Raw genomic sequence first — 66,684 nt, 5'->3', positions numbered from 1 at the left:
AAAGTGACCTGGTTCGAATTTGAAAAAAAAAAATCATATGTGTGGTTCAGACTCAGGAAAAATGGACTTTGATGGACTTTTGCCTGCACTGACATCCACAGACACAATGTGTGAAGTATTTTAATGCATTGTAATGTTATCAAGTACCACTAGATGGAACCACAGCTAGTGTGTCTGAGACCTTGAATCATGTGGCAGGTAGAGAATGCTTCAAAGCACTTCATGAGGCTTCATTGGCACACCACTAGCTGTTAAAGGATATTTTAACATATCCATAAAGAGGACAGCATGTTGAATTCATGGGTTTATCCCAGACAAAAGCTGATAAATAATTATACTTATTATTAATGCTGACATCAGCAGGAGCATCGGACTGGGGGGGGGGGGGGGGGGGGGGGGTACCGTTTACCCAGGGCCCACTGCAGGGAGGGGCCCTGAGACAGCTTTGAATAAAAATATTTTATTGTTGTTGTTTTTTCCCCCTAACTTACTTAATGTCTTAATAAACTTCCCTTTACCTGGATAAAGAGGTTAAGAAACAGAATTCCGCCTTAAAAATAATAACTGAATAATCTCTGAGGCATCTATCACCCCTTAAAAATGTGCAAAGTGGTTCAGTCCACACCAGCGGCCAGGGGCTGCACAGCCGCATGTACAGCTATGAGACATCGCAGATGCCGGCAGCCAGAGCTGGAGGCAGGAGAGTCAGTCATGTCTTTTCCCCAAGAAAGGGAAATCTGGCTTCCAGAAAAGAAAAGAAAAGAAAAGAAGGAGAAGGAGAAAAAGTTAATTGAACAGAAGCAAGTATTGACTAGGTTTTTCAAGAAGGAAGGTGAGCAGCAGCCAGCAGCAGAACAGTTTTAGCTGATATTAGCTAGCTCTCAGAAGCTGCATTCATGTTAGGTGTTCAGTGTTAAACGCCTTTAGTTTCACCATCAAGATCAAATATAAATTAATTAGTGTTATCAGTGAAAACACTAATTAATTTACATATATATATTAATCAGAATTATTATCGCGGGCGGCCGCTGCCAATTCATTCGCGGACCTCGCAGTAAAAACAGGTTCACTCTGTGTGGATATTTCAGCTCCTTCCCAGTCATGGACCAGGACAAACTTGGTATCGATGGATTCGTGGTAATCTCAGGAATGTGAAGCTGCCGCTGCTTTTTGTATAGCATGATGACACTGATTGTTATTCACTTGGTTAGATATTTTAAGCCTATTTTAAATTTCTTTATATTTGATCTTGAAAACGGACAATCTTATAATTTGGCTGATAATGCAGGGATTATAAAATTTAGAGTACATTACATTCACAGAGAGAACCTGGTTTATTTCATGTCATATGTATTTAATATATCAATACATATCAGCAAAGCTTAACATCATGAACCACATGGCCCTTTAGACGCAGTAGCAGCAGCAGGGCCCTCATTGTCTCCAGAAAGCACTGAGGAGATGAGACAAGGTGAGCTCACTATACAATTAAGTTATTCAATTTACAAGCAATCATTAGCAGCAGATTTATCTGAAAGGACATGTTAGGTTATATTTTGGTGACCTAATTCATGATCCATTTTGCTTGTGTGGTGTCTGTCCCCCTTGCAGCAGAGAAAGAGATAGAATATGTGAAAGAGGATGATGTAAGTGAAGAAAGGGAAGGGGATGGTTGCTCTGAAGGTAGTGAGGATGATGAGGAGAGGCCAGAAGAAGAAGACAGTGAGAGGCTGAGCAACACAGATGAGTGTCTACCAGAGGATCCAGGACTATGGCCAGAGAAGCTCACTGGTCAACAGAGAGATACAATTGTCAGAAGACTGACGAGGATCTCACAGCTGAATTTGAGAATGAGATGCTACACCTGAGAACAATATATGGTGCCACATTTCCACACATTCGGTCTCCTCTTGAGCTGCTTAATGCCATCTACAGGATGCAATTACAGAGCATTTTTGGAGAAGTTTGTATTGGACTGAGGATTTTTTGCACACTACCTGTGACTGTTGCTGGGGGTGAACGGGCTTTTAGCAAACTGAAACTGGTGAAAAATTATTTGAGATCAACAATGTCCCAGGATAGACTGAACAGCCTAGCTCTTCTTTCTATTGAAAGCCAATTAGCCAAAGGATTGGACTTTAAAGATCTCATAAGTGATTTTGCTAACATGAAGACTCGTCAGTGGGCATTTACTGGAAAATAAATTCCAGGATTTTTGTTTTAACACATTGTTGGCAAATAAAAATAATTATATGTGAAGTCTGGGCATTTCACTTTTATTATGCTGACATTTGTATTTGCTCAATATAGAGGTTAAACTAAGATCATATTTATTATCTTGTCTTATAGCATGACAAAAATGTGTAAGAGAGATATTAAACTATTGAGCATGGGGGCCCACCTAGAAGACTTTACCTAGGGCCCAGAATTTGGTGCTATGCCCCTGGACATCAGGGGCAACATCAGTGGTCTGAAACGCTCCTGGCTGCAAATGAAGATTAAATACAAAAATGTTAAAATGTAAATACAATTGAACTCAATTTTCAAATTTCAAACTCCAAATTTAATAATAACAATTTAGCCATCAAGAAATAAAGCTGCAGCTGCTGCTACCACTGTGGGCCAGTAGTGTCACTCATTCACCACCTCGTGGTTGCCAGCCACTGGCATGAAAAAGGAGCCATAACATGCCTCCTCCAATCGTATTCTTTCACCACGATTTCAAAAGACCTAGCTGCAAGCCTGCCACAGAGCAGGTTTGTTCTCCAGCATGTGTTACCATGGTGAATGGGAGGGGGTTTCAAGCTAGCCACATTCGTAAAACCGATTTTAGGGCAGTTAAACCGGAATTTTCAAAAGAAAGCCTGGTTTTTGGGCTGCTCCAGAAAGCCCTCTGAAAGTCAAGTCAATATCAACATCGACCAACATCGTTGTCACGACCAAGTAATTTTTAAAATTGATGGACTGAGGGCATAACACAGAGGCATGTGCTGGTAAATATCAAACAATGTATTTTTATGTGTCACTCACTCCGGCACCTCCTCGAAGGCATCGCTTTTCTTATTGGCTCTAAGACCCGTTTTGTTCACGACCAACATCACTAGTGTGTAGTTGTCAGAAAGCCTGACACCACTGCACTTCACTCAACCACACTGTAGTGATCCACCACTTTATGTGCCTGGTAACGGCATTGCAATAATGGCAAAAGCAATTAATTGGATAACCCCATTACTTTATAAATGATGTCATTAATAGCATTGTCATACTGAAACTCTGTTAGTCCCAACACTAATTACAGGGCCACCAAGGGCCAAACAACTAGTTTCACATTCATTCACACCTGAGAACTATTCAGTCTAGAGCCCTGCACTGAAGCCCTAGGACCTCGGGTTGGCCCGGCCCGAGGGCCGGGCTTCGGGCCAACGACTGTGTGATTACCTCGGACACGGGCCGGGCCGGGCGCCTTCATTTTTAATCAAATTCATAAGAAAAAATTGAAACACTTAAACGCAGCAGTAGAGCCCTGCGCGGGACTGTTTTCTTCATCCTGCTCCTGCCCGCTCCCGCTGAATTTCTGACCATTACTGCCCGCAACCGCAACGTGTGTTACACTCCCGCCCACGCCCGTAGCGTGCATGTCTACTCCCGCCCGCAACCGCAAAACTCGGAGAAATTATTACCTCACAATAAAAGAGATGCATCGAGTTTGCGTCCTCTCTGGTCCTGGAGAAAACATGTCAACCCGCGGCTCTTCCATCCATCTGATGCGGCTCTCTGTGCTTGTAAAATAATGAATGGATATTTAAATAAAATGCTTTATATTTTACTGAATAAATTTTATATCTGTAAGTCAATTCTATGTAAAGATTGTCTGTGTAAACCTGAACAGGTCCAACCCGGTCTTACTGTGAGACCAGGTTGACGGGTCACGCTTGTGCGTAATCATAGGCGCATTCTGAGCTGAAGAGGATGTGAGATTCTGGGCTTCTCCTCAGATGGCTCCTGGATGTCTCGCCACATTGGAGACAGGAACAAGCACTATTCAGCCAAAGTTTCATAATCAGGGAACATTTTCTAAGTGACAAGTCTCTCTGAGAGACAGGGTTTGGAAAACACTCGCTTCAGTGGGAGGAACCTTCCCGCATGCGCTCTGGTTCTGCGACGCGCTCCAAGCCAATCTCCACAACTTCAGCTCGCTGTGCACATATGCGCTGAGCAGCTCAGATGTTCAGATGGGAATCTTTTCTTGAGTGATTTAGCTACATCTGCGATGTGTGTAACGAATAAAATGTCAGTTCGTCTGCATGCGTCGGGGTAATTCCGTCTATTCTTTCTCCGTCAAAATAAACCGTCAAATACGGGAACTATCAGGTCAACACAACACAAGCCCTGCTTTTGACTGTTTTGTTTTCTTGTGAAAATTGTTGGAAAGAGATACAATGTAACTTGATTACCACCAGAGCCAGTGCGCCGTTATCTCCATGACAGTAAACGAGGGAAAAACAAATTGATCGGATCCTGCACGTCTCTTAACACATTGGTCAGGATTGACGCACTTTGTTTTCATTTAGTTGGTTAAAAAAAAAGTTGGGCTCGGGTCGGGCCGGGCCAGAGAATCCTGAAAACCTTTTCGGACCGGGTCAGGCTGGGGCTCCACCCCCTCGGGCCGGGCCGGACACGGACTCAGATTTTAGGCCCGTGCAGGGCTCTACAGAGAAAGACGATGGACCCCTGGGGCAATCCTCTGCGCCTCTCAAGAGGGGGCTGGGGCTTTTCTGGTTACAGTCTCCCTGGGGTCCCTGCGCTCTGGGACAGCTCCTGGATCTCTGGGACTTGGAGCTCCCTCTATCTCCTACACACCTTTGGGGGCAGATCTGTGGCCCCTCACTTTCCCTATTGGACACTCCTATAGAGAAACCTTACAAATACAAGCGTGTGTACACACACAGGTGCTCACATGGTGCTCTCATAAGTATGGACTTGGGCACGTTCAACACATGTCTTAAGGCTGTGGTTGGCATTAAATGCACTGTGATTTATTATTGTGATTGTCCAGTAAAACAATGTTGATTTTATATTTCCTCATCAGGTTGACACTGTGATAGTTTGCTCTAGTGGTATTGTTGTGTGTCCCCTTCTTTTTGGTTTGCTTTTCTCTTTCTGCAGGTCTAGAAGCAGACTCTTGTTCATCATTGATTGTTTACCCCTTCCTTTTGTTTGTTTGTTTCTCTTTCACCTCTGTCTCTGTGTCTGGTCAGAATTATAAAGCGTTCAAAAAACAACAATAAAGTTTTAAGTATCAGGTGTGACATTAAAGCAGAAGCCCTGATGCTCCACCTGAGAGTAAATCTGTAAGGCTTGCCACCAGCATTGAGACATCAGTTCTGTTTGCTTCACAGCCAGACAGCACACGGCGGGGGTGGGGGTGGGGGGGGGGGGGGGGGTCCTGTCCAGGAAATGCACCGCTCTAATACTATGACTGGAATCTCCCTTCAGCCAAGCCTCAGTCTCCTATCTGACCGCCCCGCTGTCCTACCGCTCACCCCACCTGGACCTACTGGTACTTGACTCTCATCACTTGTCCACCATGACCCTGGTATTCATCCTTACCAGACTATTACTCCCCAGAGCCTTGAATTCTCCAACTGACAAACCTGTTCGGACATCCACTCACCCCTTGCTTGCTTACTTTAGACGTTGCACCTTTAGTTCTTCTAAAAAAAAAAAACCAAAATTTTGTTTTTCCTTCTGTGACTGATTCTGTATGTCTTGGGTCAGGAAGATTTCCCCAAAAATGACAAATGAAGCTTCGGTATTTCCTTTAAAAGCTTTATTTTAATTCAAAATAGCAATTATTTATTTTGATGGGCATGACACTGGGTTAATGTTCACATCTTCCTGCCAATAGAAGCCACCATTACAGGTTGCCGAATACATAAAACAGTCTGCTCATCACAGCGAGGCTGGCACGATGGAAAACTCAGCAACTCAAGCAGCTGCTTCTGAGTCAAGAAGATGTTCTAACATTAAATAATATTGTAAAATAAATGTATTAGTAGAAATTAGTCCTGATCCTGTGCGATTTGTCACTGGACATGATGCTAGCTGATCACTTCAAAAATCAGCTGTGAAACTCCCTCCTGACAGTGGAAACATTGTTCTATTGCTGCTACTACAACCTCCAAACACTAGATGTCACTATGGTGTTTGTGTTCCATTCTTAACCTTTAACCCTGTAAAGGGTCATTTTAGCACATAGTGGCTCAAGAAAATAATTAGAAAATAGGAAAAACATTGCAGTGTATCGCTTGAAGCCTTTGTGTTGAATATTGGGAAGTTAAATGTTCCTTCCTGTAGATGTATAATCTGATTCATGTGGGATTAGGTGCTTGCAGAGAGGGAAAAACAAACAAAGTAAACTTGTATATCTGTTTAATGGAAAGACCTAAAAGATAGATCATACATTTTGTTTAGGTGACTGAAATAACAGGAATGTTACAGCATTAGTTAAGGTAAAGAAGTGCTGAATATTGGAATATATTCATTTTAATGACATATTAAATTAAAGGGATAAAACACTTAATTTAGCATTTTTATATCATAAAACATGAAAAGATAAAACTGGTTAATCATATAAGACTTCATACATCATACATTTGTTTTGCTGCACAGAGAGAATTCTTCAGGATTTTCATGGACATAATCACTAAGTAATCAGTCCTAAAGGACAAATCATGCTCAGCTTAAATAATGATAAATTACATTACATCAAGTGATACACATCATTTTAATAAGTTAATAGAGGTAACTGTTACCCATATATTTGACTAAATTTTTTTCTACATACACAAAAATAATAATATAATTTCCTTCATTGACTGGATTTCAGGGCTACAGATCAGCCATCTCTAACTAATGTAAACTGTTCTTGGATTTTGTATTTTGGGTATATATGTTACATTTTTCCTTCATTAGATGGTCTTCGTATCCAACTGGAACAAAGTCTTTGTTCATACGAGTGACATGTAGGATTCTCAACAGAAATCAGCAGCAATGCTATTGCTGGCTTGACAGCAGCCATGATAACAGCACCATGCAGGCTGCAGTAATGAGACTGATCTGGTGGTTGACGCCGCCCGACACTTCTGTAAATGTAAAGAAGCAGAAACACGACTTTAGCAAGCCGCTCATGAATGCTCTTTATGTACAAATATATATTCAAAAATAACATTTATTGTTACTTACGTGTGCCATTCACATAAATTGAATAAACATCGATGTTGAATGCAGTGACATTTGCTGCTGCGTTGATCAAAACTCTTCCAATTTCAGTAAAATTGGGAACAAATATTGTTGCATATCGAATGTTTGCATGATTGATGATTGACCCGTTGCTGCAACAAATAATATTTGGTCAGACCAAAATTACTGTTAACAACCTTATTCTTTCATCAGTAAACTAAAGATAAGTTACCTGAACAAGAACACATCAAAAGAGCGGAATGTGGGATACGGCCGTCGGTAGTACGGCTCAAGCTGCAGGCAGAGAAACAAATAATACATTATAAAATCTGCTCTTCAACACATTGTTGCAGTTGTTAAATTTGTTTTGCATCTACAACTTATTCATCAGATATGAAAATCAAAATGACTTATGCCTGGGTTTCAAACACTAATCTCTCACAGCCGGAAAACTTAAATGGTTCTAAAGAATGACTGGAAAAACTAAAGTTTACACAAATTATGTGTCTTATAAAATCAGTTTATTTTTCTTGATAAACATAAAAAAAGAAACTTGTAAAAAATAAAAAAAATAAAAAAATTATATATATATATATATATACATATACATATACATATAAAGATACTCTACTCAACTATATAGTGGTAATGTCATCCCTAAACCATAGTACAAATATTTGGCTATTGTAAAAACAAAAAAATTGACTTACAGTTGTTTTAATTAGTGAAGCTCGTTTTGTAAAAGCTGGAGATGATGGATTTCCCAGCTCAGAAGTAAATGTTTCTCCAGCAGACCTAAAGGTCACCAGTAGTGTTGTTATTGACTCAGCAGTTGTGATAGTAGTAGGGGCAGTTGTTGTTGTTGTTGGGTTAGTTGTAACAGCAGTCATTGTAGCAGGTGAAGTTGCAGTTGCATTGGTGGCCGTAAAGGCTGTAGGAACTGTAGCATTAGTAATCGGGGCTTCAGTTGGTATGTTCATGGTATCTGCAAAGGACAAACATGGAAAGATATTTGTCAATAAATATTATTTCTAATTTATTTAATATGTTTTAAAAATTAGATATGTGCTTGATGCGTGTTAAATGCCACTGTGTTAAATATAACTTCACTGCATCTTAAATCGAAGAAACCTGTGATATAAAGAAGTGAGGAAAATGGAAATTCCTCAATTTAAAATAACCCATCAATAAAGTCTAAACATGTCCTTGTATTCTAATTTTAAATATATGAGAAAAATAAACACATGTCAAAAGAAGGGAATTATTATTTATAAATAAAGGTCCATGCATCATTGTTTTAGTGTAGTGCTTGACCACGCATTATTTACCTTTTATCTGGATAGACGAAGGTTGAAAGGTGACATTGAAGGTGAAGTTGGTATTAGTCGCAGCTTCCACTAAGGTTTGTTTGACCTCATCCGCCGTTGGGATTTGAGCAGCTGGTAGAGTGTTATTAAACTCTACCCCAACCTTTGCTTCAGTAGCATTCATTCGTGTTATGACCTCTCTGCAGGAAACCAGTACACGAGAATGTTAATGAACATTAATAGCATCTCTCAAAAAAGTGTCGACTTTATCCTTTTACTTTCATGAATACGCACATTGAACATAACCTGCAATAAAAAACACTTGGCTTGGAAAATGAAAAATGTGGTTTTGATAAAAAGAAAAACTACTTACATAAATTCTATCACAAAGCAGCGAACAACAATGGATCCAAATTTAGCCCTGTAAATTATGAGGCACTGTGGGAAATAAAAATGTACAAATATGAGATTTCCATACTATATTATCATGTAATAGTTCCTAAATATAAACACATTTTTGGTAAAATTTTGAAAAAAAAAAACATTTGAACTTACCGTTTCTACCACTCTTGTTTCAAGAGACTTGAACTCTTTGCTGGTCTTATCCTTATATGCTGGAATAAATGGTTCTATCACTGTTGCTGCAACTATATAAGTTGGAGCAGGAGCTTGAGTTGTAGTGGTAGCAGTTGTGGCCACAATAGTAATTCCTGCCGTAGTATTGGTTGTTGCGTTAGTAGCAGGTGACGATGTAGTTTTAGAATTAGTTGCTGTGTTTATAAATGAAGATACAATTGTTGTAGGACCAGTTGTGTGTGTAGTTAGAACAGTTGTTGTAGTGTTGGCTGAAGTATTTGTAGCAAGTAATGATGTAGATTTAGCATTAGTTGCTGTGTTTGTAAATGAGGATAAAACAGTTGTAGGAGCAGTTGTGACCACAATAGTCATTCCTGTACTAACTTTAGTTGTTGTGATTGTTGTTGGTGTTGATAGGATTGCTGTTATTGAGGATTCTGTTGTCTTGGCTGCTGTTGTTGACGTTGAAGCAGATGTACTTGTTGTTGAGGCAGTTGTGGTGGAAGTTAGAGAAGGTGTGGCTGTTGTTAGAGCAGTTGTGGTTGATGATGAGGCTCCCGTTCTTGTAGTTGAAGCCGATGTTTTTGTTGTTGTTAGGGCTGCTGTAGTTGTAGTTAGAGCAGTCGTGGTTGTAGTGGGAGCAGCTGTGGTTGAAGATGCTGTGGTTGTAGTTGAAGCAGCAGTGGTTGTTGTTGGGGCTGCTGTTGTTGTAGTTGAAGCAGTTGTGGTTGTTGTTGTTGGAGCAGCTGTGGTTGTTGGAGATGTGGTTGTTGTTGAAGCTGCTGGGGTTGTAGTTGATGAAGCTGTGGTTGTTGTTGTGGCAGTTGTGGTTGTTGTTGTTGTTGGAGCAGCTGTGGTTGTTAAGCCTGCTGTGGTTGTAGTTGGACTAGCAGTGGTTGATGTTGGGGCTGCGGTTGTTGTTGTTGTAGGATCAGTTGTGGTTGTAGTTGAAGCAATTGTGGTTGTTGTTGGAGCAGCTGTTGTTGTTGGGGCTGATGTAGTAGTAGTTGGAGCAGCTATGGTTGCTGTTGGAGAAGTTATTTTTGTTGTTGGGGCTGCTGTGGTTGTAATTGGAGCAGCTGTGGTTGAAGTTGGAGCAGCTTTGGTTACAGTTGAGGCAGTTGTGGTTGTTGCTGGGGCCATTGTGGTTGTAGTTGAAGCAGCTGTGGTTGCAGTTAGAGCAGCTGTGGTTGCAGTTGGAGCAGCTGTGGTTGATTTAGGGACTGATGTAGTAGTAGTTGGAGCAGCTGTGGTTGTAGTTTGAGTAGCTGTGGTTATGGTTGAATAATTTGTGGTTGTTGTTGGGGCTGCTGTGGTTGTAGTTGGATCAGTTGTTTTTGTTGTTGGGGCAGGTGTGGTTGAAGTTGGAGCAGCTGTGGGTGTAGTTGGAGCAGCTGTGATTGCAGTTGGAGCAACTGTGGTTGTTTTTGGTACAGTTGTGGTTAATGTTGGGGCTACTGGTGTTGTAGTTGGAGCAGTAGTGGTTGTAGTTGGAGCAGCTGTGGTTGTTGTTAGAGCAGCTGTGGTTGTTGTTGGGGCAGCTGTGGTTGTTTTTGGGGAAGCTGTGGTTGTTGTTGGGGCAGCTGTGGTTGTTGTTGGAGCAGCTGTGGTTTTTGTTGGAGGAGCTGTGGTTGTTGTTGGGGCTTCTATGGTTGTTGTGGGGGCTTCTGTGGTTGTTGTTGGAGCAGCTGTGGTTGTTGTTGGGGCTTCTGTGGTTGTTGTTGGAGCAGCTGTGGTTGTTGTTTGGGCTTCTGTGGTTGTTGTTGGAGCAACTGGGGTTGTTTTTGGTACAGTTGTGGTTAATGTTGGGGCTACTGGTGTTGTAGTTGGAGCAGTAGTGGTTGTAGTTGGAGCAGCTGTGGTTGTTGTTGGGGCAGCTGCGGTTGTTGTTGTTGGGGCAGCTGTGGTTGTTGGGGAAGCTGTGGTTATTGTTGGGGCAGCTGTAGTTGTTGTTGGAGCAGCTGCGTATGTTGTTGGAGCAGCTGTGGTTTTTGTTGGAGGAGCTGTGGTTGTTGTTGGGGCTTCTGTGGATGTTGTTGGAGCAGCTGTAGTTGTTGTTGGGGCTTCTGTGGTTGTTGTTGGAGCAGCTGTGGTTGCAGTTGGAGCAACAGTGGTTGTAGTTGAAGCAGCTGTGGTTGTTGTTGGGGCTTCTGTGGTTGTTGTTGGACCAGCTGTTGTTGTTGTTGGGGCTTCTGTGGTTGTTGTTGGAGCAGCTGTGTATGTTGTTGGATGAGCTGTGGTTGTTGTTGGGGCTTCTGTGGTTGTTGTTGGAGCAGCTGTAGTTGTTGTTGGGGCTTCTGTGGTTGTTGTTGGGGCTCCTGTGGTTGTTGTTGGAGCAGCTGTGGTTGCAGTTGGAGCAACAGTGGTTGTAGTCGAAGCAGCAGTGGTTGTTGTTGGTGCAGCTGTGGTTGTAGTTGTTGTAGCTGTGGTTGTTGTTGGTGCAGCTGTGGTTGTAGTTGTAGCTGTGGTTGTTGTTGGAGCAGCTGTGGTTGTTGTTGGGGCTTCTGTAGTTTTTGTTGGGGCTTCTGTGGTTGTTGTTGGGGCTTCTGTGGTTGTTGTTGGAGCAGCTATGGTTGCAGTTGGAGCAACAGTGGTTGTAGTTGAAGCAGCTGTGGTTGTTGTTGGTGCAGGTGTGGTTGTTGTTGGAGCTGTGGTTGTCGTTGGAGCAGCTGTGGTTGTTGTTGGTGCAGGTGTGGTTGTTGTTGGAGCTGTGGTTGTCGTTGGAGCAGCTGTGGTTGTTGTTGGGGCTTCTGTGGTTGTTGTTGGAGCAGCTGTGGTTGTTGTGGGTGCAGCTGTGGTTGTTGTTGGGGCTTCTGTGGTTGTTGTTGGGGCTTCTGTGGTTGTTGTTGGGGCTTCTGTGGTTGTTGTTGGAGCAGCTGTGGTTGCAGTTGGAGCAACAGTGGTTGTAGTTGAAGCAGCTGTGGTTGTTGTTGGGGCTTCTGTGGTTGTTGTTGGAGCAGCTGTGGTTGTTGCTGGGGCTTCTGTGGTTGTTGTTGGAGCAGCTGTGTATGTTGTTGGATGAGCTGTGGTTGTTGTTGGGGCTTCTGTGGTTGTTGTTGTTGGAGCAGCTGTAGTTGTTGTTGGGGCTTCGGTGGTTGTTGTTGGGGTTTCTGTGGTTGTTGTTGGAGCAGCTGTGGTTGCAGTTGGAGCAACAGTGGTTGTAGTCGAAGCAGCAGTGGTTGTTGTTGGTGCAGCTGTGGTTGTTGTTGGTGCAGCTGTGGTTGTAGTTGTTGTAGCTGTGGTTGTTGTTGGAGCAGCTGTGGTTGTTGTTGGGGCTTCTGTGGTTGTTGTTGGGGCAGCTGTAGTTGTTGTTGGGGCTTCTGTGGTTGTTGTTGGAGCAGCTGTAGTTGTTGTTGGGGCTTCTGTGGTTGTTGTTGGGGCTTCTGTGGTTGTTGTTGGAGCAGCTGTAGTTGTTGTTGGGGCTTCTGTGGTTGTTGTTGGGGCTTCTGTGGTTGTTGTTGGAGCAGCTATGGTTGCAGTTGGAGCAACAGTGGTTGTAGTTGAAGCAGCTGTGGTTGTTGTTGGTGCAGCTGTGGTTGTAGTTGTTGTAGCTGTGGTTGTTGTTGGAGCAGCTGTGGTTGTTGTTGGGGCTTCTGTGGTTGTTGTTGGAGCAGCTGTGGTTGCAGTTGGAGCAACAGTGGTTGTAGTTGAAGCAGCTGTGGTTGTTGTTGGGGCTTCTGTGGTTGTTGTTGGAGCAGCTGTGGTTGTTGCTGGGGCTTCTGTGGTTGTTGTTGGAGCAGCTGTGTATGTTGTTGGATGAGCTGTGGTTGTTGTTGGGGCTTCTGTGGTTGTTGTTGGAGCAGCTGTAGTTGTTGTTGGGGCTTCTGTGGTTGTTGTTGGGGCTGCTGTGGTTGTTGTTGGAGCAGCTATGGTTGCAGTTGGAGCAAATGTGGTTGTAGTTGAAGCAGCTGTGGTTGTTGTTGGTGCAGCTGTGGTTGTAGTTGTTGTAGCTGTGGTTGTTGTTGGAGCAGCTGTGGTTGTTGTTGGGGCTTCTGTGGTTGTTGTTGGAGCAGCTGTGGTTGCAGTTGGAGCAACAGTGGTTGTAGTTGAAGCAGCTGTGGTTGTTGTTGGGGCTTCTGTGGTTGTTGTTGGAGCAGCTGTGGTTGTTGCTGGGGCTTCTGTGGTTGTTGTTGGAGCAGCTGTGTATGTTGTTGGATGAGCTGTGGTTGTTGTTGGGGCTTCTGTGGTTGTTGTTGGAGCAGCTGTAGTTGTTGTTGGGGCTTCGGTGGTTGTTGTTGGGGTTTCTGTGGTTGTTGTTGGAGCAGCTGTGGTTGCAGTTGAAGCAACAGTGGTTGTAGTCGAAGCAGCAGTGGTTGTTGTTGGTGCAGCTGTGGTTGTTGTTGGTGCAGCTGTGGTTGTAGTTGTTGTAGCTGTGGTTGTTGTTGGAGCAGCTGTGGTTGTTGTTGGGGCTTCTGTGGTTGTTGTTGGGGCAGCTGTAGTTGTTGTTGGGGCTTCTGTGGTTGTTGTTGGAGCAGCTGTAGTTGTTGTTGGGGCGTCTGTGGTTGTTGTCTGGGCTTCTGTGGTTGTTGTTGGAGCAGCTATGGTTGCAGTTGGAGCAACAGTGGTTGTAGTTGAAGCAGCTGTGGTTGTTGTTGGTGCAGCTGTGGTTGTAGTTGTTGTAGCTGTGGTTGTTGTTGGAGCAGATTTGGTTGTTGTTGGGGCTTCTGTGGTTGTTGTTGGGGCAGCTGTAGTTGTTGTTTGGGCTTCTGTGGTTGTTGTTGGAGCAGCTGTAGTTGTTGTTGGGGCTTCTGTGGTTGTTGTTGGAGCAGCTGTAGTTGTTGGGGCTTCTGTGGTTGTTGTTGGGGCTTCTGTGGTTGTTGTTGGAGCAGCTATAGTTGTTGTTGGAGCAGCTGTGGTTGCAGTTGGAGCAACAGTGGTTGTAGTCGAAGCAGCAGTGGTTGTTGTTGGTGCAGCTGTGGTTGTAGTTGTTGTAGCTGTGGTTGTTGTTGGAGCAGCTGTGGTTGTTGTTGGGGCTTCTGTGGTTGTTGTTGGGGCAGCTGTAGTTGTTGGGGCTTCTGTGGTTGTTGTTGGAGCAGCTGTAGTTATTGTTGGGGCTTCTGTGGTTGTTGTTGGGGCTTCTGTGGTTGTTGTTGGAGCAGCTGTAGTTGTTGTTGGGGCTTCTGTGGTTGTTGTCTGGGCTTCTGTGGTTGTTGTTGGAGCAGCTATGGTTGCAGGTGGAGCAACAGTGGTTGTAGTTGAAGCAGCTGTGGTTGTTGTTGGTGCAGCTGTGGTTGTAGTTGTTGTAGCTGTGGTTGTTGTTGGAGCAGCTGTGGTTGTTGTTGGGGCTTCTGTGGTTGTTGTTGGGGCAGCTGTAGTTGTTGTTGGGGCTTCTGTGGTTGCTGTTGGAGCAGCTGTAGTTGTTGTTGGGGCTTCTGTGGTTGTTGTTGGGGCTTCTGTGGTTGTTGTTGGAGCAGCTATAGTTGTTGTTGGAGCAGCTGTGGTTGTTGTTGGAGCAGCTGTGGTTGTTGTTGGGGCCTCTGTGGTTGTTGTTGGAGCAGCTGTGGTTGTTGTTGGGACTTCTGTGGATGTTGCTGGAGCAGCTGTGGTTGTTTTTGGAGCAGTAGTGATGATTATTGGTGCTGCAGTCATAAAGTTAGGCATTAAGTTAGATTTGTACCAATGAAAGAAATCTCATTAAAAAAAATTCTTACCTAAAATAATTATTTTTAAGTTACTTCCTAATCATGAACTGTGTAATATTTTGAACACAAAATCCATCTTAGTATCATACCTTTGACATTTCTACTTTCAAATGAATGTTTATAAAGTTGTAATGTAACATTAGTGCTTTCTGTTATTTATTTATTGCAACGAATTAAAACATTTCCCATAATTGATCTTTAAGTATCATGATGTAACCCAGAAGCTAGAACCTTAATGAGGTATTAACTAATTGGCTTACTAATATGATCCATCCTCAATTTAGATAAAATATAAAATATAAATTAAGGAAATTAACAATACTAATTAATAGATATCTAATTAACTAATAGATAATTTCATAATGAATTATTGGAAGGGTGAATAACTAAAATAACGAGTTTAATATTAAACATCGGTTAAAACAAGAATCTTGAACATCACTAACAGAAACAGAAGAGGAAAGCTGTATACTATTGGTCCAGGTGGGAATCTGAAATTTCATTGGCTGAGAGAAATAAGTCCCGCCTCCGCGAAATAAAACCGTGCGACGCAGCTGAGCGAGAGGAGAGACAAACGGCTGTGCAGCACGCAGATACAGAAAGCAAAGACTGAGCGGTTAGAGAGAGAGAGAGAGAGAAAAAAAAACAACGGTCGAGGCCGTGAAGAACCCTGATTTGGGTGCCGCATAGATAGAGGGAGAGGCGGACTTGACTCCTTCTAATAAGAGCTAGGAACTTGGAACCAACGCGATTTGTGTGGAGACGACAGAGTGAACCAATCCTCTGTAGGAGGGAACCGTTGGAGCGCGTTGGCTGGGGTTTTTTTTTTCCTTGGGTTTGATCCCGACTCCTATGATCACTCACTTGGAACGAGAACTGGATTTCTTCCTGACGAGGGAGATGGCGAGCCTTAACCACTGAACGAACCAGGACATCTCAAGTAACTGAAGAGCAGACTGCTCTCTTCTGTGAACAATCTCAACGGTGTGGTAGGAAAAAATCGCACCACCGGACTCTGACTTTCACCCCAAGCGTGGGGATTTGACTTGACGCCGGCTGACTTGTGACTCATATGATCAAATCTCATACCGACCATTTTACTATTGTCGATTGTTTTCATCTGTTTTTGTGTGTTATCTTTATGTGTTATATTTCCCATTATTATTAAAATTTAGTATATAAACCGTTTCATGCTATACCCGTGACTCCAGTCATTCTTAAACAACCTCCAATTCTCCCCGAACCTAATTATTGGCCCATTTGTTTATTTTTTCTTTTAATTATCTTATTGTATCCTGTAATCCGGTTACATAAAACTTGGCGAGCCAGCCAGGAGAATTGTAGAGTTGTTACCTTAGCTAACCATTGACTGACATCATAAGAGTGCCTGGAGGTCACAGTGGTTTGCCATTTTGGCATTATTGGTACTTTTGAGTGTTTTAAAATGGAAGTTGTGAAAACAGAAAAGGTCAAAGTTTCAAATGCTGTTTTAATCAGTGGGTTAACTGATACAGACCTTGATAACGAAGTCTTTGGGTTTATGGAAGGATTCGGACCAGTTAACAGGCGCATTAAGTTACCAAACTGTGATCAGATTATTGTGGAGTTTCAACATGAAGCCACTGTTAAGGAATTAAAGAAACAATGTTTACCCTATGACAAACCTTGTACTAGGAACCCAAATGTTTTCTTCCATATTCAAGACCTAGCCAGCGCGTACAGTCTAGAAACTAGCACATCTGCCACTGATGCCTATCTGTCAGAGCTCAGGGACATAGCTGCGCGTAGCAATCAATCATTTAAAGACCTTCTAATGGAGGAACTGGCAAAAATTGGGGAATCTTTAGGAAGGGCTACCCATGCATCTGAACCAGTCACTGAACCAGAGCCAATGCTCCATAGTGACCAAGTTACATATTCCCTGCCTTTAACACCAGAAGTTAACTATATGAACAACTCAAAGGACAATTGTCCACCTACAGAGACTGGAAAACAAAACCCTTGCATTCCACCAAATCTTTTAAACACACCTGAGGTTCAGCGAGTTATTGTGGAACACATTGTTAAAAGCAGTGAGGTTATCCCTCCGCCTACTTCACAATACAGACTAAAACCGTTCTCAGGGCGAGTTCCACACCCTTCTTTTGAAACTGACTATGATACTTGGCGTAGTAGTGTAGTGTTATGCATAAATGATCCTTCACTCACCAAGTCCCAAATTGTACGAAGAATCGTGGAGAGTCTGTCAGCCCCAGCAGCGAGCATCGTTAAAGCTCTTAGTCCAAAATCCGACCCGGAAACGTACCTTGAACATCTCGATTCAGCTTACGCAGCTGTCGAAGACGGCGACGAGCTCTTTGCTCGCTTTTTAAACACAAACCAGGACAGTGGTGAAAAACCTTCCGATTACTTTCAGAGGTTATACACCTTGTTAAACCTAGTTATTCAGAGGAATGGAATTTCCTCCAGTGACGCCGACCAGCAGCTGCTCAAGCAGTTTTGCAGAGGCTGTTGGGACAGCTCGCTGATTTCAAACCTGCAACTCGAACAAAAGAAAGACAACCCGCCTCATTTTACAGCACTTCTCCTCAAACTGCGCACTGAAGAAGACAAACAGGCTACTAAAGCAGCACGCATGAAACAACACTTAGGGGCACAACGAACTAGAGTGTATTCAAATGTGCAAACAACATGCTCTCAGAGTAAAAACACTTGTGAACTGGAAATAGATGATAACTGTGATGACTTACGCAAACAAATCGCTGAGCTCAGGAGCCAAATTGCACAGCTTAAGGTTAACAACACAGATAAAAAGGCAAAGAAAACTCAAAAAGAGTCAAAACCCCGTGTGGGGACTAAAATTCCAGATGAGCCCAAACAGATTCAGCAGATAACAGCAGTGGTGCCCAGACCAAAGCCTGGATACTGTTTTAAGTGCGGAGAAGATGGGCACATAGCTTCTAGCTGTAGCAACGAGCCAAATCCAGCACTAGTTGCAACTAAAAGACTTGCTCTTAGACAGAAGCAGCGCGAGTGGGAGATGTCAAAGCCAATTGCTCAGTCTCCTCCTTTAAACCGGTAGAAGCTCCTATCGTGGGACAGATAGGTGCTAAAGTAGAACCAAGTCCCTCTAAGGAAAGGACAGAGAGACTTTTTTGCAAGCCAGTTCATGCTCATTCAGTGCCAAAACTTCCCAAAAGATTAGTGGGTGGGCGATGCACAGCTACAGTCTCAGTTAACAGTGTTGAATGTAATTGTTTACTGGATTCAGGGTCCCAGGTAACCACCATTGCCAATTCTTTTTACCAAGAACACTTACCTGACCTCTCAATTAAACCCATCAGTAATCTGTTAGAAGTCGAGGGCGCAAACGGTCAAGCAGTTCCTTATTTAGGATACATAGAGATAAGTGTCACATTTCCAAAAGAGCTCGATCAGTCTGGACTTGAGTTACCTACCCTTGCGTTAGTGGTTCCGGATATAAGCTCAAACTCTGATACACCACTACTCATTGGCACAAACACACTCGATCCTTTGTATGAGCAATTGTCTGCCAATAACTTACCTGATTCCAAGGCACTCTCTTATGGGTACCAACACGTGCTAAAAGCCTTAGCAGTCAGAAAAAAACAAAGCAAAGATGGACGAGTTGGTGTGGTGAAGCTTCGAGGGAGAACCCAAGAAGTTCTCCCTGCAAATAAAAAACTGTTACTAGAAGGGTTTATGCAACCCAGCCAAAACAAGCATGAGCCTTATGCACTCATTGAACAACCCACCAATGGTTCTCTACCAGGGGGTATAATTGTAGACTGTTGCCTCATTTCCTTACCTTCACATGGTCCATACAAAGTACCTGTTGTACTAAGAAACGAAACTAACCATGACATCACATTACCCACTAACTGTGTGATCGCTGAGTTAGTTAAAGCCGATCGTGTTATGCCATATCCAGAACCTGACAAAAGTGATCAGAAAGTACTTGCGGCGTGTAGTTCGCAGCAACAGACTTCACCTTCAAACCCTCCTCTCAGTTTTGACTTCGGTACTTCGCCCTTGTCCGAAGAATGGAAAGGGAGGATCACCAACAAACTTAACACTTACTCCGATGTGTTTTCGCACCACGATCTTGATTTTGGTCATACACAACAGATAAGACATCACATCAACTTAAAAGACGAGACCCCATTCAAACAGAAATCTCGGCCGATCCATCCACATGATTATGAAGCCGTGAGAAAACATTTGGAAGCCCTCTTGGAAACCGGTATAATAAGAGAGTCGGAGTCTCCATTTGCCTCACCAATAGTGGTAGTTCGGAAAAAGAATGGTGAGGTACGTCTATGTATAGACTATAGAAAGCTTAATCTGCAAACCATTCGCGACGCATATGCCCTGCCTAACTTGGAGGAGTCCTTTTCTGCTCTCGCTGGATCACAGTGGTTTTCTGTGATGGACCTCAAGTCAGGTTACTATCAAATAGAGATGTGTGAAAAGGATAAACCTAAAACTGCTTTTGTTTGCCCGTTTGGGTTTTATGAATTTAACCGTATGCCACAAGGAATAACAAATGCTCCAAGCACTTTCCAACGGGTTATGGAAAAGTGTATGAAGGACATTAATCTGAAGGAAGTGTTAGTTTTCCTAGACGACTTGATCGTCTTTTCCAACTCCTTGGAAGAACACAAAACCAGACTTTCTCACGTTCTTGAACGGCTTAGAGAATACGGACTCAAGCTATCACCAGATAAGTGTCGTTTTTTCCAGACATCTGTGCGTTATCTTGGACATATAGTATCTCGAGATGGCATAAAAACCGATCCAGATAAGGTGGAAGCACTCAAAACATGGCCGAAGCCTCAGACTTTGAAGGAACTCCAATCTTTCTTAGGATTTACCGGTTATTACCGACGCTTCGTTAAAGATTACTCAAATATTGTCAAGCCACTAACATCTCTCACGGCTGGTTATCCACCCAAACGGAAAAACTTTAAAACACCACCATGTAGATCAAAGTACTTGAACCCCAAAGAACCCTTTGGGAATCGTTGGAGCCAAGACTGTGAGAAGTCCTTTCAAACTATTATTGAAAAACTTACCACTTCGCCAGTTCTTGGCTACGCTGACGCAAAACTCCCATATCTAGTACACACAGATGCTAGTACGACCGGACTCGGTGCAGCGCTATACCAAGTGCAAAACGGTGTCACACAGGTAATCGCTTATGCAAGTCGCGGTTTAAGCTCTAGTGAAACTAGGTACCCTGCGCACAAGTTGGAGTTTCTAGCCTTAAAGTGGGCCATAACAGATAAGTTTCATGACTATTTGTATGGGAACACATTCACTGTCATTACTGATAATAATCCGTTAACTTACCTCTTAACAACGGCAAAACTCGATGCAACGAGCTATCGTTGGCTAGCTGCGTTGTCCACCTATAATTTTGACATCAGATACCGTGCAGGTACACAGAACGTTGACGCGGATGGCCTGTCTAGGAGGCTGCATGATAAACCTGAAGACAACTCAAAATTCACTGAGGAATGCCAACGACTAGATGAGTTCCGATCTCATCTTTTATCCTCTGTCAAAGAAGTCGAGCTTCAACTTCAAGCCGAAGCAGTGAAGGCAACATGCCAAAAGCACATGGTCTTGGATGAGACTGATTCTCCTTGTGGTTTAGTTCAGTCACTTGCCATGTCTGCAGCGGCCATTCCAGACCTATTCCAGTTGGAAGACAATAGTGACAGTTTCTTTGCTGTGCCCAAGTATAACCATGCTGACCTTGTCTCCTTGCAGAGGAAAGATCCAACCATTGGCCGAGTCATTCAGCTGCTTATGACTGACAATAAACCGCCAACTGATACTATTGCAGAACCCCCGGTGGTTCTTAACCTTTTGAGAGAGTGGAAACGGTTTGAGTTTCAAAATGATTTACTGTACCGGAGACGCCAATTAGGACCAGAGACATCATTGCAGTTAGTCTTGCCTGATTCATTACGTTCAACAGTCATGCAAAGCCTACATGATGATATGGGGCATCTTGGGGTTGAACGTACGACAGATCTCATTCGGTCCCGTTTTTACTGGCCAAGAATGGCTAGTGATATCGAAATCAAAGTTAAAACTTGCGAAAGATGTATCCGTCGGAAGGCCCTCCCTGACAAAGCTGCTCCAATGGTGAGTATTACCACCACCAGACCTATGGAGTTAGTTTGCATGGATTTTCTCTCCATAGAACCAGACAGTAAGAACACTAAAGATGTCTTAGTGATTACAGACCATTTTACAAAGTATGCAGTGTCCATCCCAACCAAAGATCAGAAAGCCACCACCGTCGCGAAGAACCTGTGGGAACATTTTTTAGTCCACTACGGGTTTCCTGAGCGTCTTCATAGTGATCAGGGACGGGATTTCGAATCACGTACAATCAAGGAACTTTGTTCTTTACTTGGTATCCGTAAAGTCAGAACGAGCCCTTATCACCCTCGTGGCAACCCCGTTGAACGGTACAATCGTACATTACTCAGCATGTTGGGAACTTTACAAGCCACTGAGAAACATCACTGGCGCGATTTTGTAAAACCACTTACTCACTCGTACAATTGTACAAAAAATGACGTGACGGGATACTCTCCCTACGAGCTAATGTTCGGTAGGCAGCCTCGGTTGCCTATAGATATTGCCTTTGGGTTACCGCATTTGAACAAGCCCTCTATAACTCATTCTCAGTATGTTAAAGAACTGAAGAGTCATCTGGAACAGAGTTATGACATTGTCATAAAAAACTCTCAAAAAACAGCGAGGAAGAACAAAGAACGGTTCGACAGAAACATTCGTGAGTCCACACTAGGTGTGGGAGATCGTGTTTTAGTCCGAAATCTTCGCTTAAGAGAAAAGCATAAATTAGCAGACAAATGGGAGCAAACAGTGTATATAGTTCTCAAACAGATGGAAAACTTGCCAGTATACACTGTAAAACCAGAGAACGGAGAAGGACCCAACAGAACACTCCACAGAGATCTTTTACTGCCTTGTGGTTTTCTCTCTTCATTAGAAAATGAAACAGAACGCGTTACGAAACCTAGCAGACCTCATACAAGACAGAGTTCAGCCTTAGAACCTGACCCAGATGAGCCACTTGACGAAGAGGTAGATGAGTTTTATTACTCTGATCTTCCACAAGTGCTAAACCGACCATCCTATCAAATAGCGGTCACCTTGCCAAATAGGGAACTCATAGCAGATTCAGGACCGGTAAATAATATTCAACAACAAAACACACTATCCTTACACACAGGGGATCGCAAGGAACCAACCTTAGCTGGTAATGAAAATGCTGAATTGTCCTTACTTGACAAAGGCATCAACACCGAAACATTCTTACCTGACAGAATGAGTGAAACTGCGACATTCTTACCTGAAAGAGTGAAAGAAGCAGCAACATACTTACCTGAAAAAACGAAAAAAAACGAAGTATACTTACCTGACGTAGAAACGGGGGATGAAACTAACACAAACCTACCTCAATTGGATGGTGTCCTAAAGTCGCAGCAACGTGATGTAAGTTTTGAACCCATCATACACGATCAGACACATACATCTGAAAAGACCAAAGTCTTAGAGAATAGCTCATCAGCTCTGTCGGAAACAGAGAGCTCACTTCGTCCTGTCTCAGTTGAGAATCAAACCGAAACGGATGAGCATGATACTGTGCAACCAGAGATGTATGTCAGGAGATCTGAACGAAGTAGTCAGCCTCCTCAAAGACTAACTTACTCTCAATTGGGCAATCCACTAGTGACCGTAGTTAGGTCCCTTTTCCAAGGACTTAATAAAGCTTTTATTGACTCTCTTACTCAAGAAGTTGTGTACCCCGTAGAAACAATGCACAGGGACGTGCATGATATTTAATGGGGGAGGATGTAACCCAGAAGCTAGAACCTTAATGAGGTATTAACTAATTGGCTTACTAATATGATCCATCCTCAATTTAGATAAAATATAAAATATAAATTAAGGAAATTAACAATACTAATTAATAGATATCTAATTAACTAATAGATAATTTCATAATGAATTATTGGAAGGGTGAATAACTAAAATAACGAGTTTAATATTAAACATCGGTTAAAACAAGAATCTTGAACATCACTAACAGAAACAGAAGAGGAAAGCTGTATACTATTGGTCCAGGTGGGAATCTGAAATTTCATTGGCTGAGAGAAATAAGTCCCGCCTCCGCGAAATAAAACCGTGCGACGCAGCTGAGCGAGAGGAGAGACAAACGGCTGTGCAGCACGCAGATACAGAAAGCAAAGACTGAGCGGTTAGAGAGAGAGAGAGAGAGAAAAAAAAACAACGGTCGAGGCCGTGAAGAACCCTGATTTGGGTGCCGCATAGATAGAGGGAGAGGCGGACTTGACTCCTTCTAATAAGAGCTAGGAACTTGGAACCAACGCGATTTGTGTGGAGACGACAGAGTGAACCAATCCTCTGTAGGAGGGAACCGTTGGAGCGCGTTGGCTGGGGTTTTTTTTTTCCTTGGGTTTGATCCCGACTCCTATGATCACTCACTTGGAACGAGAACTGGATTTCTTCCTGACGAGGGAGATGGCGAGCCTTAACCACTGAACGAACCAGGACATCTCAAGTAACTGAAGAGCAGACTGCTCTCTTCTGTGAACAATCTCAACGGTGTGGTAGGAAAAAATCGCACCACCGGACTCTGACTTTCACCCCAAGCGTGGGGATTTGACTTGACGCCGGCTGACTTGTGACTCATATGATCAAATCTCATACCGACCATTTTACTATTGTCGATTGTTTTCATCTGTTTTTGTGTGTTATCTTTATGTGTTATATTTCCCATTATTATTAAAATTTAGTATATAAACCGTTTCATGCTATACCCGTGACTCCAGTCATTCTTAAACAACCTCCAATTCTCCCCGAACCTAATTATTGGCCCATTTGTTTATTTTTTCTTTTAATTATCTTATTGTATCCTGTAATCCGGTTACAATGCCTTTGACATTTCTAATTTTAATTGTTTATTTACAAAATTTTAATGTAACATTTATGCTTTTAGTTTTTTTTGTAACTAATCAAAACATTTACAATAACCAATGTTTAATTGATTTGCTTACTTGGGTCTTCCACAGTGATATTGGAAGTGTCAATTGTGAAGTTGTTGATTGTTGGAGCTTCCATGACCAACAGATTCATAATTTCAGTGTCACTTGGAACCCCTGTTGAATTAAAAGTTACGTCTGCAGTGTTCATGATTGACCCAGGCCTGCAAATAAGAATTTAAGAAAAACAATTTTAACATTTCAAACAAAAAACTGCTTAGCAACAACTACTTTACACTGACTTGTTAAAACAATTACCTGAAATAAATGACTATGAAACTGTAGAAAAATTGAAATTGTCTTGCAAATCTTGGCGTGAGCTGTGAAAGAACAAGAAAATGACAACAGATTAAATATAAATTTCAAAAAATGTTTTTTGCTTTACTACATTTTAGCAAAAATTTTGTTTTATGCACAGCCATTTAAAAAGTGTTTCTATGATTTGAAACAGGAATTTGAAAAGTAAAAATAAATTTTGCACTTGGAAGTTTATGTGGTAAACAGCCATCAAAAGTTAACTATTTGCCATGAAAAAAATCCTTTTTGTTCTGATCTGAAAGTTTTTTTTTACCTGAAACTACTCAGGGTTGTGGAGGAATATTTGTTTTTTATAGAAGTAGATAAGATTTTAGATTTTAAATTTAAGTCAAGTTTTTTCTGTAGTTTGGCCTTGGAAAATGTTGGCAAACTGCATGATTCAGTCAAAAAATTAGACTTTCCTTATTAACTGTACCACTGTGAATTCCATTTACAGTTTTTTTTTTGTTGTTGTTGCAATCATCTGAAAATATTGACATGCTTAAAGCAAAATTTCTACATAATAACCTTCCTGAATAACATACAGGGGCATTTCTTCAAATGCAAAAAAATGTTTTCTGTTGAACAAAATACATTTTGTAGAATTTCAGGTAAAGGATAAAATAAAATTACTTACTACTATTTCTATGAGGTTAACTCGTGCTTTAAAGTTGTCACTGGTTGAAAGAAGCAAATTGTCAGAAAAGGCTGTGTCTGTAGTTCTAAAAGTAACTCGCCTTGTTACTTTGACATTTTGATTGTTTTGAGTTAAGGTGGTCATAAATGTGGTTGATGTTGGGGCTGAAGTGGTCGTTGTTAGTGCAGCCGTGGATGTTGTTGCAGCAGCTGTGGTTGTTGTTGGAGCAGCTGTGGATGTTGTTGCAGCAGCTGTGGTTGTTGTTGGGGCTTCTGTGGAAGTTGCTGGAGCAGCTGTGGTTGTTGTTGGGGCTTCTGTGGTTGTTGTTGGAGCAGCTGTGGATGTTGTTGGGGCTTCTGTGGTTGTTGTTGGGGCTTCTGTGGATGTTGTTGCAGCTGTGGATGTTGTTGGAGCAGCTGTGGATGTTGTTGGGGCATCTGTGGTTGTTGTTGGAGCAGCTGTGGATGTTGTTGGGGCTTCTGTGGTTGTTGTTGTTGCAGCTGTGGATGTTGTTGGGGCAGCTGTGGTTGTTGTTGGGGCTTCTGTGGTTGTTGTTGGAGCAGCTGTGGATGTTGTTGGGGCTTCTGTGGTTGTTGGAGCAGCTGTGGTTGTTGCTGGAGCAGCTGTGGATGTTGTTGGGGCTTCTGCGGTTGTTGCTGGAGCAGCTGTGGATGTTGTTGGGGCTTCTGCGGTTGTTGTTGGAGCAGCTGTGGATGTTGTTGGGGCTTCTGTGAATGTTGTGGTTGCAGCTGTGGTTGTTGTTGGGGCTTCTGTGCTTGTTGTGGTTGCAGCTGTGGTTGTTGTTGGGGCTTCTGTGCTTGTTGTGGTTGCAGCTGTGGTTGTTGTTGGGGCTTCTGTGCTTGTTGTGGTTGCAGCTGTGGTTGTTGTTGGGGCTTCTGTGGTTGTTGTTGGTTCCGCAGTGGTTGTTGTTGCAGCAGCTGTGGTTGTTGTTGGGGCTTCTGTGGATGTTGTTGGAGCAGCTGTGGTTGTTGTTGCAGCAGCTGTGGTTGTTGTCGGGGCTTCTGTGGTTGTTGCTGGAGCAGCTGTGGATGTTGTTGGGGCTTCTGTGGATGTTGTTGGAGCAGCTGTGGTTGTTGTTGGGGCTTCTGTGTTTGTTGTTGGAGCAGCTGTGGATGTTGTTGCAGCAGCTGTGGTTGTTGTTGGGGCTTCTGTGGTTGTTGTTGGAGCAGCTGTGGATGTTGTTGCAGCAGCTGTGGATGTTGTTGCAGCAGCTGTGGATGTTGTTGCAGCAGCTGTGGATGTTGTTGCAGCAGCTGTGGTTGTTGTTGGTTCAGCTGTGGTTGTTGTTGGTTCAGCTGTGGTTGTTGTTGGGGCTTCTGTGGTTGTTGTGGTTGCAGCTGTGGTTGTTGTTGGGGCTTCTGTGCTTGTTGTGGTTGCAGCTGTGGTTGTTGTTGGGGCTTCTGTGGATGTTGTTGGAGCAGCTGTGGTTGTTGTTGGTTCAGCTGTGGTTGTTGTTGGGGCTTCTGTGGTTGTTGTGGTTGCAGCTGTGGTTGTTGTTGGGGCTTCTGTGCTAGTTGTGGTTGCAGCTGTGGTTGTTGTTGGTTCAACTGTGGATGTTGTTGGGGCTTCTGTGGTTGTTGTTGGGGCTTCTGTGGTTGTTGTTGGAGCAGCTGCGGATGTTGTTGCAGCAGCTGTGGTTGCTGTTGGGGTTTCTGTGGTTGTTGTTGCAGCAGCTGTGGTTGTTGTTGGGGCTTCTGTGGTTGTTGTTGCAGCAGCTGTGGATGTTGTTGGAGCAGCTGTGGTTGTTGTTGCAGCAGCTGTGGTTGTTTTTGGAGCTTCAGTGGTCGTTGTGGTTGCAGCTGTGGTTGTTGTTGCAGCAGATGTGGATGTTGTTGGAGCAGCTGTGGTTGTTGTTGGAGCAGCTGTGGATGTTGTTGGAGCAACTGTGGATGTTGTTGCAGCAGCTGTGGTTGTTGTTGGGTCTTCTGTGGTCATTGTGGTTGCAGCTGTGGTTGTTGGGGCTTCTGTGGTCGTTGTGGTTTCAGCTGTGGTTGTATGGGCTTCCTTGGATGTTGTTGCAGCAGCTGTGGTTGTTGTTGGGGCTTCTGTGGATGTTGTTGTTGCAGCTGTGGATGTTGTTGCAGCAGCTGTGGATGTTGTTGCAGCAGCTGTGGTTGTTGTTGGTTCAGCTGTGGTTGTTGTTGGTTCAGCTGTGGTTGTTGTTGGGGCTTCTGTGGTTGTTGTGGTTGCAGCTGTGGTTGTTGTTGGTTCAGCTGTGGTTGTTGTTGGGGCTTCTGTGGTTGTTGTGGTTGCAGCTGTGGTTGTTGTTGGGGCTTCTGTGCTTGTTGTGGTTGCAGCTGTCGTTGTTGTTGGGGCTTCTGTGGATGTTGTTGGAGCAGCTGTGGTTGTTGTTGGGGCTTCTGTGGTTGTTGTGGTTGCAGCTGTGGTTGTTGTTGGGGCTTCTGTGCTTGTTGTGGTTGCAGCTGTGGTTGTTGTTGGTTCTGCTGTGGTTGTTGTTGGTGCTTCTGTGCTCGTTGTGGTTGCAGCTGTGGTTGTTCTTGGGGCTTCTGTGCTTGTTGTGGTTGCAGCTGTGGTTGTTGTTGGTTCAACTGTGGATGTTGTTGGGGCTTCTGTGGTTTTTGTTGCAGCAGCTGTGGTTGTTGTTGGGGCTTCTGTGGTTGTTGTTGGAGCAGCTGCGGATGTTGTTGCAGCAGCTGTGGTTGCTGTTGGGGTTTCTGTGGTTGTTGTTGCAGAAGCTGTGGTTGTTGTTGGGGCTTCTGTGGTTGTTGTTGGAGCAGCTGTGGTTGTTGTTGGTTCCGCTGTGGTTGTTGTTGCAGCAGCTGTGGATGTTGTTGGAGCAGCTGTGGTTGTTGTTGGAGCAGCTGTGGATGTTTTTGGAGCAGCTGTGGTTGTTGTTGCAGCAGCTGTGGTTGTTTTTGGAGCTTCAGTGGTTGTTGTTGGAGCAACTGTGGATGTTGTTGCAGCAGCTGTGGTTGTTGTTGGGTCTTCTGTGGTCGTTGTGGTTGCAGCTGTGGTTGTTGGGGCTTCTGTGGTTGTTGTGGTTGCAGCTGTGGTTGTATGGGCTTCCTTGGTTGTTGTTGGAGCCGCTGTTGATGTTGTTGGTGCAGCTGTGGATGTTGTTGGGGCTTCTATGGTTGTCGTTGGTTCAGCTGTGCTTGTTGTTGGAGTAGCTGTGGTTGTTGTTGGTGCAGCTGTGGAGATTGTTGGAGCAGCTGTGGTTGTTGTTGGAGCAGTGGTGGTAATTATTGGTGCTGCAGTCATAAATTTAGGAGTGACATTAGATTTTTCCCAATGAAAGAAATCTCGTTAAAAACATTTCTTACCTTCATTAATTTTTGGTAAGTTACTTCCTATTCATGAACTGTGTTTTATTATTTTGAACATAAAATCCATCTTGGTATCATGCCTTTGAAATTTCAACTTTTAAATTAGTGTTTATAAGGTTGTAATGTAACATTAGTGCTTTCTGTTTTATTTTTAATTTTTTTCAACTAATTAAAGCATTTCCCGTAACCAATGTTTAAGTGCTTTGCTTACTTGGGTCTTCCACAGTGATATTGGAAGTGTCAATTGTGAAGTTGTTGATTGTTGGAGCTTCCATGGCCAACAGATTTATAATATCAGTGTCACTTGGAACCTCTGTTGAATTAAAAGTTACGTCTGCAGTGTTCATGATTGACCCAGGCCTGCAAACAGGAATGTAAGAAAAACAAATACAATTTAAAATAAAAAATTGCATAGGAATAATTACGTTACACTGATTTGTTAAATAAATTACCTGAAATAAATAACTATGAAACTGTAGAAAAAGTGAAATTGTCTTGCAAATCTTGGCGTGAGCTGTGAAAGAACAAGAAAAAATGACAATAGATTAAATATAATTGTCAAAAATTGTTTTTTGCTTAAAAACATTTTAGCAAAAATTTTGTTTTATGCACAGCCATTTAAATTTTTTTTATATAATTTGAAACAGGAATTTGAATAATGAAAATAAATTTAGCACTTGGAAGTTTATGTGGTAAAAACCCATCAAAAGTTAACTATTTGCCATGAAAAAAAAATCCTTTTTATTCTGATCTGAAAGTTTGTTTGTTTTTACCTGAAACTACTCAGGGTTGTGGAGGAGTATTTTTTTTCATAGAAGTAGATAAGATTTTAGATTTTAAATTTAAGTCAAGTTTTTTCTGTAGTTTTGCCTTGGAAAATGTGGGCAAACGGCGTGATTCAGTCATAAAAATGATACTTTTCTTAGTTTTCTATATAGAAGCATCAATAAACTTAAAACAGTATATTTGAATCGACAACAAATATACTGTTTGATTGGACTGGATGAATGTGGGAAAACGTAATGGAGGATGAATGAGAGAAAATTACATGTATGAGAAAAAACAGATGTGTGCAATTGTGGTGACATAAATAAATTATGACTGAAACATTTTTCAATGATGTTATTCTCAGTATTTTGTTTGCCTCACTCATCTTTTGGCTTGCTTCATCTTAAATAGGGTTACATGTAAGCTGAAACTTAACTCCAACAGACATCAAGTGAGAGGTAAGGGACACCCTACATATGTTGCCAGACAAAAACAGGGCTAAAAAGGAATTAATAACCAGTTATAACTCACTCACAAAATTAAAATGCATGTGACTGGTCTGTGGTAGTAAACCAGAATACAGAGAGTAAAATAAAACCTTCATTCTTCTTATTGGTAGGTAAAATTGATACTAGCTGAACCACCATGAATTCCATTTCCAGTATTTTTATTTTTTATTTTTGTTATTGTTGTTGCAAGCATCTGAGAATGTCATGCTTAAAGAACATTTTCTACATATTAACTTTCCTGAATAACATACAGGGGTATTTATTCTAATGTAAAAAAAAACCCAACATTTTTTCCGTTGAAAAAAATGTAATTTGTAGAATTTCAGGTAAAGGATAAAATAAAATTACTTACTACTATTTCTATGAGGTTAACTCGTGCTTTAAAGTTGTCACTGGTTGAAAGAAGCAAATTGTCAGAAAAGGCTGTGTCTGTAGTTCTAAAAGTAAGCCGCCTTGTTACTTTGACATTTTGAATGTTTTGAGTTACGGTGGTCATAACTGTGGTTGTTACTGGGGCTGCAGTGGTTGTTGTTACAGCAGCTGTGGTTGTTGTTGGGGCAGCTGTAGATGTTGTTGGAGAAGCTGTGGTTGTTGTTGGGGCAGCTGTGGTTGTTCTTGGGGCAGCTGTGGTTGTTGTTGGGGTGGCTGTCGTTGTTGTTGGGGTGGCTGTCGTTGTTGTTGGGGCAGCTGTGGTTGTTGTTGGGGCTTCAGTGGTTGTTGTTGGAGCAGCGGTGGTTGTTGGAGCAGCTGTAGATGTTGTTGGAGCAGCTGTAGATGTTGTTGGGGCAGCTGTAGTTGTTGTTGGGGCAGCTGTGGTTGTTGTTGGGGCAGCTGTGGTTGTTGTTCGGGCAGCTGTGGTTGTTGTTGGGGCAGCTGTGGTTGTTGTTGGGGCGGCTGTGGTTGTTGTTGGAGCAGCTGTGGTTGTTGTTGGGGCTTCAGTGGTTGTTGTTGGAGCAGCGGTGGATGTTGTTACAGCAGCTGTGGTTGTTGTTGGGGCTTCTGTGGTTGTTGTTGGAGAAGCTGTGGTTGTTGTTGGGGCTTCAGTGGTTGTTGTTGGAGCAGCTGTAGATGTTGTTGGGGCAGCTGTGGTTGTTGTTGGGGCAGCTGTGGTTGTTGTTGGGGCGGCTGTGATTGTTGTTGTTGGAGCAGCTGTGGTTGTTGTTGGGGCGGCTGTGGTTGTTGTTGGGGCGGCTGTGGTTGTTGTTGGAGCAGTGGTGGATGTTGTTGGAGCTACTGTGGATGTTGTTACAGCAGCTGTGGTTGTTGTTGGGGCTTCTGTGGTTGTTGTTGGAGCAGCTGTGGATGTTGTTGGAAGAGCTGTGGATGTTGTTACAGCAGCTGTAGTTGTTGGGGCTTCTGTGGTTGTTGGTATGGCTTCTGTGGTTGTTGTTGGAGCAGCTGTGGTTGTTGTTGGGGCGGCTGTGGTTGTTGTTTGGGCAGCTGTGGTTGTTGAGGCAGCTGTGGTTGTTGTTGGGGCAGCTGTGGTTGTTGTTGGGGCGGCAAAGGTTGTTGTCGGAGCAGCGGTGGATGTTGTTGGCGCTACTGTGGATGTTGTTACAGCTGCTGTGGTTGTTGTTGGGGCTTCTGTGGTTGTTGTTGGAGCAGCTGTGAATGTTGTTGAAGCAGCTGTGGATGTTGTTGAAGCAGCTGTGGATGTTGTTACAGCAGCTGTGGTTGTTGTTGGGGTGGCTGTGGTTGTTGTCGGAGCAGCGGTGGATGTTGTTACAGCTGCTGTGGTTGTTGTTGGGGCTTCTGTGGTTGTTGTTGGAGCAGCTATGGTTGTTGTTGGAGCAGCTGTGAATGTTGTTGAAGCAGCTGTGTATGTTGTTGAAGCAGCTGTGGATGTTGTTACAGCAGCTGTGGTTGTTGTTGGGGCAGCTGTGGTTGTTGTTGGGGCAGCTGTGGTTGTTGTTGGAGCAGCTGTGGTTGTTGTTGGGGCTTCAGTGGTATTTGTTGGAGCAGTGGTGGATGTTGTTGGAATTACTGTGGATGTTGTTACAGCAGCTGTGGTTGTTGTTGGGGCTTCTGTGGATGTTGTTGGAGCAGCTGTAGATGTTGTTACAGCAGATGTGGTTGTTGTTGAGGCTTCTGTGATTGTTGTTGGAGCAGCTGTGGTTGTTGTTGGGGCGGCTGTGGTTGTTGTTGGGGCAGCTGTGGTTGTTGTTGGGGCTTCAGTGGTTGTTGTTGGAGCAGTGGTGGATGTTGTTGGAGCAGCTGTAGATGTTGTTGGGGCAGCTGTGGTTGTTGTTGGGGCAGCTGTGGTTGTTGTTGGGGCAGCTGTGGTTGTTGTTGGGGCGGCTGTGGTTGTTGTTGGGGCTTCAGTGGTTGTTGTTGGAGCAGCGGTGGATGTTGTTGGAGCAGCTGTAGATGTTGTTGGGGCAGCTGTAGATGTTGTTGGGGCAGCTGTGGTTGTTGTTGGGGCAGCTGTGGTTGTTGTTGGGGCGGCTTTGGTTGTTGTTGGGGCTTCAGTGGTTGTTGATGGAGCAGCGGTGGATGTTGTTACAGCAGCTGTGGTTGTTGTTGGGGCTTCTTTGGTTGTTGTTGGAGCAGCTGTGGTTGTTGTTAGGGCTTCAGTGGTTGTTGTTGGAGCAGTTGTAGATGTTGTTGGAGCAGCTGTAGATGTTGATGGGGCAGCTGTGGTTGTTGTTGGGGCAGCTGTGGTTGCTGTTGGGGCAGCTGTGGTTGCTGTTGGGGCGGCTGTGGTTGTTGTTGGGGCGTTTGTGGTTGTTGTTGGGGTGGCTGTGGTTGTTGTTGGAGCAGTGGTGGATGTTGTTGGAGCTACTGTGGATGTTGTTGGAGCTACTGTGGATGTTGTTACAGCAGCTGTGGTTGTTGTTGGGGCTTCTGTGGTTGTTGTTGGGGCTTCTGTGGTTGTTGTTGGAGCAGCTGTGGATGTTGTTACAGCAGCTGTGGTTGTTGTTGGGGCTTCTGTGGTTGTTGTTATGGCTTCTGGGGTTGTTGTTGGAGCAGCTGTGGTTGTTGTTGGGGCGGCTGTGGTTGTTGTTGGGGCGGCTGTGGTTGTTGTTGGAGCAGCTCTGGTTGTTGTTGGGGCGGCTGTGGTTGTTGTTGGGGCGGCTGTGGTTGTTGTCGGAGCAGCGGTGGATGTTGTTACAGCAGCTGTGGTTTTTGCTGGGGCGGCTGTGTTTGTTGTTGGAGCAGCGGTGGATGTTGTTACAGCAGCTGTGGTTTTTGTTGGGGCGGCTGTGGTTGTTGTTGGGGCTTCAGTGGTTGTTGTTGGGGCTTCTGTGGTTGTTGTTATGGTTTCTGTGGTTGTTGTTGGAGCAGCTGTGGTTGTTGTTGGGGCTTCAGTGGATGTTGTTGGAGCAGCTGTGGATGTTGTTACAGCAGCTGTGGTTGTTGTTGGGGCTTCTGTGATTGTTTTTGGAGCAGCTGTGGTTGTCGTTGGAGCAGCTGTGGATGTTGTTGGAGCAGCTGTGGTTGTCGTCGGAGAAGCTGTGGATGTTGTTGGAGCAGCTGTGGTTGTTGTTGGAGCAGCTGTGGATGTTGTTGGAGCAGCTGTGGATGTTGTTGGAGCAGCTGTGGATGTTGTTGGAGCAGCTGTAGATGTTGTTGGGGCGGCTGTGGTTGTTGTTGGAGCAGCTGTAGATGTTGTTGGAGCAGCTGTAGATGTTGTTGGAGCAGCTGTAGATGTTGTTGGGGCAGCTGTAGATGTTGTTGGGGCAGCTGTGGTTGTTGTTGGGGCAGCTGTGGTTGTTGTTGGGGAGGCTGTGGTTGTTGTTGGAGCAGCTGTGGATGTTGTTGGAGCAGCTGTGGTTGTTGTTGGAGCAGCTGTGGATATTGTTGGAGCAGCTGTAGATGTTTTTGGGGCAGCTGTGGATGTTGTTGGAGCAGCTGTGGTTGTTGTTGGAGCAGCTGTGGATGTTGTTGGAGCAGCTGTGGTTGTCGTTGGGGCTTCTGTGGTTGTTGTTGGGGCTTTTGTGGTTGTTGTTGGAGCAGCTGTGGATGTTGTTGTTGCAGCTGTGGTCATTGTTGGAGCAGCTGTGGTTGTTGTTGGAGCTAGTGTGGTTGTTGTTGGAGCAGCTGTGGTTGTTGTTGGAGCAGTAGTGGTAATTATTGGTGCTGCAGTCATAAAGTTAGGAATGAAGTTAGATTTGTCCCAATGAAAGAAATCTCTTTTAAAACATTTCTTACCTTAAATAGTTTTTGGTAAGTTACTTCCTAATCATGAACTGTGTTTTATTATTTTGAATATAAAATCCATCTTAGTATCATGCCATTGACATTTCTTATTTCAATTGTTTTTTTTTTACAAAAATTTAATGTAACCTTTATTCTTTTAGTTTATTTTGTAACTAATCAAAACATTTACAATAACCAATGTTTAAGTGTTTTGCTTACTTGGGTCTTCCAAAGTGATATTGGAAGTATCAATTGTGAAGTTGTTGATTCTTGGAGCTTCCATGACCAACAGATTCATAATCTCAGTGTCACTTGGAACCCCTGTTGAATTAAAAGTTATGTCCCCTGTGTTCATGATTGATCCAGGCCTGCAAACAGGAATTTAAGATACAATTTTAAAATTCATAACAAATAATTCCTTAGCAAAAAATACAATTTCAATGACTTAGGAATTACCTGAAATAAATCACTACGAAACTGTAGAAAAAGGGATATTGTCTGTTGAATATTGGCGTGAGCTGTAGAAAAACAAGAAAAATTACAATAGATAAAATATAAATGTCAAAAAAGAGTTTTTCATCTAAAACATTTTAGCTAATATTTTGTTTTATACACAGTCATTTAAAATTAACTTCTACGATTTGAAACAGGAATTTGAATAATCAAAAGAAACTTAGCAAGTGTATATGGTAAAAACCCACCAAAAGTTAACTATTTGCCATGAAACCTCCTTCTTCTGATCTGAAACAATTTTTTTCCTGAAGGTACTCAGGGTTTTGGAGAAGTGTTTTGTTTTCATGAAGTAGACAAGATTTTAGATTTAAAATTCAAGACGAGTTTTTTCTGTAGTATTGCCTTGGGTGAGCACCACCTCATTCCTGCCATGTGGACCTCAAGGGATAAACCATCAACTCAGCTCAATGGTCAACTTTCTTGGCGGGGTCACCCATGAGGACAGTGGGAGGGTTAAATCACTCATCTTTTGACCTGCTTAATCTTAAATGGGATTACATAAAAGCTGATACTTCACTCCAGCAGACATCAAGTGAGAGATAAGGGACTCCCTGTATGGGTTTCCAGACAAAACCAGGGCCTTACTGGAATTTATAACCAGTTACAAACTCACTCACAAAATTAAAATGCATGTGGTTGGCCTGTGGGGGTTAAGAACCATTACGCTACACCAGAATACTGAGAGTAAACCCAAAACAAACAATAGTTGAAGCCGAAATTCAAGTCTGCATCCTTCGAACTGTTTGGTAACAATAATACTAACTAATCCCCAATGAAGGCCATTTCCGGTTGTTTGTTTTTTTCCCCAAAAAAGTTTTTGCAAGCGTCTGAGAAAATTGATATGACACAATCAAATGTTCATTGTCTTGATTTTCCTGGATAACATACAGGGGCATCTTCTAATGTCAAAAGAAAAAAATTCAGTTTAAAAAAATATTTTGTAGAATGTTAGGTAAAGGGTAAAAGAAAATTACTTACTAATATTTCTATGAGGTTAACTCGTGCTTTAAAGCTGTCGCTGGTTGAAAGAAGCAAATTGTTGGAAAAAGCTGTGTCTGTAGTTCTAAAAGTAATTCGCCTTGTTACTTTGACATCTTGAATGTTTTGAGTTCTCGTGGTCATAACTGTGGTTGTTGTGGCAGATGGAGTTGTTGGTGCTGCTGTGGTTGTAGTTGAAGCAGCTGTAGTTGTTGTTGTTGGGGCAACTGGGGTTATTGTTGGAGTTGCTGTGGTTGTTGTTGCGGGAGTTGTAGTTGTTGTTGGGGGAGGTGTGGTTGTTGGGGCAGTTGTGGTTATTGTTGAAGTTGCTGTGGTTGTTGGGGGAGATGTGGTTGCTGTTGGAGCAGCTGTGGTTGTTGTTGGGGCAGTTGTAGTTGTTGTTGGGGCAGGTGTGGCTGTTGTTGGGGCAGCTGTGGTTGTTGGAGCAGAGGTGGTTGTAGATGGAGCTTCTGTGGTTGTTGTTTGAGAATCTGTGGTTGTTTTTGGAGCAGCTGTGGTTGTTGTTGGAGCAGCTGCGGTTGTTGTTGTAGCTGCTGTGGTTGTTGTTGGAGCAGCTGTGGTTGTTGTTGGGGCAGCTGTAGTTGTTGTTGGGGCAGCTGTGGTTGTTGTTGGAGCAGCTGCGGTTGTTGTTGGAAACGATGTAGTTGTTGTTGGGGCAGCTGTTGTTATAGCTGGAGCAGCTGTGGTTGTTGTTGGAGCCGTGGTGGTTGTAGATGGAGCTTCTGTGGTTGTGGTTGCAGCAGCTGTTGTTGTTTGAGCAGTTGTGGTTGTTGTTGGGGCAGCTGTGGTTGTTGTTGGGGCAGCTGTGGTTTTAGCTGGAGCTGCTGTGGTTGTTGTTGGAGCAGCTGTCGTTGTTGTAGGAGCTGCTGTGTTTGTTGTTGGAGTTGCTGTGGTTATTGTTGTTTGGATAGCTGGGGTTGTAGATGGAGCTGCCGTGGTTGTTGGAGTTGCTGTGGTTGTTGTTGTTGGAGCACTTGTAGTTGTTGTTGGGGCAGCTGTGGTAATTGTTGGGGCAGCTGTGGTTGTTGTTGGAGCACTTGTATTTGCTTTTGGGGCAGCTGTGGTTGTTGTTGAGGCAGCTGTGGTTGTTGTTGGGGCAGCTGTGGTTGTTGTTGGGGCAGCTGTGGTTGTTGGTGGGGCGGCAGTGGTTGTTGTTGGGGCAGCTGTGGTTGTTGTCGGGGCGGCTGTGGTTGTTGTTGGAACACTTTTAGTTGTTGTTGAGGTGGCTGTGGTTGTTGTTGGGGCAGCTGTGGTTGTTGGGGTGGCTGTGGTTGTTGTTTGAGCAGCTGTTGTTGTAGCTGGAGCAGCTCTGGTTGTTGTTGGAGCAGCGGTAGTTCTTGTTGGGGCAGCTGTGGTTGTAGATGGAGCTGCCGTGGTTGTTGTTGGAGCAGCTGTTGTTGTAGTTGGAGCAGCGGTGGTTGTTGTTGGAGCACCTGTAGTTGTTTTTGGGGCGGCTGTGGTTGTTGTTGGGGCAGGTGTGGTTGTTGTTTGGGCAGCTGTGGTTGTAGTTTGGGCAGCTGTGGTTGTTGTTGGAGCAGCGGTAGTTGTTGTTGGGGCAGCTGTGGTTGTTGTTGGGGCAGGTGTGGTTGTTGTTTGGGCAGCTGTGGTTGTTGTTGGAGCAGCGGTAGTTGTTGTTGGGGCAGCTGTGGTTTTTGTTGGAGCAGCGGTAGTTGTTGTTGGGGCAGCTGTGGTTGTTGTTGGGGCGGGTGTGGTTGTTGTTGGAGCACTTGTAGTTGTTGTTGGGGCAGCTGTGGTTGTTGAGGCGGCTGTGGTGTATGTTGGGGCGGCTGTGGTTGTTGTTGGGGCGGCTGTGGTTGTTGTTGGCGCAGCTGTTGTTGTAGCTGGAGAAGCTGTGGTTGTTGTTGGAGCCGTGGTAGTTGTTGTTGGTGCGGCTGTGGTTGTTGTTGGAGCACTTGTAGTTGTTGGGGCGGCTGTGGTTGTTGTTGGAGCACTTGTAGTTGTTGTTGGGGCAGCTGTGGTTGTTGTTGGAGCAGCGGTAGTTGTTGTTGGGGCAGCTGTGGTTGTTGTTGGGGCGGCTGTGGTTGTTGTTGGAGCAGCGGTAGTTGTTGTTGGGGCAGCTGTGGTTGTTGTTGGGGCGGCTGTGGTTGTTGTTGGAGCGGCTGTGGTTGTTGTTGGGGCGGCTGAGGTTGTTGTTGGAGCAGCGGTAGTTGTTGATGGGGCAGCTGTGGTTGTTGTTGGGGTGGCTGTGGTTGTTGTTGGGGCAGCTGTGGTTGTTGTTGGAGCACTTGTAGTTGTTGTTGGGGCGGCTGTGGTTGTTGTTGGGGCGGCTGTGGCTGTTGTTGGGGCGGCTGTGGTTGTTGTTGGAGCAGCGGTAGTTGTTGTTGGGGCAGCTGTGGTTGTTGTTGGGGCGGCTGTGGTTGTTGTTGGAGCACTTGTAGTTGTTGTTGGGGCAGCTGTGGTTGTTGTTGGGGCTGCTGTGGTTGTTGTTGGGGCGGCTGTGGTTGCTGTTGGAGCAGCTGTTGTTGTGGATGGAGCTTCTGTGGTTGTGGTTGCAGCAGCTGCTGTTGTTGTTTGAGCAGTTGTGGTTGTTGTTGGGGCAGCTGTGGTTGTTGTTGGTTCAGCTGTGGTTGTTGTTGGGGTAGCTGTGGTTGTTCTTGGAGCAGTGGAGGTTGTAGTTGGAGTAGCTGTGGTTGTTGTTGGAGCACTTGTAGTTGTTGCTGGGGCGGCTGTGGTTGTTGTTGGGGCGGCTGTGGTTGTATATGGAGCTGCCGTGGTTGTTGTTGGAGCAACTTTTGTTGTAGTTGGAGCAGCGGTGGTTGTTGTTGGAGCACTTGTAGTTGTTGTTGGGGAGGCTGTGGTTGATGTTGGGGCAGCTGTGGTTGTTGTTGGGGCAGCTGTGGTTGTTGTTTGGGCAGCTGTGGTTGTTGTTGGAGCAGCGGTAGTTGTTGTTGGGGCAGCTGTGGTTGTTGTTGGGGCGGCTGTGGTTGTTGTTGGGGCGGCTGTGGTTGTTGTTGGAGCAGCTGTTGTTGTTGTTCGAGCAGTTGTGGTTGTTGTTGAGGCAGCTGTGGTTGTTGAGGCAGCTGTGGTTGTTGTTGGGACGGCTGTGGTTGTCGTTGGGTCCATGGTGGTTGTAGATGGAGCTTCTGTGGTTGTGGTTGCAGCAGCTGTTGTTGTTGTTCGAGCAGTTGTGGTTGTTGTTGGGGCAGCTGTGGTTGTTGAGGCGGCTGTGGTTGTTGTTGGGGCAGCTGTGGTTGTTGTTGGTTCAGCTGTGGTTCTTGTTGGGGCAGCTGTGGTTGTTCTTGGAGCAGCTGTGGTTGATGTTTCAGCTGCTGTGGTTGTGGGTGGACTTGCTGTGGCTGTTGTTGGAGCAGTGGAGGTTCTAGTTGGAGCAGCTGTGGTTGTTGTTTGAGCAGCTGTGGTTGTTGTTGGAGCAGCTGAGGTTGATGTTGTATCTGCTGTGGTTGGAGTTGCTGTGGTTGTTGTTGGAGCCGTGGTGGTTGTAGATGGAACTTGTGCGGTTGTTGTTGGTGCAGCTGCGGCTGTTGTTGGAGCAACTGTGGTTGTTGTTGGTGCAGCTGTGGTTGTTGTTGGAGCAGCTGTTGTTGTTGGTGCAGATGTGGTTGTGGTTGGAGCTGCTTTGGCAAAATTAAGAGATATTTCAAAGACAATCTAGATAAATCTATCCATGTATCCATCTAGTTATTTTTAAAATTGATTCAGTTTTCCCCAATAGTCATAATTTATTTTTATTTTTTTCATACCTGGGTTTTCCACAGTAATGTTGGACGTGTCAATGGTGAAGTTGGTAATGGTGGAAGCTTCGCTGACCAATAGATCTGCTATCGCTGTGTCATTTGGAACACCTGTTGTATCAAAAGTTAGGTCCACAGTGTTCATGACTGACCCAGATCTGCAAAAAATAAGAAAAGACAAGTCAATTCTATTTGAACAAATAATGATAGAGAATCTCAACAATGTGAAATACGTCTCTAAACACTTACCTGAAAGAAACTACTATCAGAGAGAAGAAATATTTAAATTTTCTGGAGAATATTGGCGTAAGCTGCAGAACAAGAAGAAAGACAAATAATTTACTTTGCATATGTCGAAAATTTGTTGTCCTTTAAAACATTATAGAAAAAATGTCATGTTCACATTAAATGTATTTTTAAGAATATAAGCAAGAATCAGTGAAATTAAAAACTTAAAAGAATTATTAAAGTTTGACCAGCAAAACTGAAACAGTATAAATGTAAAAATGCAGTCAATTACTTTATTAATAATAATAATAATAATAAATGATCAAAATAAATTTTAGATTAAAAATTTTTATACAGTAAATTTTATTAAAAGAAAAGAACGAAGAAAAGCAATAAAGCCTTGTTTATTACAATCTAATAACTTCCACCTGAATGTATTCAGGAAAGGGTTTTGTTATGCATGGCAGTAAAATTTAGTTACACACATTTTTTTCTTACTTTTGCCTTGGAAAACATGTGCTAACCATTTTCTTGATAGTGACATTAACATTTTGTGCTTTGCTTACTTTTCTATTTAGAGGCATCAACACAAAAAATAGCAATAATTCGATTCATCAAACAAAGTTCAGTCATTTTGGGGTACATTGCTTGAGAAAAAGTGATTCAGAATGCAAGCGAGGCTAAAAAATACAAGGATGGATGAAAACAAATAGAATGTCTACCCATCAAAAAAATAAAAGAAAATGAATTAAACTGTTCTCAGTCATGGATTTTGTCAGTATTTTCCTAAACTCTTTACTAGGGTCACAGGAAAGCTTCTGTTTACTAACAGCAGTCATTTGGCAAGAGGCAGGTAACATCTCATATAAGTTGGCAGATATGAGCTGGACAACAGAGAAACAACCGGTTTCATACACAGTCACCAAATAACCCGGTGCTTCTCAATTAGGGGAGGGCACAGTGGGGAGTTAATGGAGTGCAAGAGGCATGAGGACCAGTTATTATTACTGACTTTTTTCATGCTTGAACACCAAAAAACTCACTGGGTTTTGGCAGTGCACAGACTAATCAACAGTCTGCCTGTTAATTGAGGCAGAGAAGAAGCCTATAAAGACAGATACAGTTAGAAGAGCAGAAAGAGGAAAGGGCTAAGGCACCACAGTAATTGATGGTAGTCAACCAAAAGAGACCAGGCAATTCTATAAAGGCTGCATAGCTTGGATTTTGCATAAATACAGTCAGAAACTCTGTAAAGGCCATGGTGGCAGCTGGATGAAGAAAAAGCTTTTTGGGGCTAATCATGGACATAATTTTCACTTTAGAAGGGGGGGGATCTTTACATTATGCTCTAATGGGAAACAGGCTTCAACACAAACTGTTGTTTTCCGCTTGGTCCTAGAGCTCAACCAGTGTCAATTTAATATAGTGTAATATTGTTTTTGGATGGTAAAAAGTGCAGGGGTCAAAACATGACTTTGGAAAAAGTGTGTGTGTGTGTGTGTGGGGGGGGCATCTCCCCCCTGTCCCCACCCAAAATTATGACCATGGGGCTAATTATAATAACAGGCTTCCCTTCCTACCACAGGGGGTTGGGGGTTAAGTGGGGGTGACATACTGAGAACTACAGAATTAACCAAACATGCATGTGTGTGGACATTAACCAGAATATGCAGAGACAATGCATGCATGCATCAGGAAAACATGCAAACCATGCCAAGAGAAACCTGCTTTCTTTGAGCTGCAATGAAAAACTAAACGACCATGCAGTCCTTTTCCAGTAGTTGTTTTCCAATCAGAACATGCATCTGCTTGTAAATACTTAATTACAAAAGTTTACATTTTTGAAAATGTGAATCATTTTCCAAGAAAAAAATGTGTTAATTATTCTGATGTAAACATGTATCTTATTTTCTTTAGAAAATGCTCTAAAATTTTGGAAGATATTTTAAAGAGAAATACTTACAATTTCTTTTATTAGGAACTCCCGTGCTTTAAAGAGGCTGCTGTTTGGATTAAGCAAATCGTCAGAAAATGGAGAATCTGTAGATCTAAATGTAAGCCGCCTTGTTGTTGGAATTTGAATTGATGGGGCAGTCCTGGTCGCTGTTGGGGCAGCTGTGGTTGTTATTATGGCTGGTGTGGTTGGAGCAGCTGTAGTTGTTGGGGCAACTGTGGTTGTTGTTGGGGCAGCTGTGGTTGTTGTTGGGGCAGCTGTGGTTGTTGATGGAGCAGCGGTGGTTGTTGGAGCAGCTGTGGTTGTTGTTGGGGCAGCTGTGGTTGTTGTTGGAGCAGCTGTGGTTGTTGTTGGGGAAGCTGTGGTTATTGTTGGAGCAACTGTGGTTGTAGTTAGAATAGCTGTGGTTGATGTTGGAGCAGCTGTGGTTGTTGTTGTTGGGGCAGCTGTGGTTTTTGTTGGAGCAGCTGTCGTTGTTTTTGGTGCAGCTGTGGTTGTTGTTGGTGCAGTTGTGGTTGTTGTTGAAGCAGCTGTGGTTGTTGTTGTTGGGTCAGCTGTGGTTGTTGTTGGAGCAGCTGTGGTTGTTTTTGGTGCAGCTGTGGTTGTTGTTGGGGCAGCTGTGGTTGTTGTTGGGGCAGCTGTGGTTGTTGTTGGAGCAGCTGTGGTTGTTGTCGGTGCAGGTGTGGCTGTTGTTGGGGCAGCTGTTGTTGTTTTTGGTGCAGCTGTGGTTGTTGTTGGTGCAGTTGTGGTTGTTGTTGAAGCAGCTGTGGTTGTTGTTGTTGGGGCAGCTGTGGTTGTTGTTGGGGCAGCTGTTGTTGTTTTTGGTGCAGCTGTGGTTGTTGTTGGTGCAGTTGTGGTTGTTGTTGAAGCAGCTGTGGTTGTTGTTGTTGGGGCAGCTGTGGTTGTTGTTGGAGCAGCTGTGGTTGTTTTTGGGGAAGCTGTGGTTGTTGTTGGGGAAGCTGTGGTTGTTGTTGGGGCAGCTGTGGTTGTTGTTGGAGCAGCTGAGGTTGTTGTCGGTGCAGCTGTGGCTGTTGTTGGGGCAGCTGTTGTTGTTGTTGGGGCAGCTGTGGTTGTTGTTGGTGCAGCTATGTTTGTTGTTGTTGGTGCAGCTGTGGTTGTTGTTGGTGCAGCTGTGGTTGTTGTTGAAGCAGCTGTGGTTGATGTTGGAGCGGCTGTGGTTGTTGGTGCAGCTGTGGTTGTTGTTGGGGCAGCTGTGGTTGTTGTTGGGGCAGCTGTGGTTGTTGTTGAAGCAACTGTGGTTGTTGTTGGTGCAGCTGTGGCTGTTGTTGGGGCAGCTGTGGCTGTTGTTGGGGCAGCTGTTGTTGTTGTTGGGGCAGCTGTGGTTGTTGTTGGTGCAGCTATGTTTGTTGTTGTTGGTGCAGCTGTGGTTGTTGTTGGTGCAGCTGTGGTTGTTGTTGGTGCAGCTGTGGTTGATGTTGGAGCGGCTGTGGTTGTTGGTGCAGCTGTGGTTGTTGTTGGGGCAGCTGTGGTTGTTGTTGAAGCAACTGTGGTTGTTGTTGGTGCAGCTGTGGTTGTTGTTGGTGCAGCTGTGGTTGTTGTTGGAGCAGCTGTGGTTGTTGTTGGTGCAGCAGTGGTTGATGTTGGAGCGGCTGTGGTTGTTGGTGCAGCTGTGGTTGTTGTTGGGGCAGCTGTGGTTGTTGTTGAAGCAACTGTGGTTGTTGTTGGTGCAGCTGTGGTTGTTGTTGGTGCAGCTGTGGTTGTTGTTGGAGCAGCTGTGGTTGTTGTTGGTGCAGCTGTGGTTGTTGTTGGTGCAGCTGTGGTTGATGTTGGAGCAGCTGTGGTTGTAGCTGGGGTTGTTGTTGGTGCAGCTGTGGTTGTTGTTGAAGCAGCTGTGGTTGTTGTTGGTGCAGCTGTGGTTGATGTTGGAGCAGCTGTGGTTGTTGTTGGTGCAGCTGTGGTTGTTGTTGGGGCAGCTGTGGTTGTAGCTGGGGCAGCTGTGGTTGTAGTTGAAGCAGCTGTGGTTGTTGGTGCAGTTGTGGTTGATGTTGGAGCAGCTGTGGTTGTAGCTGGGGCAGCTGTGGTTGTTGTTGGTGCAGCTGTGGTTGTTGTTGGAGCAGCTGTGGTTGTTGTTGGTGCAGCTGTGGTTGTTGTTGGTGCAGCTGTGGTTGTAGCTGGGGCAGCTGTTGTTGTTTTTGGTGCAGCTGTGGTTGTTGTTGTTGGGGCAGCTGTGGTTGTTGTTGGAGCAGCTGTGGTTGTTTTTGGGGAAGCTGTGGTTGTTGTTGGGGAAGCTGTGGTTGTTGTTGGGGCAGCTGTGGTTGTTGTTGGAGCAGCTGAGGTTGTTGTCGGTGCAGCTGTGGCTGTTGTTGGGGCAGCTGTTGTTGTTGTTGGTGCAGCTGTGGTTGTTGTTGGTGCAGCTGTGGTTGTTGTTGGGGCAGCTGTGGCTGTTTTTGGAGCAGCAGTGGTTGTTGTTGGGGCAGCTGTGGTTGATGTTGGAGCAGCTGTGGTTGTAGCTGGGGCAGCTGTGGTTGTTGTTGGTGCAGCTGTGGTTGTTGTTGGTGCAGCTGTGGTTGTTGTTGAAGCAGCTGTGGTTGTTGTTGGTGCAGCTGTGGTTGTTGTTGGAGCAGCTGAGGTTGTTGTCGGTGCAGCTGTGGCTGTTGTTGGGGCAGCTGTTGTTGTTGTTGGTGCAGCTGTGGTTGTTGTTGGTGCAGCTGTGGTTGTTGTTGGGGCAGCTGTGGCTGTTTTTGGAGCAGCAGTGGTTGTTGTTGGGGCAGCTGTGGTTGTTGTTGGTGCAGCTGTGGGTGTTGTTGAAGCAGCTGTGGTTGTGATTGGAGCAGCTGTGGATGTGATTGGAGCAGCTGTGGTTGTTGTTGGGGCAGCTGTGGTTGTTTTTGGAGCAGCAGTGGTTGTTGTTGGGGAAGCTGTGGTTGTTGTTGCTGCAGCTGTGGTTGTTGTTGAAGCAGCTGTGGTTGTGATTGGAGCAGCTGTGGTTGTTGTTGGAGCAGCTGTGGTTGTTGTTGGAGCAGCTGTGGTTGTGATTGGAGCAGCTGTGGTTGTTGTTGGGACAGCTGTGGTTGTTGTTGGGACAGCTGTGGTTGTTGTTGGGGCAGCTGTGGTTGTTGTTGGAGCAGCTGTAGTTGTTGTTGGTGCAGCTGTGGTTGTTGTTGGGGCAGCTGTGGTTGTTGTTGGTGCAGCTATGTTTGTTGTTGTTGGTGCAGCTGTGGTTGTTGTTGGTGCAGCTGTGGTTGTTGTTGAAGCAGCTGTGGTTGATGTTGGAGCGGCTGTGGTTGTTGGTGCAGCTGTGGTTGTTGTTGGGGCAGCTGTGGTTGTTGTTGAAGCAACTGTTGTTGTTGTTGGTGCAGCTGTGGTTGTTGTTGGAGCAGCTGTGGTTGTTGTTGGTGCAGCTGTGGTTGATGTTGGGGCAGCTGTGGTTGTTATTGAAGCAACTGTGGTTGTTGTTGGTGCAGCTGTGGTTGTTGTTGGTGCAGCTGTGGTTGTTGTTGGAGCAGTTGTGGTTGTTGTTGGTGCAGCTGTGGTTGTTGTTGGTGCAGCTGTGGTTGATGTTGGAGCAGCTGTGGTTGTAGCTGGGGCAGCTGTGGTTGTTGTTGGTGCAGCTGTGGTTGTTGTTGGTGCAGCTGTGGTTGTTGTTGAAGCAGCTGTGGTTGTTGTTGGTGCAGCTGTGGTTGTTGTTGGAGCAGCTGTGGTTGTTGTTGGTGCAGCTGTGGTTGTTGTTGGTGCAGCTGTGGTTGTAGCTGGGGCAGCTGTGGTTGTAGTTGAATTAGCTGTGGTTGTTGGTGCAGTTGTGGTTGATGTTGGAGCAGCTGTGGTTGTAGCTGGGGCACCTGTGGTTGTTGTTGGTGCAGCTGTGGTTGTTGTTGGTGCAGCTGTGGTTGTTGTTGAAGCAGCTGTGGTTGTTGTTGGTGCAGCTGTGGTTGTTGTTGGTGCAGCTGTGGTTGTTGTTGGTGCAGCTGTGGTTGTAGCTGGGGCAGCTGTGGTTGTAGTTGAATTAGCTGTGGTTGTTGGTGCAGTTGTGGTTGATGTTGGAGCAGCTGTGGTTGTAGCTGGGGCAGCTGTGGTTATTGTTGGTGCAGCTGTGGTTGTTGTTGGTGCAGCTGTGGTTGTAGCTGGGGCAGCTGTGGTTGTAGCTGGGGCAGCTGTGGTTGTAGTTGAAGCAGCTTTGGTTGTTGGTGCAGTTGTGGTTGATGTTGGAGCAGCTGTGGTTGTAGCTGGGGCAGCTGTGGTTGTTGTTGAAGCAGCTGTGGTTGTTGTTGGTGAAGCTGTGGTTGATGTTGGTAAAGCTGTGGTTGTTATTGGTGCAGCTGTGGTTGTTGTTGGAGCAGCTGTGGTTGTTGTTAGAGCAGCTGTGGTTGTTGTTGGGGCAGCTTTGGTTGTTGTGGGGGCAGCTGTGGTTGTTGTTGGTGCTGCTGTTGTGGTTAGAGCTGCTTTGGTTGTAGTTGTGGCTGGTGTGGATGTGGTTGGAGCAAATGTTGTAGTTTTTGGGGCTGCAGTAGCAAATTTAATAGTTAGGTTAAATCTTCTACTTACTAGGTAACAACAAAAATTGAAAGAAATAAGACAAAAGCTGATTATTTCTTTTAAACTTAAATCAGTGTTCATAACACGTCATTGAAGATTGTGTTTTTGAAACAAATCTATATGGTTATTTTGTAAATCGATGCAGTTTTCCACGAAAGCCATTTTTCTATTTATTTTTCATACCTAGGATTTCCACAGTAATGTTGGTCGTGTCAATGGTGAAGTTGGTGATGGTTGAAGCTTCGCTGACCAACGCATTTACGATTGCTGTGTCATTTGGAACAGCTGTTGAATTAAAAGTTAGGTCCACAGTGTTCACGACTGACCCAGGTCTGCAAAAAGGAAGGGAAGATGTAAATAACGACTGATAATCTTAACATTGTGACAGAGTTCTTTATAATACATACCTGAAATGGGCTACTCTCAGAGTGAAAAAAATCTTTAATTGTCTGAAGAATATTGGTGTAAGCTGCAGAACAGGAAGAAAAACAATTAGTTTATAATGCATGTGACAAAAATGTGTTGTGCTTTCAATTATAGCAAATAATTTGTCATGTCCACGTTAAATTTACTGCTACATTTTCAATGTTCTGTTCTGTTTATGTGGCAAAACTGAAGAATAGTGCTTTAATAATAATACTTTTACTATTACTGCTACAACAACAACAACTACTACTACTAGTACTACTACTACTACTACTACTACTAATAATAATAATAATAATAATAATTTAAAATGATCAAAAGTTCAAACTACATTTAAATAAAGGCAATAAAATCCCTGTTTGTTAGCATCAACAAATTTCTGCCTGAAAGTATTCTGGATCATGGAGGGTTTTGTTTTTGTTTGCTTTTTTTAAGTATGGCAGTAAGTGTAGTTAAACATCATTGTTTTCCTTTTGTTTTGCCATGGAGATGTGTGCAAACTCTTTTCTTAATTGTGTCATTAACATTTTGCACTTTTATTATTTTTCTATTTAGATGCATCAAGAAACTTAAAAATATTGCTTTGAATCCTCAAAGTACTGTAAGTTTTAGCTTGACCGCTTGGGAAAAAGAGATACAGAATGCAAGTGAGGGTGAAAACTACTGCCAAAACATGGAATGGTGTACCCATCATTGCTACTATCTTTTTTCTTGCCTGTATACTAAAAAAGCTTCCAGTCACTAGATTTTGGCGGTGCACAGATTAAGCAACAGTCTGTTAAATGAGGCAGAGAAGAACCTTTTAAAGGTAGATACAGTTACTAGAGCAGAGAGAGGAAAGGGACGAGGCACTGCAATTGATGACTTTGGATTTTGTTTAAACACAGTTAGAAACTAGGAAAAGACCATGGTGGCGGCTGGTGATGAAAATGCTTTGGGGGGTTAATGTGCTAATAGGTTTTCCTTCCTAGCCCAGTAAGCGTGAAAATTGATGAATAGAAAACGATTACAAGTCCACCTTGATAATATATCAGTATATGTACCAGTAGGACTATCGGATTTCAAGATTATTGATGATGCAAGTGAGTCTGAAAAAAAAAAACCCCATCAGCTATAAGAGCTTAGCTTGACATTCTACTCAAATGTTATGTGATTATGGGCTTGGGTACTCAACATGGCTTTTAAGAGGGAGACCTCAAATTCTCCCGTGAGCTACTTTTATAATGATCAGGTCGAAGTAATCAGCAAGTTTTAGGGTGGGGGTCCTGCCACAGAGATTGGGGATGGAGTTGGAGTGACATAAAATAATTAAGAACTAGTGTATTAACTAAACATGCATTTCCAAAGGGGTTTGACAGAAAGCAACTAGACTTTTTTGGTTGTTTGAAGACATTTTGCTTCTCATCCGAGGAGCTTTCTCAATTTTGAGTGGAATATGGGAGAGTCAAGCTTATAAGCTGAGGCTGCCTAAATTTACTTATTGAGCAGAAACTACTTATGAGTACCCCTCCTCCCTATCCCCGGTTAGTAATTTTATTGATTAGATGCCGGAGGGTGTGACCTAGGTTAAAACTGTTTGTTAATTAAATTCAGAGCTGCAATATAGGTCCTGGAAAAGTAACACCTGAGGCCTCCTCCTCTATTTAATGTAGGTTGTTTTGCTGTTTGACGTAGATAGCTTTATAGCAGTTCTGAATTGTATTCCCCAATAGTTTCAGTCTAGCTCACACCCTCCTGCATATAATTGTAGCTTAAGAAAGCCAAGGAATGCAAAAGTCATTACACTGCCCGGCCATCTTTATCAATGTGCTAAAGGTCAACTGTCATGTTTCCAAACCAGAACACATGATCTGTTTACGACCTTTGCAATCCATGGCTTTCTTAGGCTACATAATAAATACAATCACTCCCAGAACAAATCAGGTGTAGGGGAACTCATGAGTAGTTTCTGTTCATTAAGGAACAATAGACATCTGCTGTTATAAGCTTGACCCTAAGCTAAGCTAAGTCAGAATTGAAAAAGCTCCTCAAATAAAAGCCGAAACGTTTTCAAGAAACCAAAGAAGTTCAGTTGAATTCATTTGAACCCTTTTATGAACCCTTTTAGATTACCATGACCTGATGACTGAGAACCGTCATTAGCAAACATGCATTTGTTTTGTGTGCAGAGATGAACCAGAATACCCAGAGAAAATGCATACATGCACAGAGAGACAGTATCAAACCTGCTTTCTTCAAGCTGCAAGGCAAATGCAGTCCTTTTCAGAACTCTTGATTACAAAAGCGTAAACTTTTGAAAATGTGAATATTATAAAATCGTTTTGAAAAAAGATCAGTGGAAAGTTTTGGAGAATGTATTAAAGAGGAATACTTACAAGTTCCTCTATTAGGCTTGCTCGTGCTTTGAAGAGTTCACTGCTTGGATTGTACAAATCCTCAGAAAATGCATCTGTAGATCTAAATGTAAGCTGCTTTGCTATTGTTGGACTTTGAACTATAGTTGGGGATACTGTGATTGTTGTTTCAGCCACTGTGGTTGTTGTTGGGGCTGCAGTGGTTGTTGTCCTTGTTGGGCCTGCAGTGGTTGTTGTTGTCGTCGTTGTTGGGGCTGTGGTCAGACTTGGAGCATATGTGGTTCTTCTTTGAGCTTTTGTGGTAGTAGTTGGTTCAGTTGTGGTAGTAGTTGGAATTATTGTGGTGGTTGTTGTTGTATCTGCTGTGGTCATAGCTGGAGCATCTGTGGTTGTTGTTGGTGAAACTGTGGTTGTTGTTGGAGCAGCTGTTGTTGTTGTGGCTGGTGTGGTTGTGGTTGTAGTTGGAGCTACTGTGGTTGTTGTTGCTGGAGCAGCTGTACTTGCAGTGGGAGCACCTGTGTTTGTTGGGATAGCTGTGGTTTTTGTTGGTTCAGTTGTTGTAGTTGGAAAAGCTGTGGTTGTCATGGGGGCTTGTGTGGTGGTTGTTGGAGCTGCAGTGGTTGTTGGGGTTGGGGCTGTTGTGGATGTAGTTGTAGTAGCTATGGTTGTTGTTGGAGCTGCAATGGTAGTTATGGTTCGAGCTGCTGTGGTTGTTGGTGGAGCAGTTGTGGTTGTAGTCCGAGTTGCTGTGAGTGTGGTTGGGGCAGCTGTGGTTATAGTGGGAGCAGCTGTGCTTTTTGTTGTGGCTGGTGTAGCTGTTGTTGGAGCAGCTGTGATTGTTGTTGTTTGAGCTTTTGTGGTAGTAGTTGGTTCAGTTGCTGTTGTAGTTGGAGCAGTTGTGCTTGAAGTCAGAGCAGCTATGGTTGTAGTTGGGGCGGCTTTGGTTGTTGTTAGAGCAGCTGTGGTTGTTGTTGGGGCAGCTGTGGTTGTTGTTGGGGCAGCTGTGGTTGTTGTTGGGGCAGCTGTGGTTGTTGATGGGGCGGCTGTGGTTGTAGATGGAGCTGCTGTGGTTGTTGTTGGAGCAAATGTTGTTGCAGTTGGAGCAGCTGTGGTTGTTTTTGGAGCACTTGTAGTTGTTGTTGGGGCAGCTGTGGTTGTTGTTGGGGCGGCTGTGGTTGTTGTTGGGGCAGCTGTGGTTGTTGTTGAGGCAGCTGTGGTAGTTGTTGGGGCAGCTGTGGTTGTTGTTGGAGCAATTGTAGTTGTTGTTGGGGCAGCTGTGGTTGTTGTTGGGGCATCTGTGGTTGTTGTTGGGGCATCTGTGGTTGTTGGAGCAGCTGTGGTTGTTATTGGGGCATCTGTGGTTGTTGTTTGGGCGGGTGTGGTTGTTGTTGGAGCAGTTGTAGTTGTTGGGGCAGCTGTGGTTGTTGAGGCAGTGGTGGTTTTTGTTGATGCAGCTGTAGTTGTTGTTGGGGCAGCTGTGGTTGTTGTTGGGGCGGCTGTGGTTGTTATGGGGGCAGCTGTGGTTGTTGTTGGAGCATTTGTAGTTGTTGGGGCGGCTGTGGTTGTTGTTGGGGCAGCTGTGGTTGTTGGAGCAGCTGTGGTTGTAGTTGGGGCAGCTGTGGTTGTTGTTGGAGCATTTTTAGTTGTTGGGGCGGCTGTGGTTGTTGTTGGGGCAGCTGTGGTTGTTGTTGGAGCATTTGTAGTTGTTGTTGGGGCGGCTGTGGTTGTTGTTGGAGCATTTGTAGTTGCTGGGGCGGCTGTGGTTGTTGTTGGGGCAGCTGTGGTTGTTGTTGGGGCAGGTGTGGTTGTTGTTGGGGCAGCTGTGGTTGTTATTGGGGCATCTGTGGTTGTTGTTGGAGCATTTGTTGTTGTTGGGGCGGCTGTCGTTGTTGGAGCAGCTGTAGTTGTTTTCGGGGCAGCTGTGGTTGTTGTTGGAGCACTTGTAGTTGTTGTTGGGGCAGCTGTGGTTGTTGTTGGAGCATTTGTAGTTGTTGGGGCAGCTGTGGTTGTTGTTGGGGCGGCTGTGGTTGTTGTTGGGGCAGCTGTGGTTGTTGTTGGAGCAGCTGTCGTTGTTGTTGGAGCAGCTGTCGTTGTTGTTGGAGCACTTTTAGTTGTTTTAGGGGCAGCTGTGGTTGTTGTTGGGGCATCTGTGGTTGTAGATGGAGCTGCCGAGGTTGTTGTTGGAGCAACTGTTGTTGTAGTTGGAGCAGTGGTGGTTGTTGTTGGAGCACTTGTAGTTGTTGTTGGGGCAGCTGTGGTTGTTGTTGGGGCGGCTGTGGTTATTGTTCGGGCAGCTGTGGTTGTTGTTGGGGCAGCTGTGGTTGTTGTTGAAACAGCTGTGGTTGTTGTTGGAGCACTTGTAGTTGTTGTTGGGGCAGGTGTGCTTGTTGTTGGGGCAGCTGTGGTTGTTTTTTGGGCGGCTGTGGTTGTTGTTGGGGCAGCTGTGGTTGTTGTTGGAGCAGCTTTAGTAGTTGTTGGGGCAGCTGTGGTTGTTGTTGGAGCATTTATAGTTGTTGGAGCGGCTGTGGTTGTTGTTGGGGCAGCTGTGGTTGTTGTTGGGGCGGCTGTGATTGTTATTGGGGCAGTTGTGGTTGTTGTTGGAGCATTTGTAGTTGTTGGGGCGGCTGTGGTTTTTGTTGGGGCAGCTGTGGTTGTTGGAGCAGCTGTGGTTGTTGTTGGAGAAGCGGTAGTTGTTGTTGGGGCAGCTGTGGTTTTTGTTGGAGCACTTGTAGTTGTTGGGGCGGCTGTGGTTGTTGTTGGGGCGGCTATTGTTGTTATTGGGGCAGCTGTGGTTGTTGGAGCATTTGTAGTTGTTGGGGCGGCTGTGGTTTTTGTTGGGGCAGCTGTGGTTGTTGTTGGGGCAGCGGTAATTGTTGTTGGGGCAGCTGTGGTTGTTGTTGGAGCATTTGTTGTTGTTGGGGCGGCTGTGGTTGTTTTTGGTGCAGCTGTGGTTGCTGTTGGGGCAGGTGTGCTTGTTGTTGGGGCAGCTGTGGTTGTTTTTTGGGCGGCTGTGGTTGTTGTTGGGTCAGCTGTGGTTGTTGTTGGAGCAGCTGTAGTAGTTGTTGGGGCAGCTGTGGTTGTTGTTGGAGCATTTGTAGTTGTTGGGGCGGCTGTGGTTGTTGTTGGGGCAGCTCTGGTTGTTGTTGGGGTGGCTGTGGTTGTTATTGGGGCAGTTGTGGTTGTTGTTGGAGCATTTGTAGTTGTTGGGGCGGCTGTGGTTTTTGTTGGGGCAGCTGTGGTTTTTGTTGGGGCAGCGGTAATTGTTGTTGGGGCAGCTGTGGTTGTTGTTGGAGCATTTGTTGTTGTTGGGGCGGCTGTGGTTGTTTTTGGTGCAGCTGTGGTTGCTGTTTGGGTGGCTGTGGTTGTTATTGGGGCAGCTGTGGTTGTTGTAAGAACATTTGTAGTTGTTGGGGCAGCTGTGGTTGTTGTTGGGGCGGCTGTGGTTGTTGTTGGAACATTTGTAGTTGTTGGGGCAGCTGTGGTTGTTGTTGGGGCAGCTGTGGTTGTTGGAGCAGCTGTGGTTGTTGTTGGAGCAGCAGTAGTTGTTGTTGTGGCAGAAGTGGTTGTTGTTGGGGCAGCTGTGGTTGTTGGAGCAGCTGTGGTTGTTGTTGGAGCAGCAGTAGTTGTTGTTGTGGCAGAAGTGGTTGTTGTTGGGGCAGCTGTGGTTGTTGTTGGGGCGGCTGTGGTTGTTATTGGGGCAGCTGTGGTTGTTGTTGGAGCATTTGTAGTTGTTGGGGCGGCTGTGGTTGTTGTTGGGGCGGCTGTGGTTGTTGTTGGGGCAGCTGTGGTTGTTGTTGGGGCAGCTGTGGTTGTTGGGGCAGCTGTGGTTGTTGTTGGAGCAGCTGTGGTTGTTGTTGGAGCAGCGGTAGTTGTTGTTGTTGGGGCAGCTGTGGTTGTTGTTGGAGCACTTGTAGTTGTTGTTGGGGCAGCTGTGGTTGTTGTTTGAGCGGCTGTGGTTGTTGTTGGGGCAGCTGTGGTTGTTGTTGGAGCACTTGTAGTTGTTTTAGGGGCAGCTGTGGTTGTTGTTGGGGCGGCTGTGGTTGTAGATGGAGCTGCCGAGGTTGTTGTTGGAGCAACTGTTGTTGTAGTTGGAGCAGCTGTGGTTGTTGTTGGAGCACTTGTAGTTGTTTTAGGGGCAGCTGTGGTTGTTGTTGGGGCGGCTGTGGTTGTTTTTGGGGCAGCTGTGGTTGTTTTTGGGGCAGCTGTGGTTGTTGTTGGGGCAGCTGTGGTTGTTGTTGGAGCAGCTGTGGTTGTTGTTGGAGCATCCGTAGTTGTTGTTGGGGCAGGTGTGCTTGTTGTTGGGGCAGCTGTGGTTGTTGTTGGGGCGGCTGTGGTTGTTGTTGGAGCAGCGGTAGTTGTTGTGGGGGCAGCTGTGGTTGTTGTTGGAGCATTTGTATTTGTTGGGGCGGCTGTGGTTGTTGTTGGGGCAGCTCTGGTTGTTGTTGGGGCGGCTGTGGTTGTTATTGGAGCAGCTGTGGTTGTTGTTGGAGCATTTGTAGTTGTTGGGGCGGCTGTGGTTGTTGTTGGGGCGGCTGTGGTTGTTGTTGGGGCAGCTGTGGTTGTTGGAGCAGCTGTGGTTGTTGGGGCAGCTGTGGTTTTTTTTGGAGCACTTGTAGTTGTTGGGGCGGCTGTGGTTGTTGGTGGGGCAGCTGTGGTTGTTGTTGAAGCATTTGTAGTTGCTGGGGCAGCTGTGGTTGATGTTGGAGCAGCTGTGGTTGTTCTTGGAGCACTTGTAGTTGTTGTTGGGGCAGCTGTGGTTGTTGTTGGGGCAGCTGTGGTTGTTGTTGGGGTGGTTGTGGTTGTAGATGGAGCTGCCGAGGTTGTTGTTGGAGCATCTGTTGTTGTAATTGGAGCAGCGGTGGTTGTTGTTGGAACACTTGTAGTTGTTGTTGGGGCAGCTGTGGTTGTTGTTGGGGCAGCTGTGGTTGTTGTTGGAGCAGCTGTAGTTGTTGTTGGAGCACTTGTAGTTGTTGTTGGGGCAGGTGTGCTTGTTGTTGGGGCAGCTGTGGTTGTTGTTGGGGCGGCTGTGGTTGTTGTTGGGGCAGCTGTGGTTGTTGTTGGGGCAGCTGTGGTTGTTGTTGGGGCAGCTGTGGTTGTTGTTGGGGCAGCTGTGGTTGTTGTTTGAGCTTTTGTAGTTGTTGTTGGGGCAGCTGTGGTTGTTCTTGGGGCGGCTGTGGTTGTTGTTGGAGCAGCTGTGGTTGTTGGTGGATCACTTGTAGTTGTTGTTTGGGCAGCTGTGGTTGTAGTTTTTTCAGTTGTTGTGTTTGGAGCTGCAGTGGTCATTGTTGAACCTTCTGTGGTTGTAGTCGTAGCAGCTGTTGCTGTTGGAGATATTGTGGTAGTAGGTTCAGCTGTAATTGTTGCTGTAGCTTCCTCCGTTGTGGATTGGCCAGCTGCGGTTTTGTTTTTCCACGTTATTCCCACTGTATAACATATAAGTTATTGTATTTTAGAGTAGTGCTCTTAATTTCTTTTTCACTACTAACATATTTTAAGTTCAAACTTACCTGCTATTATTAGTAGGATTTGCAAGATATTGATGACACCCATTCTTTTCACACCTGTTTCCCTCCTGTAATAATGTTAATAATTATTGTTTAATTAGATTCATGTGGTACTTTTCTAGGCTCCCAGATCACTCTTACAGAGAATCCATTTTTCATGCACATTTGACCCTTTACTGCACATTCTGCCTTACCTCGTGAGCTGGTGCTGTCCTATAAATGCAACTCATTGACTTTCACAAAAATGTTGAGCTAGCTAATTAATAGTTTTAATGCTCTGCCCACTACATCACATAGTTATTGTAGATCACTCATATGTAATGCCTTGTTGAGAAATATTTGTTGTGGGGTGTTTAGGATGCTGGCAGTAGTGATAACTTTATCCAGGAGAACTTTATTACAGGAGTTCGTGTACATCCATCATTCATCCAGCAGCATTTCTTGGGAACTCCCCTGGAACCTACTTCTGCATTTCTATATAAACACAAGCACAACCACTGCCACGCAGTGGTTCAGAACACAATATCATTTTGTTTAGGTCCCTTTAAACCAGTGGTCCACAACTGGCAACCCGCGGGCCAAATCCGGCCCGCCAGACCTTTCTGCCCAGCCGAACTGTTTGGGCCTGAGGGCCTCCAAATATCAATACCTTTAAAGAAACTTTAGAACACTGGCTACTACACCATGCAAACCTTTTTTATGTGATTCAAATGCAACTAAAACTACAATCAAAAGAGTGACCACTAATCCTTTATGTGTGAGTGTTTTTGCATTTATTTCTGTCTTGCTGCTCGAAATCAGATTGTACACACATGCTATCCACCCATGATGAAGCTCAGACCCTACTGATGCTAAACACAATTCTCACTACTCTCTACACCAGTGAACCTTAAATGGCGGCCCACGGGACACATCTGGTCCGCCAGACCTTTCAACCCGTCCCCCAAATATTACTGAATCAAGAATAGAGAATTTTCTACTATTTTTCTATATCAAATTAAACTAACTGAAATCAGCATGTAATCAAAAATTATTATAAACTCATAGACCTCAAGACACAACATCTTGGTAAACTTTAAACTCAACAACATCTTCAGACAGAAGTTGGTCCATGCAAAAGACAAGACACCCAAACAGAAGCTTAGTGGCGTTGTTTGTACAGTCCAATGCAGCGTGGAATGTCTAGATTGCTTCATAGAGCAAACCAAACAACTATGCAACACAACATAGGAGAGCCCCACCTCTTCAGGTCAACAATCTGCAGTCCACTTACACCCGAAGGAAAAGAGACACGCTTTTGAATATAAAAAAAGAAAACATTCTGAACAGAGAAGATTGATGGGTGGAGAGAGGAGTAAAATAAGCCATAAATGGAATGGGGGGAAAAAACTACATTAAAAAGAGAAGGAAGACTCGGGTTTCACCTCTCTAGTACACACAATGCATCTCTGAATCTAATCCCCAAACAGTTTCAGTCTAGGTCACACCCTTCTGCATTTAATCAATTTAACCCCCACACAATGGAGGCAAATGACTCATCAGCCAGAATTGACAAAGCTCCTCCAATGAGGAGCGAAATGTCTTCAAGAAAACAAAGAATTCCAGTTGCCTTTATTTGAACCTCTTTGGATCACCATGGCCTGGATGGCTGAGAATTTTCACCAGCATAGCTCTCATTCAACATTTCTTTTTTATTATTTAATGTGCAGCAGTTATACTGTATTTTAGAATTTTTAAGTATTTTAGAAGAGCATCTGGCGCACGGTGTCTGCTGGAGAAAAAATCTGGCCTTTGAACAAATCTTCTTGAGGACCCATCTGGAAGTTCATTCTATCCAACACCACCATCTAGTGGCTGATACATGTATTGTGCAGTTTTCACTACTTGCATATTTACGACCAAAAGAAACGCCTCTTGTTGATTAACATGCACCTCTAGCCGGCCAACAGAGCTAAAACACAATGTTTTACAATTATTATTCTCACATTGTGGGGTTTATTATACATATAGATTTTCAAGACTTACTTATCCACTAGAAAAAAATTCCTACTCTCTCTGTCTAGATACGTCCTCACACAATCTGTGATTGACATCTGTCTGTAAGTGGATGTCAGTCTCTATTGGCTAATGCTAAATGGCAGACAATTCAACTTGCAGTGGGCTCTATGGAATGGGGGATGGGCTTAGCAAAAAGAACAGAATGACATGTTGCCTACATTAAATCACAATACATGGTAAAACATTTAAGGACTTCTAAAAAACAAATCATACTTAATTCCTGAAAGGTAAAACTCCGGATTGTTGTGTTAAAGCATATATCTTAAGTTGCTTAAGAAACGCCTGCTTTAAGGTATCTTTATTTAAAAATAACACTATAGTATTTCACCAGTGTGCATATCAATTGTAGTATAAATATAAATGGAATCAATCAATGCCTTGTAAGATTGTCAAATGGGGAAGAAATAAACTCCGGTACCCCTATTTCAGGAACTAGAAGGGAACCAGATTAGAGCAGAGCTTCAGTCTGTAGGACTCTGGTACACCTGACTGTGGCTGAAAGCACGGGTGGGATGGGGCACTCGGAACTACATACCATATATGGAAATGGCAGCATTTGTTTCTGGAACTGAGGGGGATGCTATTTTCTGTATCTAAGTTTTTTGTTGTTGCTTTTTTCTAATCTTTATTGATAGCGGTCATTAAACACAATACAATTAAAACTTAACTATCCTACTTTGTTGATTTTACTTCTATCCCAAATTGTTTTTCCACAAAATACTTTCCCATCAATATTACAACAATCGTAGTTCAATTGTCAGCTTATGAGTCAGAAAAATAGATAAAGGGTAATTCCCACTAATTTTTTAACCCCTTGACCCTTTGATTTGTTCTCATTTCAAAACTAAAATCCTTAAACACTTCTAACCTGGACTAAACTATTCTACATTAATAGCAGTATCCTGAAACCCAGTGTGGGATTTATGAGAGCTTCATTGGATTTGTGAAAACCCGGCTCGTTTCATTTGGACCACATTAGAACTGGGTTCTACAAACCTGAACTAGGAGTTGTGGAGATGTTTGGTGGTAGAAATCAAACTAATAAAATCTGTGAGTTTTTTTCTCTCTGTGTGTGTGTGTGTGTGGGGGGGGGGGGGGGGTTATAAATACTGCTATCATTTTCTAAATAAATTGGTTATATAGTAATATTGTTCTTGTATTTTACATCCATCGATTTATCTACGCAGGATAGCAGGGCTGGACCCCATTTCCAGCAGTCTCCGGGGAAACAGGCAGGATACACCCTGGACAGATTGCCAGTCCTTAACAGGACAAGCACACACACACACACACACACACACACACACACACACACACACACACACACACACACACACACACACACACACACATCTAAGGACATTTTTAGAGTGACCAATCAAACTGACAGTCATATCTTTGGACTGTGGGAGGAAGCCAGAGTACCCGGTGAGAACTCATGCAAACTCCAAGCAGAAACACTGCTGGCCAGGATTTGAACCCAGGACCTTCTTGCTGCAAAAAACGCTGAGGCACCCACATGCCTTGTCCATCACATTTGTTGGATAGAGAATACAAGGGAATCGACAGACAAAAATAAAGACATAAACTATCAGCAAAGTTGTGTGATTTTCACTTGGAAAGCTTCAACATCTCACCAAAGTGCATGCATACTGACTAAAAAGAAAAAGTACAATACAAGAGATGGAGTACATGGAAATGAGTGGCCCTCTGGCAAAAGCCATATAACAATTTGGCCCAACAAAAACCCAATAGAATACCCCTGACATAAAAAGAAATATACTTACCTAAGGCAGGTGTTAAACATGTTTTAAGTTCTCTGAGGATGTTGCTGTCATTCACTTACTTCAGCACCTGTCCTTGTCTTATATATAAGCTTCATTTTAGGGGAGTGACGTAGGCAAAGAATTTCTTTTCAGCTGGAGGTGTCAGAGGAATGACACAGTTAAAAAAAGTCTTCTCGTACAACCACAATTTTAGTATTGTGTCTGTACTGTAGGTGTAGCTCTGTCTCGCAATCACAGAACAACTAAAATTGTTTATTCATTTCTCCAAAGTGAACCAACCAGACATACTGTAATTAGCTACTCTCTGCTATGAAAGAAGGCTCAATAATACAAGACATTTTATAATTTGCTTGAGTGTAAAATATAAACAAGTCAAAAACACCTTTTACAACTACTTCATGTTGCTGGGCAGTTTTCATTAAAGATTGGAGGTATATTGGTTAAACATCTTGAAGCGTAAATGCAACGGCTTCATCACACATTCTCCAAATTAGAAAAAAAGTGGTGCACTGATGGTGTTTTTATGTAAAGGGCTTGTTCTGTTTAAAATTCTCGTTTAAAGTAATAAATTCACATGGGTTTTTAAACCAGGAAGACGACCTGTTCTTCTGTCACCATATTTGAGGTGCCAGTTAGTTATTCTCTAAACTGTATTTATAAGTGAAAGAATGCAAAGGCGAGGCAACAACGTCACATCTGTCAAGCTGGCTTCTCCACTGATTCCAAGTTTAGTTCTGACGCATTCTGTGGTTGCCGGCTATGCAAACACTAACGCTGATCAATATTTTTCCTATTTACCCTTCCGGATTGTAAATAGTGCAAAACAAACATAAACGAGAGACTTAACCTAATAATCTGATGATGTCACATATTCAGAGTTTATAAAAGCTGCTGCAAAAATAAGAAAGGCATGTAAACAAACAGTAAAGATTTTTAAGGAAAGTTCTAGCATTTTTATAATAATAATAATAATAATAATAATAATCTGATTTTAAAAATGTCACCATTTCCTATCTAAAGAGGGACTACAACAGATAAAACATATTTAAAACATACAGTAGAAATAAATCTCACTCACAAAGTGGATGAACAAAACCTTGTTATTATTATTATTATTATTATTATTGTTATTATTGTCAGTAGTAATAGTAAATCAAGCACAGCCGATTTCAAGCTATTTTGTGTATTTAAATAAAAACAAGCGCTTTTCTACTTTTATTTTATTAGAAAATCAACAAAGTTGTACACAGAGTGTGGTGCTTAAGAATCCTTTTTGAATGCTTTTATGTTAGCAGTACAATTGTAAATAAACCGCAACACCATGGCCATGGTCTTATAAAATTTTATACAGACAGAAATAATATAGCTGATCTAACCACCACTAATTATGCAGGACATGCGACTCACTTCCTCATGACTCATTCTATCAATGGCATAAAAATATTTTGCTGTTCAACAATTTAAGTAATTTGAGAATAAAAAAGAAACTCTTTTCCAAGGGAGTCTTGGCCAAGAGGCAGCAAAACATATACAGTAACAGATCTCAGTTTTACACATAGTTATATACAAAATTATAGAAGGCAGTTACAACACAGGAAGTCCATCAAGGGTTCTAAATCTAGTTTTAAATGTATTCGAGAAGATAAGCTCAGTTAATTTCCAGTTTTCCTGCAGCCTGTTCCATGCAGAGGGAGCAGAGTGAACGAAAGCCCTTTTGTCCAGTCCGGTGTGAGCAAACGGAACACTAAGTAACAATTGATCATTTGCTTGCAGACTGTGAGAAGTTACACTTCTTTGTGAGATTAAGTTACAGAGGTGGGTTGTAATCCAAGTATGGCCTTAGTGATGAAAGTGTACCAGTGTCCCATCCTCCTGATGGATTAAGAAGGCCATCCCATTCGAGAATACAGTTCACAGTCATGGGTCAGTGGTCTAGAGTTAGTAGACCTTTCTTTTGTTCTGTACTTGTTGCACAATTATTCAAGCAGAATGGTATAATGAGTAATGCATAACTTGTAATAATGAATCAACTGTACACATACATACATATATGGTATTATTATTATTATTGTTTTCATGAGTGAATGCTTTGTGTCTGCTTTATTGGCGTTGAAGTTGTTTCTTCAGTGTTCTGATGGCCTGGGGAAAAATGCTTTTGAGGCTTGTGGTTTATGTGAACTGTCAGCTGTGGGCAGGGACGTGGGGTGTGTGGATAGCTTGAATTCTAGGTGAGAGTGTTCTCTTCTGATTCCTTCTTCCTCTTTCCTCAGATGGCTGACATCAATGGTGTATTGATAGTCATCTACAGTCTGATTCGGGAAGGGGGGTGGGGTGTTGAGCATTAAGTTCTGACTGCACCAGTAGACAAGCTGTTCTTCATTCTGTCTATAAGCAGACTAATTTTCTCTAATGAGTCCAACAACGGTTATGTCGTCCGCAAAATTGAGGAGTTTGACAGATGGCTCACTTGAAATGCAGTCACACTTTTCCTGTAGGGCTAGAGGTTATTCCCTTCAGCTTCACCTGCTGTTTTTTGTCTGTCACAAACTCTGTGACCTACTGAAAGATGGAGACTGTAAGAGAGACCTGGGCAGGAGGACAGTGATCGGTGATGACTTAAAGTGCACAAACAGGAACTCGTCATGGATCTCAGCAGTGACGAAATGTTGCTGGATGTAAGTTACAGCATCCTCATAAATGACATTAATAAACAGATTATTATTGTATTTTATTCAACAAGCTAAACATGTTGTTCCTATTTTGATCAACCATTTAATACAAATTATATTTTACCTCATCATGGTGACTGTCAGTTGACTGAGTTTGTACTATTTGACATAAAGACTGGTCCAGACTGTACTTGAAAAACACTGTCGTTTTCTGAGATACAGAGAAAGATGATGGATGCCTTTTCTGCAGTATTGGGTTGGTTTGGGTGAATTTAAGTGATGATACGTGTGAACTTGAATCTGTTGTCACCATATTCTGATACTCAGCTTTCAAAGACTTTAATAAGTTTGTCTCCGTATTTTTGGTCCTGTAAGTTTGAGACAAGGCATCCCTTGAAAGTGTTGTTTCTGCAGTTGTGTTTGGTGATAAAGTGCTGTCCATTGTTCTGCTTGGGAATGAGGAAACACCTTCAGGTGTTGGTGTACTAGGTACAGTTGCAAAAACACCACTTGGCTGCTTCATGAATGTAGAGAAATTCATGGAGTTTGATGATGAATTTAAGGGAGAGCTCCTACAAAATATGTTTAGAATGCCCAGAGAAACAAATGGGTTCGCAGATTGCTCTTAAAAGCATCAACTGAGTCAAGTGAACGTAAGAATAGAGGTAACTCATTCCAGAGCCTTGGTGCGACAGCCTGGAATGAGCGATCTCCTCGAGTCTTGAATCGAGTACGGGGGACCATGAGAAGATTTTGATCCAACGATCTCAACCTTCGAGAAGGCACGTAAGGACAGAGCATGTCTCGAACGTACAGTGGAGCCTGACCATGCAGCACTCTGAAAGTCAGCACAAGAATGGTAGGGAAGTGGAAATTTCTGTAGTCGTATATGGAAAACGTTTATCTGAAGATACCAAATGTGTGTTTGCAATTGTGATTACTGTCTTAGTTGTTAATGTTTTTAGAGATTCCGTGGTTACTGGTAATGTACTTTGTGCTGTTCTTGCTGTAGAAGGTAATGGTGGAGGTTCAGTTGTCATGGGTGCTGTTTTCATAAAGTCCATATTGCATGTAAATGTACTCACTGTAGTAATATCTGAATGTTGGCTGTAAGTGGACTAGATGTTGTCTGTTGGGCTGTTTGCTTCGTTTCCACAAATTCAATTCAATTCAAGTTTATTTACATAGTGCCAAATCACGACAAGAGGTGTCTCAAGGCACTTCACATAATAAACATTCCAATTCACGTCAGTGTCAGTGACTATAAAGCAATCCTCATACTAAGCAAGCATAAAGCGACAGTGGAGAGGAAAACTCCCTTTTAACAGGAAAAAACCTCCAGAGAATCCTGGCTCAGTATAAGCAGCCATCCTCCACGACTCACTGGGGATCGAGAAGACAGAGCAGACACACACACACACACACACACACACACACACACACACACACACACACACACACACAGAGGCAAGTAATGTGTCTATAGTTATATTGTGATGTCTTAGTAAATATTCTATTTGGCGAGAAACTTTATTGTATTTATCCTAGTGAATCTATAATCAAACGGATAAACTAGCAGTAGCACATCCAACGTCAAGGAAAGCAAAAAGTTATTATCAGGAGAGGGATAATATTTAAGTAGTTAGCAGCAGTGTGCTAGTCGATGGCCCCCTCCATGAGGCCACCACAGCTCAGCAGAACATCGTTGTAGCTTCTTCTGGGAAGAAAAACACTTACAGAGTAAATAAAGTTAACAGCTGAAATTGCAGAAAATAATACAGTTAAAGAGCAGACTGTAGAAGAAAGTAGTAGAGTGTGAAAAGTGGTCAGTGTATCCTCCAGCAGTCTAAGCCTATAGCAGCATAACTACAGAGATAACTCAGGATAATGTATCCTATTTAGATGGAGGCATGTTGGAGTCAGGGCAAGGGAGAGCCGTCTTTACCAACTGTACACTCCACCTCCCTCTACTCCCCCACTTGTCCAGATCTAGGCTAGCATCAGATTTTAACCATAGGCCCTATCAAATAAAAATGTTTAAGCCTATTCTTAAAAGTAGACAAGGTGTCTGCCTCACGGACTAAGGCTGGGAGCTGGTTCCACAGGAGCCTGATAACTAAAAGATCTGCCTCAAATCCTGCAGGTTGGTTCAGAAGTCCTGTAGCTAAGCTGACAGATGCACTGTGAGTTGTCCTGTGTGTTGCTGTTGGTGCAGCACTTTGTGTTACAGTTTCAGTGTGTTGCATTGTATTTGAGGCAGATGTTGTAGACGTTTTTGTTGTGGGTCCTCTTTTACTGGAGACTGATCCACTTTGGGTTTTTCTGTGAAATGTTGATTCACCGATAGTGGACTGTTGTGGACCGATATTGATAAAGGCACTGAGTTGGTCACTGAAGATGAAGCTGTTCCAATCTGAACCTCACAGTTTGTTAGTCATTTTAGGTGTTTGTCTTTGGGGTGATGAAGACTCAGCTGATGATGTTTGACTTTGTGGGATTAAAAGTCCACTGTAGATTTGTGTAGATCCAGCAGGTAGATTTGAACCACTGAGCTCATCTTTAGTAGGTGACATGGCTGATTCTGCCCACACAGATTTTTCCATGGCTGCCTGTCATTTCCATGTTCTGTGTCATTCTACTCACTGCAGCGGCTGTTTTAATATTGGCTGTTGGTGTCATGACTGAGGGAAGTTTCCTGACCCAAGACATGCAGAATTCACACTAGGAGACGTAGGTAGGAAAAAATAAATGTTTTTTTAAGGAGAACTAAAGGTGCACCACCAGACGTGGCGGTGATGTTGAGCACAGCTCCGGGGCTGGGTCTGTTGAGACAAACACTGTCAGTGTTGGGCAGCAGGGAATAGAATTTGCAGGACTCAGTTTGTAGTGGATCTTACTGTGGGGGCTGAAATCCAGAGCTTGGGAGGGTAGCCAGGACTGGGGTGAGCAACGTCAGCGCAAATCCAAAATCCAAGGGAGATGAGCGGTGGGAGAGCGGGTCGGTTCGGGTGAGGAAGGAGATCAGGCTTGGAGATGAAATCCAGGTTATTGTAGAAAAGGTTCGTGGTGAGAATTCCTGATGAAGGGAAGGCAGAGGTCATCAAAAACAACAACGACGGACAAATATAAGGCAAGACTAAAGCTGTAGTTTTACTATAGTGGCAAGCGCTACCCAAGGTGAGTAATCTTCCGGCGAGGTGAAGTGATCTCCAGCTCCTTATAAACACATGTAGTTGATGAGGGAAATCACCGCAGCTGGCTGCTCTCCAGATCCGCCCACCTGCAACGACTTAAGGTGATTAGAGGAATGTGCAGACTCACCCCAGATCCTGACAGTTGGTGGACTAGACTGTGTTAGTATTGCAGTCTGCACTATCTCCAAAACCACTGCAGGCTGTGTTGTAAGCATCACTGCAGTAGTTTCTGATCCATTATGAGTTGTGTGGGTGAGTGTTGTTGATTCAGCATTCTCCATAGCCATTGTGAGCTCTTCATCTGTGTTTGACATTCTTGATTCCATCACTACAGATGTTATGGTTGTTTAGGTTGATGTTACACTTGATGTGATCTGCTGGAAAGTCTGTTGTGACAGTGTGGGATCAGTTTGTCCGTTGTGTTGTGTATGTGTTGTCGGTACCACTATGTCGAGTGTTGATGTTGAACAATGAAGGAAAGTATGTAGACTTGATGGCTGTTCCTGTTGCAGGAGTAAAGTATACAGTTGTAGTAGATGTTGTCGTAATGCCTACCCTCTGTGTAGAAACACTGCCTTTGCTAGATGTGACAAAGTTGGTAGTAGTTGGACTAGCTTGATTGGATTCTGTGGTCTGCTTGTTTTCTATTAACCCTGCAAAGTTTATTGTACTTCCTGTTGCCATGGAGACTGACATAACTTCCATTCGTCTGTGAATTGTTGTTGATCCCACATTTTGTTGTGCTGTAGTGGGTTTTTGTGTTATAACAGAATCCAATGGTGTTGGAGACTCTGAGTTGTTTCAGACAATCCAGTTTCAGTCGGCCTCAGATTGTGTTAGAGTAGTGTTTTGTGTTGAGTTTAGGGGTGATGATGGTAACTTAGATGAAGATGTTTGTGTAGCATCTTCTCCATTTTGTATTAGAGCATTAACTGTGGGTGGACCAGACTATGTTTTTGTTACTGTTTCAACAGACCCTTCAGGTTGTCCTGTGAGTCCTGTATCTAAGGATGCTGGTTCACCTCTGGTTGTTCTAGGAATTGTTCTTGGTCCAGCACTTTGTTTTACTGTTTTTGGCTGTTGTGTCATATTTGATGGTGCTATTGTCGAAGTTCTTGATCTTGGCAGTGTTGAAGAAGGCACATCCTGTGATGTTTGTGCTTGTTCAGTCAGTGATCTATTGTATGTTGACGTTGAACCAGCAGCTTCTTTCGTAACATCTGGTGATTCTGAAGTGACTGACATTTGTCTTTCTGTTATTACCAAAGTGTCCCTTGTTTGACCAGCTGTATTCGCTATTACTGTGGTTACATCTGATGTACTTTGTTGTGACTGTTCTGACTGTATGCTGAATTTGTTTTTGTCTGTTGATTATTCTACAATGTATGTTGAAGTAGCTCTTTCTGTGAATGGTGAAGAGGAATATCTTGAATTGATGTCACTTCCTGTTAAAAAGAAAATGGATACAGTTGATGGAAGCATGGATGCTGCTGTCTTGGAATCCGTTGAATGTGTAGTTGGATCCATTGTAGCAGATGTTTTGATACTGGCTGCAGGTGGACTAGATAGTGTTTGTTTTGTTGTTTGTATTCTTTTCACAGATCCTTGAGTGTCCTGAGATTCATTTCCAACAATATTTAATTGACCCTTTTTGTTTTTCAGCAATTGGTTGAGGCGTCATTAAAGTTGTTGATATTGGAACCTCGGTCGTAGATACCGTGAACAGCTTTGGTGTTATTTCAAGATCCTTAGATTGTTTTTCCACTGATTCTCTCGTAATAGAGAAGGCATTGCTTTTTGAAATAATTAACTGGTGTAAATCACTTGGTGCGTGTTCTTCTGGTGGAGATGCAGGAAAGGCATTTGGTAATGCTGGAACCCAATGATAAATGATAAATGACCCGCACTTGTATAGCGCCTCTCAGAGTAAGGACTCCAAAGCGCTTTACACTACAGTGTATCATTCATCCATTCACACACACATTCACACACTGATGGTGATGAGCTACGATGTAGCCACAGCTGCCCTGGGGCACACTGACAGAGGCGAGGCTGCCGAGCACAGGCGCCACCGGTCCCTCCGACCACCACCAGCAGGCAAGGGGGGTTAAGTGTCTTGCCCAAGGACACAACAGCAAAATTCTCTGTCCGGAGCCGGGATCGAACCTGCAACCTTCCAATTACTGGACAACCCGCTCAACCTGTTGAGCTACTGCTGCCCCAATCATCACTTTTTGATGCTTCTGAATATGTAGTTGAATTTCTGGTATGTGTTGATGCTTTTTCCTTTAGTGTGTCAGTGATTTCATCTGTAGGAGTGCTCGATGGCGTTGGATATCCCTGTGATAAAGGAGAAATACTGGCGGATGTGCTATGATCCATGACAGCTGAAGCCTTTTGTCTGGTAAATGTAGAACTACCAAAGACGTTTTCGGAGGTTGTTGATGCAGAGGTTTTGTGTGTTGTTGAAGTATTCCACTCTGGTGATACAGTGACTGGATGGCTTGATGTTGCATTGGATACTGGTTTTGCAGCTTTCATTGGCATCAGTCCAGGATAGCAGTCATTCCCTCTTCTGTAGAAACAGTATATCGGTTTTTCTCTGTTAGCATATTTTTTTCCTCATCTGGTGTTCCTTCTTGAATGTGAGTTGTCAGCTTTTGCTCAAAGCTAGATGTTTCTCTCCCATCTGATGTTAATGCATTTCTTTGTGGATTTTTAGGATTTTTGTTAGGTGAGTTTGTGCTTAAATTAACGTCTATGGTGACTGCAAAAACAGTCGAGCAGACAACTGTTTGAGAGGGGAAGAACAAACGGTGATATATTATTGTACATACATTTTCATTATTTACTTGTCCAATAATGTTTATTGTATACTGGGGATTCTTCGGGTGGGACTATTCTCAAAATGTTCAGTTTAATTTCTATTTGAATAATTAGACATGGTTTAAACTATGTTTTATAAGATTAATGCAGGGTTATAGAAATCTTACTGCCTACCATGAATCTATTTCCCCATGGAAAATGCAAGAACTTTAAGAATACAAACCTGTATTAGGTGGACAAGACATCATGACTAACCAGGAGACAGATGACTCACCTGTCAACAAGACTAAAAATAATCCATTTTTCATGATGTCGACTGATGGTCCTTTATCTGCAAACAAACAGACAACATAGGATAAATTCTGTTCGTTTTTTCTTTTGTGTTCATATGATAATACCTCCTACTTA

General features: G+C 43.7%; 2 protein-coding genes across 2 annotated transcripts; both read right to left on the bottom strand.

Moving 5' to 3' along the window:
* Positions 1 to 6,415: 6,415 nt before the first annotated feature.
* LOC107395384 (pneumococcal serine-rich repeat protein) lies at positions 6,416 to 45,549 on the bottom strand. Its single transcript, XM_070542043.1, has 24 exons — positions 45,545 to 45,549; positions 45,150 to 45,424; positions 43,485 to 43,633; positions 43,194 to 43,339; positions 40,974 to 42,939; positions 39,032 to 39,093; positions 38,792 to 38,940; positions 38,378 to 38,665; positions 35,049 to 38,236; positions 34,014 to 34,075; positions 33,777 to 33,925; positions 29,770 to 33,497; positions 28,593 to 28,654; positions 28,352 to 28,500; positions 24,833 to 28,065; positions 24,157 to 24,218; positions 23,914 to 24,062; positions 9,105 to 14,704; positions 8,923 to 8,987; positions 8,571 to 8,749; positions 7,953 to 8,227; positions 7,475 to 7,536; positions 7,246 to 7,394; positions 6,416 to 7,145 (listed from the first exon to the last, which is right to left on the bottom strand). Exons 1-24 carry the CDS (start codon positions 45,547 to 45,549, stop codon positions 7,057 to 7,059), a joined length of 20,241 nt encoding a protein of 6,746 aa, XP_070398144.1. The 3' UTR covers positions 6,416 to 7,056.
* A 75-nt stretch (positions 45,550 to 45,624) lies between these two features.
* On the bottom strand, positions 45,625 to 55,589 carry LOC129154512 (mucin-2). Its single transcript, XM_070542039.1, has 7 exons — positions 55,506 to 55,589; positions 54,984 to 55,036; positions 52,849 to 53,178; positions 52,531 to 52,710; positions 48,260 to 52,025; positions 45,866 to 45,927; positions 45,625 to 45,790 (listed from the first exon to the last, which is right to left on the bottom strand). The coding sequence occupies exons 1-7, from the start codon at positions 55,587 to 55,589 to the stop codon at positions 45,625 to 45,627; spliced, it is 4,641 nt and encodes a 1,546-aa protein (XP_070398140.1).
* Between the last annotated feature and the right edge of the window lie 11,095 nt (positions 55,590 to 66,684).

This window comes from Nothobranchius furzeri, chromosome 2, assembly GCF_043380555.1.
Source record: "Nothobranchius furzeri strain GRZ-AD chromosome 2, NfurGRZ-RIMD1, whole genome shotgun sequence".
Lineage (NCBI taxonomy): Eukaryota > Metazoa > Chordata > Actinopteri > Cyprinodontiformes > Nothobranchiidae > Nothobranchius > Nothobranchius furzeri.
This window is presented reverse-complemented; position numbering and strand designations above follow the sequence as displayed.

Bases quoted from the DNA above. Each gene is read 5' to 3' on its own strand.
- LOC107395384 (XM_070542043.1), bottom strand. The intron at 39,094-40,973 runs GTAAGTATTTCT...CTTGTTCTGCAG, and splicing joins AGTTCCTAATAAAAGAAATT to CTTACGCCAATATTCTCCAG. The intron at 38,941-39,031 runs GTAAGTGTTTAG...TATTTTTTGCAG, and splicing joins CTGATAGTAGTTTCTTTCAG to ATCTGGGTCAGTCATGAACA.
- LOC129154512 (XM_070542039.1), bottom strand. From the start codon at position 55,589: ATGGTGGTGTTGGATAGAATGAACTTCCAGATGGGTCCTCAAGAAGAT. The intron at 53,179-54,983 runs GTGGGGCTCTCC...CAACAACTACAG, and splicing joins CAGATTGTTGACCTGAAGAG to CTGCTCCAACAACAACCACA. The intron at 52,711-52,848 runs GTGCTCCAAAAA...CAACAACCACAG, and splicing joins AGCCGCCCCAACAACTACAA to CTGCTCCAATAACAACCACA.